Here is a 72,089-nt window from a genome sequence, read left to right on the forward strand (position 1 = left end):
AATGGGAGGTTTAGAAACTGTCCCTAGTGTGGCTGTTCTACCCCTGAGTTGGTCTGTTATTGTCATGGGTATAGGTGCCTCCCCGCAGTACAAATTGTAGTTTGGAGGCAGAAACCAGGTCAGCAGAGCTAAGCAAAAGCATCCCTGTAACACAAGCCAATTAATCCTTGATGTATTAACTGGGGTACTGCTGGTGAAGGTGCTGTGGCCTGAACTTTTGCATAGGCTGACATGAGTACAACCAATGAAGGACAATGCTCAGCCCTTGCTGTTGCCTGCCTTGAGGTAAGGTGTCATACAGCCTGGGTTAAAGTAGCAGGGAAATGGTAGCACATGTTCAGTGTGGGCAGGTCTGCTCTCCTGGCGGTGTCTGCTGCATGTCTGAGTGGAGCCACTGGTGTGGAGCAGGTTTCGTGTGCTGGGCCACGCTGCAGGGAGAGGGACAGTGGCTGCCCTGGGGGCTGTGCCTTGCTGAGAGGTGCCTGGGGCATGAAGCTGATGCAGACAGCTTGTTCACTGCCGCCGGTCTGGATGCCTGTCCTGCTCTGCCACCTGCCTGCAGCGGGGTTGGAGGACACAACTTAGTGCACAGCCCAGGGAGACAGTGGTCTTGTCCTTCATACCCCCACTCTTATTTTGTTCAGAGGTGTCCTGAGTCCTCTGGGAGAAGGTGGAAGCAGCAGACTCGGCTCTGAGGAAGGCAGGGAAAGACAAGCTGCAGCCTCTGCACTTTCCCAGTGCACAGGGAAAGACAAGCTGCAGCCTCTGCCAGCTATGCAGTCGCAGGTCTCAATCCCCTTCCTGCCCATGGGCTCTGCATCTATGGTAGTGGTAGAAGGGGTACAGCCTCCTACCAATCTTAATTGAAACCACAGATAACCTGCTCCTTCATAAGGAGCAAAACTGCTGTAGTGAAAAATTAAAGGATTATGACCTGTAACTCGTGTGTATATGCAAGCATCAGACCAAGACAACCATGCCTCATTTTGCAATCCTAGATTAACTTCTGTAACTAATTGGATTATTTTTTTCTGCCTGCTTCAGAATGACTGTCCAGTCATAATACAAAAAATACTCTCCTGAAATTGCAAAAATAAGTGTATTTTCTTATTACAAAATTTAAAAAATTACAGACTATGTATGAGTAAAAGTAAAATTCTAGCTGATAAATCTGATTTCAGGGGTCAAATTCTGCAATATAAAGCCCCTAAGGCTGGAGATGTTAGCCTGATTTTCTATTTATTGCAGAAATAAGCTTGCCGAGGCTTATCCCAGCACCCTAGCAGCTTGGCAGGCTGTTCCTCCCGTAGAGGACTGAGATATTATTTCTAGTGGAATCACAGAAGTGGAAGTCATTTGTGTGGAACTTTCCATTCCCCTGAAAAGGTCACTGTAGAAACCTTTGGAGAGAAACAAGATTTTATTGTAAAATCCACCGGAAGGTCACTCTACTTTTTTGCAGGTATTTGAGGCAAGCACGTGTGATTCTGTGTTTTGCTTCTTAGTGCTCCTTTAAATTGCTAGCCAGAAGCTGAGTCATTTCAAATGATGTACAAAGCAACAATTTATACAAAGGAATAGGAATTCTGTCCTCTCTCTTCCCAGAAGTTACATTTTGTGCCTTAACTGACAAAACACACATCTTATAAAGTGTAGTTGCAAGAAGACAGTGCTTAATGCCTCAGCTCACAGAAATGTCTCCCATTTGCAGTCATGTGATGTACGAAATGAGCATGGGGGGCATACATAGTGCTTTAGAAGATTTGAGTACCCCAATGACATGGGATTTTGCACCAGATAGAAATGAGTGTCAGAATTTGTCATGCAGCAAATTAATCCACGAAAACTTCAGTGAGCTGATCTATATGCTAATGTAGTTTAAGAATGCAGTGCAAGCAATTGGAAGAGAAGAGGATGAAGTATGGGCAGAGTGGGAGGAATGGAGTGGTGTAAGGGGGCGTTTCCAACATCACCTACTGCATCTGGGAACTGTAGTTTCTACTGTTAGAAGCCCCATGGGAAAGGAGTAGTGATAATGTTACTAAAGAGAGGTCTTAAAAAATTGTGACACATGGGAAGACACTGTGGTGTATCACACAGCATCTTTCTTTTGGAAGAATCTTGATGCACATTAGAAATCTGATTTGGGGTAAAACTGCAATAAAACAGTATCAGAGGCTGTGCAGAGCAGTGCCATGGAACAGAGCCTGCAAACCGATTTCCTAAAATCAAGAGCAGGATGAGGCTTAGGTGTATCAACATGGCATGAAGTAGCCTTGCTTCTTGTTACAGGTTACTAGATGCCATAGTGGTGCTGAGGAAGGCTGCAAAGGAAAGGAAGAAGAGAGAGAAAAGAAACAGAAGGGTAAAATAATTAATAGCCACAGACCAGGAAATAGTGAGATGAGGAGGAAATAAAAGTGATTCAAAGAAAGGCTGGACAGAGCCTTGGGCGACATGGTCTAGTGTGAGGTGTCCCTGCCCATGGCAGGGGGGGTTGGAACCAGATGATCTTAAGGTCCTTTCCAACCCAAACCACTCTATGATTCTATAATTTGATGATTAAGAAGGAAAAATGTTGAAACAAATCATTCTCCCTTAGGTCTTTGAGCAGAGGTTCATAAGATTTGCTAACATACGTTTTTTTTTTGTCCATAGCTTGGTCATCGTTACATCTTCTATCTACACTAGCAACACTAAAAGTTTACCTTTAAGAGCTGATGCAGTGCTCATGGAAATGGGAAGAATTCTTCCTGGACACACTCACTGATCAGTCATTGGCAGTGGAGTTATTGTGTACTTGGGGGAGGTGAGACATTAAACCATGAGAAATTTTCTAAATTGTTCTCCAGAGCTGATAGTCATGGCAGGAGATCATTTCCAACTTACATTAATGTGATTATAGTAAATGGCTAGTTTAGGCTGAGTGGGAAGGAGTAATTTAATCATATAAAATCATCTACATGCAATCACCTACATGGAATTGAGGAAAAAAGTAAAAGTCCCCTGGCAGTGGCAGGGAGGAGGGGAGCAATGTTGGCAATATTATGTACATATTATGAAGTAGAGAATGTTAAAGAGTAGTTTTAGAGCTGATGAACATTTATCCAAAGTCAGATAATTTAAAAAGAATTCATTCTTTTGGCTTCAAAACAGCAATGAGGGAGTATATACAAATATACAAAGGCAGTATGTGTTGTATGGGACTCTTATGAAATACAACTTGTAAGGTATTGACTAGACCAATAAAAGATATCACAATATTTACTGTGTGTCCTTAAACAATTTAAGACAATTCTTCATACAAATCATTTGGATGTGTCAAAGAAGAACATAAACCAGCCTGTCTGTTACTGATACTTGCAACGGTTAAAAAATACGCAGGCACAAGGACAACCTCTGCACTTGTGCTGGAAGCCTGTATTTCCCTTCAACACTGCAATGCTCTTTACCTTTTGATAAATGGGGTTGAAAACAGTAGTGGAAATAGAGTCCTTAGGAAAGATTCCCTTATTCTTTTAACACCTTCTCCAAAATAAAGACACTTTTCGTTTTGGGGTGTGTGTGTTTTTGTTGCACTGTTTTGTTTGATTGTTTTGGGGGGGTGGGGGTGTTATGTGTGTGTAGGGTGTTTTGTGTCCCCCCCGTTGCCTCCTGGTACATGCAAAAGACAGAGTCTGCTGGCCCCACAGAGAAATAAGAAGCGACAGCTATGGAAAACTGAACAGCTCAGGTACATGGCAGTGAAATCTGAATAGTGACAGCCTTTTATGTAAACTTGGTGAAACAGGGACTTTGTTAGAAACCCTTTTGGAAAGTTCAATCTCCTCATATACCTCCATTCAGGAAGATGAATAAAATTAATCTAATGTGCTGTAAACAGCTCAGTATATTATTGTGGTGGGGAACCCCCAGCTTTAAATCAAAGTGGCTCAGGACATATGCGGTTCTTGACATGTTGTTGCTGTGTCTAGGATGTGCTATGTGAGAGATAGCTCACCTCAGAGAGGATGTTGTCTATGTGGGAAATACACAGAAAAAGGACAGACAATACATGCACAATAATTCCTCCACTGCCCATGTTGACTTTCAGGAGTAATGTCAGAAGTGGGTTTGAGAAGGCCATACCCCCCTCAGCTGTAAGGAGCAGGAGAGATGTTTCACTGCATGGAGGTGGTGAAGACAAAGCTTGCAGTGAAGAGACCTGAGGTTGTCACAGGAGAAGAGGTTGGCACAGAAGAGCAGGAGTTGAGTGTCTTTTGGGGAGGCCAGCTGACTGATGGGTGCAGTCTTTAGGGTTAGGGATATATAAAGTCAGTCCAAAGCACTGGCTGCTTACAGAGTGAGAAACTTCTGGATATGGCCTGGACACGTGTGACAGAGTAACACCTGACAGACCTGAACACCCACAGTCATGGGAATCCTGATAAGAGCACTGAGACAGGGGGAGAGAGTGGAGGTCACTGCAGTAGGACCGCAGCAAATTTAGGGATTAGAGAGAGTCAGAAACCCAAAGGCAGGATGGTGAGTTTGGGATGTAAGAATAGAAGGAAATAGCACTCAGAGAAAATACATACAAGTGACGAGGGGCTGAATAGGCAGGTCTGTATGAATCCTGCTGTAGAAAGCAGAGGACTGTGGAGGAAAAACCTTTGGAGAAATATAGGAAGAAAGGTAGGAAGACAACTGTACAAGGGGAGCATTGGGGAAAATAAGACTTTGAGGATGAAAGATGTTTTAGAGAGGCCAAGGAAGATGGATGTGGGCTGAAGGTCTTGCATACATCATTAAGAGCCTGCTGGAAAGAGCATTGCAGAGTGTTGTGTGGCTGGGCCTGATCCAGGATAGGTATGAATGGCAAGTAACCATTGATAAGAAGTTAAAGTTCAGGAAATGCCTCCAAACCCTTTGTAAATTCAGCAAATACACAGAAAAAACCCGAAGTGACCAAGCAGTGGTGCCAGACTAGCAAAAGTTTTTATTTCCGTGAGATGACAGGTAATTTCTGATCAAGTTAAATTCTTTTAAGTAACAAATCCTTTAAATTGTTCCTGACTTGGAGCATGAAGAAAATGTAAAGGACATTTTTATCAGTCTAGTGGCATTTGTTGGAAAACATAGCTCTGTGTTTAGCTAATGACTTAATTAGAAAAGCAGTAGTCAGCTGGCAGTGAATGGTGAATCTTTATTTAACAGGGAAGCATGAAAATTAGCCATCCATCTGTTTTTTCCTGTTAATTACCTCTAAATATTAAAACTGAATACAGTCTTCAACCTGATTGGTAGTCTGAACGGTAATAGTGGAGATCAGATACTAAAAAAAGACATTAGTAGAAATTATGATGCAGCTCCTGTATTTTACAGCTTTCATACCTGACTGAAACATTTCTACCTACCTACAACATCTGCTGTGGAGGTCATGTTTACCATTTCTGGTCCTTCAGACATGCTTCTGGATTTAAATGAGCATCAGTATAGATGACAGAATTAACTGAACTGTTACTTTTCAATGAGAAACGTGACTGCACACTGCATAACAGCAGTGCGCATTTACTTTTTCCTTTCTGATCATTACTGTAGCTGGGCAGCCTTGTAGCAGGGACTTTGCCAAAGGGACAGCAAAACCTACTCTCTTCCAGCAACAACTGCCTGTGTGTCCTGTCTTCCCTTATGTAGTCACCTTGTTTGGGGAAATTGTGCACAATCTTTGTTCTTTACTTATCATTTCCATTGAGCTTGCTGAAAGGAAAAATAGAATTATTCTGCAGCAGTTCTCACAAATACTACTCTTTATTTTAATTCCCAGCTATTTTTTTCTCAATAGCATATGTACTCCAGGGAACTGCTTCGGAAGTTTTATAGATAAGCAGGGTCAGGCCACTCTTTCCCAGCTTCTATCAGCAGTTTGCAACTCCAACAAGTTGCAAAAAGGAAAAATCATAATGGATCTTTGTGCTTCCTCACTAGAAGACATTTTCAGTGACTGAGATTTTGCCCCCCTCTTTTTAGATGTTAATATAAGCTAGTATGGAAGCCAAAGGCAGCTGGAGGAGGCAGCTGAGACAATAGCTTCAGAAGGGCAGCTGGAGATCAACTTTCTAAACTCAGGCATGGAAAACTTGGAGTCCTTAAAGCAGAATCCCACTGCATGTGGGTAAGTAGTAGGTCCCATTTTTGTCACCTTCGGACTTGATTTACACTCAGCTTGCAGCTCTGCATCTTTCCAACTGAATGCTTTCTCTCACCAATAAGGATGTCATTTCTCAGCTCCATATGCAGTTTATTACTCACATGTTACTTACACTTCCTTGACTCTTGCTAAGAAAAATGACTGTCATCTTGTAAATTTTCAAAACATTTTCCAGAGATGGCTTCCAATGCTGTTACAACACTTTTTCTACCTCTAATATTTGTTTTGATGGATTTGGAGCTGCCATGCTATAGTTCACTGTTACTGGATGTCAGGTTGATGTATGTGGTATTTTCTATTTCTATATCAGTATATTCAAAAAGAGCTTGTCCAGAAAAATGGAGAAGGAAGAAAATTACAGTGAAGGTAAGTAATTGGTATTTAAATGGAGTTTAGAAGTTGCTAATGGACAATAACAGATTCTCAACTTTGATATTGCCTTTTCCCAGCCTGATTTTCACAATATCTGAACCAGGACATTTCAACTTCCATAAGCACAGAAGACAGGATACAAGGAACTCTCTGTCATGTCTGTCTCTCAAGACAAGGGGAGTAACTCTGTGAAGGACAACCAGAACAAGAGATCCTGCTACAGGACCTCATCAGGGGTCAATCTGACAAGAATATCATTGCAAATAATAAGAGGCAGATGTGCAGACTGCTATGTAAAAAATTACTTACTCTATTTTTTTTTCTACAGTTCAAACAGAAAGTAATTTGGGTTTAGATGCTATTTCTGAATTTCTATATATTGGTGGCCTGCTGAGAAGATATCCAGTGGTTTAAGTCAGTGGGGTAAGATGAATCAATCCATGGGGTTCTGCATTGCAAGGTCCAGGAGAATTGTGGCACAAGCGAATAATACCATCCAAGAACTAATGAAGGCACAAGGCCTGAGCCCTGAAGAAGTACTGTTAGTGGTACCAAAAATGTGACCAGTCAGATGTGCAGCTGGTCTCCTGTGTGACACTTGCTAGCTGCATCCTCTCAGTTGCCAAATAAACTGCACAGGGGTCTGCCCAATACTTTGACCATAAATCCAGAACCTTACACAAAAAGAGCCACTTGAGTAATTCCTCTGGAGTACAAAATGGGATCCATTTTTAGCTGGAACGAATTGAACTTTGCTTTGTGTTTTGGGAGTTTATTCCTGAAGAATTCCTGGAAATGGTTGTTATTTTCCTTCTAAATGGCTGTTACAGTTTTCTCAGAATGCCATGGTTGAGATCTGTTGTTTAGCTGTCATGCCCATGAAGTGTTTATTAATTTTTGAATATGCATGTATGGGGTTCAGTTTATATGCCTTTATATTTTTACAGTGCATGGTAATTTAGACATTTGATTCTTAAATGGAAAAAGTATAAAAGTGAATATTGTTGTTTGCTTCTCAAATCACCGAGTACACAAAATGTCTTAAACACGAGTATCTAATAGTTTCCTTTTTTTGTTGTTTCATTGCTAAAAAATCTTTTCCTTTGTAGAATAAATTTATTTCAAACTTTTTACCACGAATAACACTGGAGGTAAAAAACGGCAGAATGAATTACAGGCTAAAGACAAGTCAAGCAAATAGGCAAAAATCCCCTTTAACGAGGGAAATGATGACAGAATTAAATCATTTTGCTCATTCTTAAGGCCAGGAGTCCTGTCAGCATCATCATCTCCCAGTACTTTTAAGTATGTTCTCGACACCTGATGAGCTTTCTAAAGGCCAGCTTGAAGTCTTCGTTAAAGCTAGTGTACAGCAAAGGGTTGATAAGGGAGTTGACATATCCAAGCCAGGTCAAGAAGTCTGCTACTTCTGGAGAGACAGTGCAAATGTGGAGTCCCACAAGCAGCTCCTTGATGAAAAAGGGCAACCAGGACAAAATGAAAGCACCTAAAATCAGCCCCAGAATGCGAGCAGCCTTTCGTTCCCGTGTCGTGGAGATCTGCTGCCGGTCACCAGCCAGGTCCAAGTCATTCTCAAAAGGAGGGATCCTCACAGATGCATTGATTTTATCAAATTCCGTGGTTGGGTCAGATGTGGAGAAGTCCGAGACGCAGAATGTCTGTGTGAGCTTGCAGCTGGCAAAGGAGTTTTGGCTGTCGGTGCTCCTGTTGCTGAGGTGGCGGCTTGAACCCCGCTTTTGGTAAAGGCTCTTTGCAGCGTGATAAATTCTGTAGTACAGGATCAGAATCAAAGTCAAGGGGATGTAAAATGCCCCAAATGTGGAATAAATAGTGTAGATGACATGATCATGCTTAATGCGACACTCGCTGGGGATACTGACACTGTGGTGATTTCTCCAGAACAAAGGGGGCATTGATATGAAAATGGAGATAGCCCACACGGTGACTATCATCAGCCCAGCCCTTTTTGCTGTTCTTTTCCTGGCATATTCAATAGCATCTGTGATTGCCCAATACCTGTCCAGAGCAATGACGCACAGATGAAGGATTGAACACGTGCAACAGGTCATGTCGACACTAAGCCAGATCTCACAGATGAAATATCCCAAAGTCCATTTATCTATCATTATGTAAGTGATGCTCAAGGGCATGACAAGAACAGCAACGAGGAGATCAGTCACAGCTAGTGAACATATTAAATAATTTGCCGGCTGGTGAAGCTTCTTGGTTGTGGAGATTGCCGCAATTACAGCAGAATTCAGCAGCATAGTCAAGGTTGTGATTGTGGCCAAGGTCAGGGTAACAAGCATCTTTTCAGTTACTGTTTTTGGCTTCGCAGCCACATTGGCTTCAGTGGTGCAATTTGTGAAATTCATTTTCCCCTCCAGGATGCACAGTGAAAGAAGTTGCTGCTTCAGGTAAGGAAGAGTTTCAGGTTCAGAAGTGACCCATTTGGAAGAGGGACAGAGATGCTTCAGATGCAGTTTTTTTTAATCATTATTTTATAATCCCATATTCAACAGAGCAGCAAAAAGCTTCCAAGTTTTCTCCTGTTCATCGTTTTCCTAAGAAGACAAAACCACATCTGTTAATGAACCTAGAAAAACCCCGCCTTTTGTCAAAAAGTCATAAGCTTTTAATATTACCACTTCAAATAAAAATTTTGGCCTGTTTTCTTCTCTGCTGCCTTTTCTCCTCTTTTTTTTATCTGCAATTCATAGTTCATTTCTTTTTCTTCTCCAAAGGGCACTTCAGGCCAGATTTCCTACTGGTGTGGTTATTTCTCCTTTGGTTTTGGAGATCTCCCTTGAAGTGGGAGGTTGGACTAAGTGACCTTCAGAGATCACTTCTAACAATCATTTCTATGATATCTGTGAATTACTGATGCTAGGAGCTACTCCTTTTCCGTCTTGTTGAATAGGCTCCAGCAGATGAAGAGCTGAGGAAATCTGCCTTTTCATTTTAATTGCTACACGAGAGGGCTCAATTACTTCTATATATCATCTCTGGAAAAAAAGAAACAGCAGTAATCTCAGTGAAGGCATGCCAGCATTTCATAGTTTTCTATTCTGCTTTTTCATATCCCTGTCTAGATTAACATGTTGGAAACAATACTTAAAAATTACTCAGGTTACCTTTAACATGCAGCTTTCAAACAATGTTTAAAGCTTTATGGCAAACGTTTAGTTTTACACAGCACATCAGTGTTGCTAGGAGCTTATATAGCTTTGTCTAATTATTCCTGACATTTCACATTTCCCACTGCGTGTGTCTGTAGAGGAGGCAGACAAAAAGCTTTTGCCTTTGCTTTGAGATTTCTATCAAACTGTGCTCCCTGTCAGGCAGTCCAGTATAATGCAAGGTACAAAAAGGTTTAATTTTGTGTCAGGAATTCATCTGTATTTTCCATACATCCCAAATGCTGACTTAAGCCAGAGATAGCGGTCTGTAAGATGCCACTTGGGATACCGTCTGGGACCTCATTTACTCATTTGTAATTTATTTTGGCACAAAGGATGTAGAAAGCAGAAAGCCTGAATCCTTTTCCATTAAAATAAACAGAACAATTCCTTCCCCTGGCTTTACTTTTTTGAAGAGTAAGGAGTTGTACAGGCTTCTTGTACTCTTTTAAGGAGTTGTACTCTTGTACGGAGTTGTAACTCTAGTTGTACAGGCTCCCGCAACAGGCAGGGGCATGAGATAGCAGCTGCCAGAAACACACTTGTCCCCTCTCAAGACAAGTCTTTCAGGCAGATGGTGAAAATCACATCCTGGAAATGCTGATCTTTCTCTATTTTGACTACAAGTGGCTCCTCTACAGTAGAATTTAGAATACATGCCTGATTTTTAGATGGCTAAATTTGAGAGGTAAAACCCATTCTCACTGACACCAGTGGGATTGGATTAGGCTGTGGTGAGAGTTTGCACATTCAAGCTAATGAAGAATTTAAAATTTGAATGAGGAGTTACGATCTTAAAGCTAGTCAGCTGCTTAGCTCTCGGTACATATGTTCTTATTGAGCAATTGGAGTGCTGTCTCCTGAATGAGATGAACAGGGAACAACCAAAATAGAAACTTTAGAAAAAACCTGCGTTTTGTGAATAGACCCAAGGAAAGCAAATCTGTATCGTCGTAGACTCTGGGTTAGCAAAATGAGTTTTAAATTCTGCCTGAGGCACAGCAGAAGTCTCCCCTAAAGCTGATTCCAATCTTCAGATACTGCTTTAAAGTATGAATAGCCTTGGAGAAAATATCAGGCCTGTTTATTAAGAATAGGCTGGACAAGCCAGATGGAAATTCATCCATCAGTCTTCAGGTTGTTACTGCGTTGGAAATGCCAATTTGGTTGCTTAAGCCTAAAGCAAAAACTTCAGTTCAAATCTTCTTCACAAATTGTTTATGGGAGTCCTCTCTGCCAGGCCACATCTTGGCTTTATTAGTTTGCACACTTATTATGTCTGATTCTTTGACCAGAGGATAAAGCAAAGAGGCTTTCTCTACAATCTGGAACACAGTCCAGAAGCAATTGCAATCTATATGCTTTCCTTAGCAAGTGCCACCTGGTCCACAAGCACACTCAAAGGTATCAGAAGACACCATGGGATTCACATGTCCTCCACAACCACTGATTGATCTGGTCCATACACAGGAGAGCTCTTGATGATTCTTGATGTAAGCAGCATTTTTTTCTGCCTGTCCTTCACTTCTCTGGGAGTCCTGAAGTTTCACAGCCCAGGTATTTTTCCCCACCATATCCTCTGATGAGCACTGCATCTTTAATCCATAGAAACTGAATCATTGTGGCTCTCTCCCCAAGTAGCCTTTCACACCAATGCCACCTCAGGGAAATCCTTTCTGAGCTCTACTCACTCCCTGCACCACAAGATTATTCTTAAAAATAAACTCTCCCTTTTCTTAATGAACTTGTCTTTAAATAAACTCCATCACACTTTATCACACCCAAGCACCAGGTTTCCATTAGGACAAAGGATACTGCTGATCACACACAGGGGAGTCTGCTCACTGCTCAGCAGGGCAAACATTTATTTCATTGGAAAAATCACTGCAATAATTGAAGATGGGAAAAATAAAAACAAAGCATCACCCCTGCAGAACACCAGCCTGCGGGTACCTCAGACCAGGCAAACCCATTGCTTCATGTTGAAACCCATCATTGGGGAGCTAATTCAGTTTTAATTCCCATGTCCCCTATAGGAAATGAGCCCTTAGCAATTCAGACAATATAAATACCACATACAAGAACTGTATTAAACAAACATTATTAAGGAAGTATATTTAAATGATGACAAGTCTGGAGATACTGGGCTGAAGGCTTCCTCTGTGGGTTAAGTCTGTGCCTCTTGTCATCCTTACCGACATTATAAGGACACACACTGGCATTATAACATTAATTAGTAACATTGACTGTAGTCATTGTCTTTCTTTTCTCCTGCTGTTTCCCCTTGCTGCTCCGTTTTCCAAGCCACCCTTGTTTCTATATGATCTAATCCCAAGTCCTGCCTCCCAGAGCACATGCAGTCCCTTAGCCCTTGCTTTTTTTTGCCTCCCAGCCCACCTCCTGAGCTGGAGCAGCCTGAGGCTCCCCTGACCTGCTGCTGCCATCATCTCAGAAGTTATCTCCAGTGGCTTGGCCAGGACTCTTGCCTAGCCACCCTAGCCTGTGCCCTAGTCTCTCCCTCACTGTCCTTGATTGTCCAGCTTTTGTCTCTGCTTTTGAATTAGAAGGCTCCCGTATGGAATGTTTTAGCCTGGAAAATAGATGGGGTTTTAAAAGGGGAAGTGATTTATTAGAAGATGCCAGTGATGGACCTTGCTTATTAATTCAGGGCAAGGATTTAATCATTATTATTAATCTTCAAAAATGCAGTTGTGTTTGTGATCATGTATTTTGTAGACCTTATATCTTAATTGTTTGTTTACTGTCTTTGGTAGTACCTGGCAGCCCCAGAGCAGAGCCAAGGACCATGCAGTCCAAAACTTCACAAAAGAAGCCACACTGTGGTTCAGGAAGGCAAAGCCTGCTGGGAAAATCCCAGTGTAAGGGGTTTCCATCACTTAGTTAAACTTGGGGAACTGATGTTGCTTTGTACACTTTGCACTCATTTTCTGATCTGTCCAGGGCACCTCATTGATCTGCTTCTCATTTGTGGCTGCATGAAAGGTAGGGTTAGTGTGACTGGGACAGGTACCCATCCTGGGACACTGGGGAAGGGACACAGGGACTTAGAGATTTGGTCTCATGAAAACACGGTATTGGAAAATTTATAGTCTAAGTGTTAGGCCATTTATGCTAAACATATGTAGAGAGACTAGCTATAAAGGATCCAGGGAAAAAGCCATGTATGTTAACAAGGAGAATTTTACTATCTCTAGCCAATAATAGCTGGTTTCCAGTATCTCTGTCACTTGAGTATATTGCTATATATAGTACTACAATCACTATAGTAATTGATTGTGGTTTTATAAGTGACTTCTTGAAAGGGACATTAATAACATCGTTATCTCATTTAAAGTATTCTGACTAAAAGCTCTTCCATGTTTATGTTTTGCAGCTGTATCCCTTTTGGCTGTCAGTCATTTCATACAGACTGAATTTTACACGCACTTGGTGGGAAAAACTCATGTGGGTTCCTCCAAATGGGAATCAATCATATTTCGTATTAGCAGATGATCAGTAATGGCATTGAGTGCTGTCTGGGAAGAGGAAAGAGGGGAGGGGATGATTAATTATTCCTTAAAAGCAACTGGACAGCTTTAAGCGGTGAGATGGCAATGTTCATGCCTGCTCCTGCCAGAAAGTATCTCCACCTTCTTAGCAGAAGACCGCTATGTAGCAGAATATTCTGAATTCATAGACTGACTTCTACTCCTTGGCCACTGAACTTTTCACCATTTCATAAGAATGGAATTTCATCACTTGCAGGGAACAAGGGGAACTAGCATTGAACATGTGTTTGAGCAGAGCAGGTTAGTTCCCTTATATCCACGGTTTTACATTTCCTCTAAGCAATCATGGCACTGTGCAAATGATATACTTTTGTACCCTTGACAGCAATAAATCAATTTGACTTTGTTAAACCCTGAATTGATCTGAGTGCTTTTCACTTTCAGTGATCATAGCTGTGAAGGGCAAGAATCTGTGTGATGCTTTGTGAGACGGATGGTTAGCTTATGACTTAGCATATTTATGATAATGTTAATATTTCAAACTATGGAAAGATGTTAAACTTGCAACACTTTTCCTTGTTATCTCAAAGAGGTTGTTTCTTCCAAGTTCTTATATAAAGCACTGAAATTCAAGTCTTTCAATTCAAATTTAGTTTGCAAGATCTTGCAACTTTCTAGACCATCCTGCCCTTGTAAAGTCGGCCCATCTGCTTGGACTTAATGGCTTCTTGACAGCTGACTTGTAGAGCTGAGTTTAACTGAAGAGTACAGGTTTCCAGATACTTGGTACTGTATTCTGGATTGCTGGTGTTGCTTCAGGCTTTTGAGCATCTCAGTGCTGCCGGGGCCGTGTTATGGCAGCAGTTTTAATTTGCTGCAATTTATACAGGCAATGATGCTGTCTGGAACATGTCATACTGGGAAAAGTGGTACCCAGAAGCTGAGAAAGTGGAGATGGTCAGAATAACACTAATATGTGGCAGGATTGTCAGCAAAATAAAATCTTGCTGTCACCATGCAGCTCATATTCACATTCACAGAATGAGATTTTGATGCCAGCTATGTTGTAGGCAAAATGAAGGCAAACTATCAGAAGGTGGGTCGAGGTTGCCTTACAACAGCATAAACTGGAATAGAGTAATAAATGAAATGGCTATTTTTGTGTTAGCTCTGAAATTTCACAAGAACCTGAATTTGAGAAATCCCTAGCTGCATGATGGATCTCAGATTTAGAGGTGTGACTTTTTCTACACAGACTGAGGCCAAAAATGAATTTTACTATGAAGTTTGTATGAACTGAGCTATGAATTTGACCTTCAAGTTAGATTTTCCTTGTGCACACCACTGAACTGAGCAGCATGATGAAGAGACAGAGGAACTCAGCACTAAGCAAGGTGTGTGGAAGCATAGCTGTTTATGTATTTGTTTGTATATCTGTGGACATCCAACTAATACTAATACATGTACTCACGCTGACGTAAACAGCCAGAGCACAGTATGTTGTAATCAAGGATACAATGGCGTGTAGCCACTGTATTTGTCTAATGAAGACTACTAGGGCTGCAGGGAGACCCTTGCTTGGTCCTGGCTGGTGGATGGGCTGAGTGAATAGCACAAGGGACACTGCTGGGCATGATGTGAGAAATCACTGGATGTGACAGATACCAGCTCAGGCACCTGACAAGTCACAGATAGTGTCCCAGGGGACGGCTTGATTTTGCAGGTGATTGAGATGGAGTTATGTGAGAAATGGCCAAAGTTCACAGGTAAGTGGAAGCGGAGTGCTGGAGACTTTTTGGGAGCACAGCCTTGCAAGACCCACAGCACCTTGGTCACCACATCAATAATTGCATGTAGAGCTGAGCTTGCCAACATAATCATATCAGAAATAGCAGATTTGGATATGGATGTTGCAAAACTGTGACTGACTGGGAGGAGGTAATTTGGGTGGGGTTGTCCATCTGGGAGGAGACTGGGATGGAGAAAAGGTGGGTCAAGGCTGGTGAAAAGAAGGGATGAGAAGAAGGGATAACAAATATAAAATGGGTATGCATTGCTCACCCACAGCTGAAATCAGGGTAATAACCCAACCTCTTTCTCAGACCAAAGCACATGAATCAAACCTACCACCATGGTTGGGAGGTGTGGTGGGACAGGTGCTTCTCCTCATGGTAGACCTGGCATGGGGACCCATGGAACAGAGGGCTTTAGCACCCTGGTGCTGTTGTGTCAGTGTCTGCACCAGACCTGAAGGCTTTGGTAGCTACCCATCACCTCCTTGGGTCAGAGGTGTGATCATGTCCTCTTGCCTATACCAGAGCAAAAACAAGTGCTCATGTAGGCCAGCTTTGGGTGTGTGCACTTCAGTGGCTCTGCATACTATCCATTGAAAACTAAATGCTGTTTGTGGGGTTTCCAAAACAGCAAGCTGCGAAGAGGTGCTTTAGCACTGTTACTACTGCCTCTGGATCTGCTGTTTTGTGGCTTTTTTTGCTGAAGAGCTTAGGATGACTGCCAGCATGACCATAATGTTTTAACTCTCATCACTAGAAAGCTTATCTCCCTGCTTGTCAGCGTGGCTTAACGTCTTTTCCCAGTGGACACTGCCAGGCTGGGGGATTTCCTTCCCAATTGGAAGCCTAGGGTAAAACTGATGGGAAAGGGGAAGTGCTGCTTCCCAAAAAAGCCATGGTGCTTTCATCAATACCTTCTCTCTGGAGGGGCAAGAGAGGCTCTCAATCAAGGTGAGATCAGGGCCAAGACTCATCTCCCTCAGTATGCCCCAGCTCCCAGCCTTTACACCCTCAAAATGGGAGAAATTTGTTTATTCATTGCTGAAATTCCTGGCTGCGCTCTTCTCTAACAAAATTTATGGAGAAATGCAGCTTGCTTCAGGTATGCAGCTTCCTATGGATTCTTCCCATCCACTTCTGTCATGTTGGCAATACTAAATATAATTATATTTGAAAACAATTATACTCTAACCTGAAATTCAAGCTATAAGAAACTGTACACTGTTAGTTGAACACTTTAGGGTGGGCTTATTGATTTAGTTTCAACTGGTAAGGCACCTTTTTAAGCCAAATTGATGTCCACTCATTTTAAACCCATTTAAGAATCTCCAGGATGTCTTTTGCTGTGGTGTAAGTAACTCATTTGAAAGTGCACCCTTTTGCCTAACTACTGCAAACTGGGGCCTGAATCAATCTGACATGGAGTCAACAGAAGACCACAAGCTGGCAGTTTTGCAAAGCTATTTTTAAAGGAATCCATCCAGGACCACACTTCAGAGGTAAGCTTTTCTGGTGTAGATCTTGGCACATCCAAATGAGAAACAACAATTAGTGACGCTCTTCAGACCATGCCTCCTCCCACAAGCAGCGGTACAATTATCATTCACAGATGATTACTCATTTTTATCTACTCTCAATACAAAAATTAGTAAATCTTAGGCAGTGAAAGCTCATAAGATGCTGCTGAGCCATGATCTGATGCAAACTAGGACTCTATGCAGGTTTTATTCCATCTTTAGTCAGACATAAATAAAATTCTCTGGGATGGTAAAATACCCAGATTTCTCATAAACAAGTAGAGTAACTGCCTACTCTAGTTGTAATAATTTGTAATAAATAAGCCTTTAAATTTATAATAATTTAAAGAGACTATCAAATGAAAAAACAACTTTAAAACACATCATCACTTCTTGTAACACTTTAGACTCTTAGCACTGTACATTTAAAAAGTCCTTTTTGTTTTATACTACACAAAATACCCAGGAAATGTTCTGATCATTCCTTGTAGTTCACTTCAGTTTCCCCTTTTCATGCCTACATTAAAACTTGAGATGTCTAACCTATGAACACCAGAGGCTGTATTTGCCCCTACCATGGAGCTAAGAGACATGGGTAGCTGGATCTTGCAACATTTTGAGGGGCAGAATTTATAGTACCCAGATGTACAACCTTACACTGTCAAAACATGTATATGCTGCCTTTCCAAGTTGTGGCAGGAAGACCTTCTCTCTGTGCCTTCTCTTTCTCCAGAGATAGTTATGGAGATAGAAACCTTCTTCCACTATAAATCTGTGCCTGACAGTGTAGAAAAGAAGATGCTCATTTGTTTTGCAGACTGCATTTGTTTAAGTGCCAAAATGAGCTAGCTTGGGTACCAGAAACATGCTGTGTTAGCATGTAGTGCTGAGTGGGTTAATTTGCCCAGCCAGGAAACAGTGAATTCTCAGCCACAGAGCTCCAGTCCCTGCAGCTGGACAGCCTTGTTATGTGAGTTGACCTGACTCAATTTAGCTGACATGCTCTTCCCTCATCTGTGTGACATCTATGTTAACAGAGGCAGCCAAGCTTGCTGGATTGCCCCACAGCAGCTATGACTGCTCCAGAGCTGTGTTTATCAGTGGACCTTGTCTTAGTGCAAAGAAGGGGCTCTTGATCCCTGGTGGTTTCCTAATTTTGTAGACAGGCAGGCCCAGGAGACACGTAACCTACACACTTAACCTCTCATCTGGGAAGAAAAATATGGTCTGTACACGTTGCTGACCCTTGCAAGCTTCATGCTTAACAGTTACCTTCACATAGAGAGGTTCTCTGGTTAATTTTCTTTTAGAAAACTTGTGATTAAGACTGCCTTACTTCAACCTCATATTTCTAAATATTTTTCACCACTAAGGAAAACCTTTCCCCTGTATTTATCTGTTTTATCAGTCTTTGTACATGCATCTTTGGAAGAGGCACATTCCCTCTCCTATGTTTTTAACTACTTTTTTAAAGCTTTTTTTTTTTTCAACCTGTGTCATTTCATAAGGCTGACCATGCCACTCATCCCTGCTATGGATTTTTAAAGATGACAAACACAAAACCTGCTTCAGGGAAAACATCTGAGCTTCAAAGGTCTGGTGGCAGACCCAAATCTCTTGTTGTGGAACAGGTGGCTGTCCCAAGGGAAGACATTTTCCTGCAGGTTTTGTGCTGCTGGTTTTGCTCTGTGCTTCCCTTTTGTTTCACTGAATGGTTTAGCAAGGTGCACTCACAGGCACAAGACAAAAGAGCGCAGATGCCGAGTATTGGTGGATCTGTGGGGCCCTCCGTAATCCTTCTTCCCACTGCGCAAACTTCCATTCAGACTATTTATTCATTGACTGTATGACTAAGACCTGCAATAAGACAAAATACAGGTGGGAGGACAGCTTGGATAATGAGATATGGTATCAGACATAGGCAGCTAAGCTCTGCGATCCCAGTCCCTCCATGTAATTCATAAGGGGGAGGGCAGCAGAGTGTGCCATTTTCAGCACTTACAGCCCTCCTTAAGAGAAACAATGCTTGGGATGATGCTTGACTGATGGGTGGCTCAGGGGCAAATATTAATGAAGCTGGTTAGTAAGGTTTAACTGTAAAGTGAAGCCCCTCAATGTTTGCTCTTGCAGTGGCATGTGAATGGTCCTGAGCAGGCAAGCCCATACCTGGTGCAGCCACATCACTCAGTTAGCCAGGCAGCAGCTAAGATGCAGATCTATCTGTAACAAGTCCCAGCAGCATTTTCCCAAACCAAATTAAACTACAGGCACATATGCCTTCCAAAAGAGTAGCAGGCAATTCTAACTGTAGAAGCCATCCTATCATGAGACTGGAAGACCAGCACTGAAGAGATGCACATTTCTTAGCTGAAAATGGCATAGACAGCATCTTGGTGTTTGAAGGAAATAGAGAATGACACAACAAGGTGCTGGAGGACTTGGAAAGAGAGGAGTTTGCTCTATTACCTTGCGAAAAAAATTCTCTCGCTTCAAACAAATAGATCCAAGGACAAATGTTTCAGTGCCCCCTTGGTCACTGAAAAGTTTAATCTCTCTAAGTAAAAACTCTTTGTTTCCATTTTTGAATGGAATTATGAAAAGAAAATCCATTCTTCAAAACTCATTTTGATTAGGGTGCACTCTTTTTTTAATTTATTTATTTTTCATTCTCGACTTCCCCAGAGGTTGCAGTTATGTGGAGAATGGAAGAACTGTCCATAGAGCTTCAGGAATGGGAAATTTAAAATAATATGAGCTATTTTGAAGGCTAGTATGCTTTAAACTAATACAAAGTTTTGAGTGTTTTGTTACTAGAAACAGAACTGCCTCATTGTAACTCCTCCCATAGTCCTTTGGAACAGAAATCACGCAGAACTTGTAAATTTGTTGTAAATAATAAAAACTGTTTTGCTGGAGAAAGAATCCTATGTGGGAGAAGTTTCTTTTTTTTTAATCCTTCATTATAAAGAAATCTGTTTCATTTGCCAACTACTAAGAACCTCACTGGAACAGCTTAAAAATTCCCCTGGAGAGCAAAAGGACTACTGATACAGGGTTAACCAATGTACAGGGGGGTGGTACGGGGGGGGGTTAGAGGAATTTGCTTGCTTAAACAAAAGTATTGTCTGTACCTATCATGCCTACTAAGCAGAACAAAGGCACTAACCATTGATAAAGAAAAGCAGACACCTGGTTGTACTGACAAGGAAAAGCAGACTGATTCTACTGATAAGCAGCTATGGATAAGGAAAAGCAGAAGCCTGAAGGGGGAGAAGCAGATGGTTTATGGCTGGGACACCGACCAAACCCTAAGGCCATACGTGAAGACTAAAAGGTGAAAAGTTCAAGAAGAGGAAGACTCATTTACTTCATCTTGAAGACCCCTACCCACAGGAGGAAGACTCATTTACTTCATCTTGAGACCCCTGCCCATGATCAGAGGGGGCACTGCGCAGGCGCAAAGGACCTTCTAACTCATTATAATACGAAGCGGGGATAGGACATGAATATGTATAGGCGTATTGTGCAACCTTATGAATATGTATAACTTCAGAGAATAAATATAGAGGGAAACAACACTGAGGTATGCATGACTTTGAGGAATTATCCCCGTGCGTCTCAGTGCTGAATAAAAAGCATACCTACTTTACAACTTTGACGAGTTGTGGAGTCTATCTGCGTTTCACTACATCTAATATAACTAGAAAAAGTTGCTGAAGAAACAGTTGGGTTTTCTCCCCAGTTGGCAACCCTTATTTTTACACTCTTTGAGTTGAAGCCTAACTCTCCACATACTGCACACAGGCCCTGCAGGAGGCACGGTCCAATTCCTCACTTATTAATGCCTCGGCGGGGGGGGGGGAAATGCAGCTTTGTGAGTGGGAGACTGTGTAAAGACAACGGGATTGATTTGCCCTGCAGCCCCTGATGCCTTACTGCTGAGTCTGCACTAGAAATTCAGCAGTACTGTAACCTGGTGATGAACTTGGCCTATCTCTAGGCACACGACTGAAATCCTACTTTACTGTTTTATGGCCTAAAGGGAACCTAAATATGTTTTAAAGAGTGGAACTTGTAGAGAATACTCATTCCCTATGGTGAATGGTTATTGCTCAGACACCCTTCCTGTGTCACCTGTGGTTTTAAAGACCTTTGTTGTCATCAGTCAGACCCTCAATCTTCTCTTGCCTACCCGAAGAGTCTAAGCCTGTGCACTCATACTGATGACCAGTGCTGTTGTTCCTCATACAGAGCAAAAAGCTCATTACACAGGTGCTACGCTATTAAAGATGCTTAAGTCACTTAGCTCCCACCAAAAAAGAAACCCTGGTTCATAAAATCCCTAATTCTCACAGAAAGACAGTGGAACATTAGCTCCCGGGTGAATAAATCCTTTCGGAATAAGAGTATGAAACTCCTAAATTAGCTACTTCAGGTCTTTCTGAGGAGTGTTTTCAGGCTTGAAGCCCTGCAGTGTAACACAGCATGAGTGCCAGGGTCAGGAAACTACTGGCAAGAACCTATCACACTGTGGTCTGTTATGGTTTTGCTGTTTTGCATTTAAATCACTAACTACAAAAGGAAGGATCTGCTTTTCAAGGTCTCCCAAATGTGTTGACAAAAACTGTGAGAAAAATCTCCACTGCATTCTCACCTGTAAATGCATCTGCCATCTCGATTTCTCATCTCCCTGCTTAGAGGCATGTCAAAGACACACAAATATTTACTGATGAATATCACTGATTTAGCTCTGGGGAAATGGTGCTATTTGTATTTATATGGAGACTATCACTTTATACAAGCTAAATATCACTGTACATGCTTTGTTTTTCAAGTCAATATTTGTTTCTTGCTGCTATTCTGTGTCAGGAGATCGATGTCAATGGGGTTTATTTAATCTCCACCTGACTTGGTTCTTATGTGACTGCTCTGCGATTCATAAAGGCCCCAGACGAACGAATTTGACAGACTAAGACTTCAGTAGTCCTTGAAGCTTGATCTGAGATCCTTTGAAATCAATGGAAATATTTCCACTCTGAGCAAAAGATTTCAGATTAAGCATTAGTGAATATATGCCCGATTTTTTGCTGATAAAACAGATGACTCATACAATGGCTCCAGACTTGCTTTGAAAGGAAGATTTCATATGACTGAACAAATGGTTTCATTGTAGCGGAAGGTGCTGCAGGTCCTTACTCACGTTGAAAAATGTCTCATTTTGGTGAAAAGCACTGGGCTGGTGACATAAGACTGCTGCTGGGGACTGCAAGCGTGGGATTTCCATCTGGCCACTGTGCCTGCTGCAAGTGCAGGAGAAATGAATTACTGACAGCCCACATGGTGTACAACACGCTAAAGGTCAAGGGCAGACTCCTGTTTAGAATGAGAAAACACTTCTTGCACAAGTCTTGGGTGAAAATTACACTTACGAAGAGACATTCAGGTATTAGACTGGCTAAACTCTGACCTCCATGGTATCCTAATGCACCCTGAGTTTGCCACATGGGAAGAAGGTCCAAGGATGCTGCAGTACATTTATAGTAGTGTGAGTTTGTGCAAATGCTTGTGGGGCCTTGGGTATTGGGCCCTGACGTGAACAAAAATCTCAAGTTAAACTTGGTCAATAGCTCCTGAAAAATCACATGAAAAAGAGAAATCTTGCTTTTATTTCTGGAACTTTGCTGTTGGTATTGGAAGTAATGGGAACTGACAGATCAATGCCAAATACTCACTGAGCTGACAGCACACGCAGACAAGTTTTGGCTACCTGTGTAACCCAGCCACTGTTGTGATACTGTAGTTACATTCTTCAGGGCCTTAGCAATAACTAGTTCTAGCTGAAGCTTTCATATGAAGACATACTTTTTCTTGAAACCCTTACTATACACACAACCTAAGCTAAAATGTTTAATTTTGTCCATTGGCTGGGATAACTAAACCGTATCTCTGCTTTTGGAGACTTTTAGTTGCATTTAAGCTCCCATAACTGACACTGTAACTACGTGTCTAGAGCTATCACAGTGTAAATACAAGATAAGCAAAATATATCATTATAAAAATAACTGAATATCAAGCATTTCAGACATGTCATTATATGAATTAGTGGCAATTAGCTGTCAAAACCCATAAGCACAATATAATTAACCTACAAATACAACATAAATACAGAGTAATTACAGAAGTTCTTCCATCAGAAAGACTGAGCTTCTAACTGGTGTAATAAAACATCATGAATCAAACTCTGATGGAAGTAATGTATATTAATACAACAGGAGTTGGCGTGGATGTAGGAGAAAGGACAGTATTTGGCTCTAATTCTCAGCAGAATGCTACTTGAAGTCATGTTTTTCAGCTATATACTGTATATACCATATTTCTATTTTCCCTTTTTGTAGTAGATTGGTTATACTCGATACAGAAGACTATGGTCCACACTAATAACATGCTATGATGACTAGAACATCATATCCTTTTTTTAACCAGAAAAATGCTTATGTGAACATTTGTCCTGCCCTTGGTTGTGTTTTGCTGCGGCAGCTAATACAACAAATAAAAGGTATTAATATTGTGCTAACAAAGAAAGGGTCACTAAACACCACCATCAAATCAACCAGTGCCCACCCTACTCCCCGCTCCCTCCAAGTGCCTGTCTCTGTGGCAGAAGACTGATTTTAAAGTCATGTTGTATTTCACACCTACGGTGCGCATTTGAAATATATTTTTCTCATTAAGAACAATATTAATTTCTGGAATAAATCAGAGTACTTTAATCATCAGCACAAACAAAACCTTAATTTACCCTGCCTCAGAAATTAAAGAAGATGATGAGAGGGTAGAAGATGGAGAGTGTCTGCCTCTTGCTTTTTCAGACATCTACTTCAAGAAGCTTGGGTAGATACAGGCTTGGATAGAAATTATCATGAGATCAGAGATGAATACAGCAAAGCAAAATGTTTGAAAATTCATCATTTCTATAAAATTCAAACAGCATATATTCTCTAACTCATACAAGGACTAAGAATGCGCGTAGATATGTTTTGCACATACACAATTACCCTGAATTTCTATAACTAGTATGCTATCCTTAAAACTTACTGAAAGCCTGAGGACCTGAAGATCCTCAACAATTTGAGGATTTGATTTCTAATCATGAACACCACAAGTGTGCTGACTCACCTGCCCCTGAGATGACAAAATAAAAGGAGCTGGCATTTCACAACCCCTGTTCACACCAGCAAGGGCTGTTCGCAAGCCATCAGTGCTTACATGGCGTTTGAGGCTTCCTTGTCCAATGTGGGAAAACTTAGAATCCTAGAATAGTTAGGGTTGCAAAGGACCTTAAGATCATGTAGTTCCAACCCCCGGCCATGGGCAGGGACACCTCACACTATACCATGCCACCCAAGGCTTCGTCCAACCTGGTCTTGAACACTGCCAGGCATGGAGCATTCACAACCTCCCCTGGCAACCCATTCCAGTGCCTCACCATGCTAACAGGAAAGAATTTCCTCCTTATATCCAATCTAAACTTCCCCTGTTTAAGTTTTAACCCGTTACCCCTTGTCCTGTCACTACAGTCCCTAATGAAGAGTCCCTCTCCAGCATCCCTATAGGGTCCCTTCAGATACTGGAAGGCTGCTATGAGGTCTCCACGCAGCCTTCTCTTCTCCGGGCTGAACAGCCCCAACTTCCTCAGCCTGTCTTCATACAGGAGGTGCTCCAGTCCCCTGATCATCCTCATGGCCCTGCTCTGGACTTGTTCCAACAGCTCCATGTCCTTTTTATGTTGAGGACACCAGAACTGCACACAATACTCCAGGTGAGATCTCACAAGAGCAGAGTAGAGGGGCAGGATCACCTCCTTCGACCTGCTGGTCACGCTCCTTTTGATGCAGCCCAGGATACAGTTGGCTTTCTGGGCTGCGAGCAAACACTGAAGCCGGCTCATGTTCATTTTCTCATTGACCAACACCCCCAAGTCCTTCTCCACAGGGCTGCTCTGAATCTCTTCTCTGCCTAACCTGTAGCTGTGCCTGGGATTGCTCTGACCCAAGTGTAGGACCTTGCACTTGGCATGGTTAAACTTCATGAGGTTGGCATGTGCCCACCTCACAAGCATGTCAAGGTCCCTCTGGATGGCATTCCTTCCCTCCAGGGTATCAACCGAACCAACTACCTCCCTTTCTGGTTCCCATCAGATTTGCAGCTGATACCCATCCCAGCATTGCTTGCAGTGAGAGATTATGGGCAGCATCCACCCAGGTAACAATATGAATCCTTTTTGGATGGGCTGCCAGGTCGGACACCCCTCCTGCTCCATTAAATGTGGATTTTGGCCACTAGGCAGCACTTCTTCTCTATCTTCAAAGCAAGCACATACCGATCTGAGTGACATTAATTAGACAAGAGCTCATTTCTGAATGGGATGGTCCTGAAGAGCTACCTACTGAGTGAAGTTTGATCAAAACTTCTGCAAAGTAAATACTTTTCTCCAGGTAGTGGAGCCTCTAGGACATTGTAGCAACATAACATCCAGAACTTGGGGTAAGAAAAGGAGCTGCTGCGATTCTGTGTCACCACTACATGAGTTTATTTCTAGGCTGACATGGTGCCACTCATGATGAGGAATACAGAAATCACCAAAACAGAATAGATACAAAGGAATGGCTTAGGAAATAAATAGAAGTATTTGTCCCCAAGAAGAAATCCTTTTTGACAGTTTTAACTGCAGGGACAGAAGAACTGGATTCCCAGGATGTACGTGTGAGTTTATTTCCCAGATTAATAATCAGACAGTAGTGCAAAGTAAGAGAAACTTTCACAGGAAACACAGAGCCTGGTAGCCAAAAGGTGATTTTCCCTTTTACCTGTTTATCTGCCTCTGCCACCTTTACAACTGGGTGGTCTCTATTTGGTGTCTTCAAAGAGAAGGCTTAACATGGCTTGGGCTAGGCATTCTTCCTGGTAGCTGATAAAGAGCATGTCTGCCTGTGAGTCTGGGCATAAACATCTTCAGGCCAGGGTAACAGATGGGTCTTGCAGGGTCCAGCACTCTAATGTAATTTCTTAGGATGTCCAAACCATCACTAAGTTGTATATGCAGGCTTGGGAGGTGGTAGAGAAAAATGTCTATTGGTGCCTATTAATGAGCAGAAACACTTCTCAACACACCACCACTGAAGTGAATGACTGCTCTGAGGTTCCAGACTGAGTGTAAACCAGCATCAATATTTCTTTTTATATACGGACAAGCTAAGGGGCAGAGAGGTGAAGTATCTTCTCCAGTCACCCAAAAAGCTCCTGGAACAGATGGGGTTGAAGGCCACATTTTGTTCTTCCATTGCTCTACTTGCTCTTCATGATCTTGTACATCCAGGAATTCTGGCCAGTGAGAGCCACAGCATCATGTAGGCAATGTGCAACTTTGATCTGAATATTAAAACCACTCAAAAGACTCAGGATGGAGCAAGTTTTATTGAATAGTCCCTACCATCACTATTTGGTGCGAATCCTCCTACCAACTGTTAGCAAGCTCTTTTTTAAGCTTCTAGTCTGAAACTGCTGCCTAGACTCCTTCTGTAGTCAAAGACAAGACAGAAATATCTCTGGAGGGCAATTTATTCTTCCTGCATTTCAGGATTAGCTGATCCACCTGCCTGAGCTGCCTATTCCCCTCTATTACTTGCAGGTACATAGATGAGCATTTCAAACAAGACTCTTAATTTTAAGATGGCAGATGTGTGAAGAGATGAATTCCAGTTTCCTGGTGTGCCCAGAGAAGGTTTGGTCTGCCTGACAAATGGTTGGTAAATACCACGCTATGGCAAAGCCCGAGCATCCCACTTCAGTTGTGTGGGGTTGACACATCACTGAAATCATAGCAAGCCAGCACTCGCAGATATTCATACTCCCTTTTTTGCTAGCTCATTACCTTTACAGTCAGACTTATTTCTTCTTAACCTCTTGGAACTTGCTACTGCACCTCCTGAAATAAATTGCCATCCTTTCTTTCCACATTTCTGTATTCACTCTGTCCCTTTTCATGGTTAGGTCACAGAGGGAACAACAAATAGTTTTGAATTATGCCTGTCATCTAAGGCTAGCTACAGGACACGCTCTCATGGTAATGACTGTAAATCACAGATTATGCAAAATAAGTGTTTTAAAGTGTTTCATATGTCAATTATGGTAATAAATATAAGTGAAAAAACAGCTTCCAGAGGTCCAGCAGCATGTTTTGTAGTGATTGAAAGGCATAAGAAGGCTCCCCGCTTTCCAGATGAGTAGCTATGGGGCATGTCTTGGGAAGCAGAGCTTTCATTTATCTGGTGCTGGGATGTGATTCTTTTAATCTAGCCCAGGTGAGAGCAGCCACCATGCAAATAAATGTGCTACAGGATTTTTTCCACACCACTGCACTGATCACTGGGCTAGGACACCGCAAAAGTTCTTTGGAAATACTTTATGTGAGATTTTTTGTTCCTTTGATAGGCACCATTGCTGGACTTGCAATACATTACTATAATATCCCTAGCTCTATGTACTCCTATTTCCCTCATCTGCACCCTTAGACTAAAGCGTGCGCATGTTTAGCAGTATTGTGACCCATCACCTTCTTATTGTGGAGTCAAGCTGGGACATCAGAGATGGTGGTGGGTGCTGCGTGGTGTCATGCAAATGCAGGGAAGCTGTGCTGGACTGAGACCACAAAGGCTACATGCAGGGCAGGAGAGATAGGGGCAGCTGAGGTAGCATTTTGGGCAGCAGTGCCCAGATATTTCTGGTGGCAACCCCACTTCTCCCTGTTCACACTCCAGACCCATGGGAATGCTGGCTGTCCACAAGAGTTCTCTAGCCCTGCTGGGGATCAATGGGACTGGGCAGGGAATCACTGTTTTTTATCAAAGGGATTGTATTAACAACCTGAGCAGAAACTGGGAGAAACCAACACATTCTCTCAATGGTCTTGCTCAAATGTACCATCTCATCAGCACATCTGCTCGAGATCTCAGGGAACACGGTCTGCCCTGTCATGCTGAGGACTGCCCCAGAAAGTTCAAGGTACAGTCACCTTCTGCCTGGAGTTTGTTCCAGCCCTGCATCATCCAAACACACTGAGGAAGAAGATGGGGAGATTCAGAGGTGGACTCTGATTGCCAGTCCCCTGCTCTCCCTTGTCTCCAGCTGCAGCATCCTTGGTGGCAATGGTAAAGTCTCAGCTGCTCTCTTTCCCAACAGCCGCTGCAATTTCCTGAATAATAATTTCTCATGATCCCTCACATGGCACAACATGCTTGCAGGTGGCTAAACTTCATCCCAACATCCATGTTTTATCACAGCCATGTGCCACATGCTGTGGCGCGTGACCCCATCTGACCAAAGGCTTTGAGGCATAGGCTGGATTCTGTAATGTCCCAGCCCCTGTGAGAAGCAAAGTTCTACCATCCCATGGTTGGGGGGAGACCAGCAGGTCACTGCTCTGTCGCTAAGCACTATCACAGGGTACAGGCAGCACAGGAGGCTGCTGGGGCAGTAAACCACATCACTCATAAACCGCAAAGCATGACAGGATGATGTGTCTTGGGGCCATGCTGGAGGGTAAGAAGCAGCTGAATGCTCTGAAGGCATTGCAGTGCTCTGTTGATGCAGAGGTGCTGGTGACACAGGGACTCCTCTGCTGGGAGAGCATCTCTCAGAGCATCGGAGGGTTATAAAAGGGAGAATGAAACAACTTGGATGGCTGCAGGTTGCTGCAGCAAATTAAATATGATGAAACACAGTAGACAGCTTTATATGCTCTATTAACTGTATTAGACCTTCATAGTGGAATAATTTATTGCTGGATTCTGCACATCACAGACGAAGTGCCAAACCTCCTCCAGTTCAGGTCCTTTCCTTGGTGTACAAGCAGGAGTTAGTAGGAGCTGGAAATTTATTCTAGAAACTGTACCAGCAATGTCAGAGGAGCAGCTGTAGCCCTTACTCTTGCTTGTCTTTTGCCATGGTAGCACTGCTGGCATGCTCAGTATGAAATTCCAATCCAAAACAGTGTTGATTTCATGGAGGCTGTCCAGCAAGTCTTCTTCTCAATGAGCATGTGAGAAGTACTCCATGTTTCACATCAGTTTGAGTTTCCTCTCACCTGAAGCAGCGCTGGCTGTGGAGAAGATGACCTCCTGCATACTCACGCTGGTGGAGTCAGCCCACTTCATCCACCGCTGAGAGGTAGCAAACACAGCCCTGGGCTGAGTGCCTGCAGGAGGAAAATGAGGCAATTTAGGGGCGTCCCACTGCAGCCACTGCAAGCAGGAATGTTTGTCCTGCTCCTCAAGCTCCTCTGCATCATGGATGTGCAGGCACTCACCTTTGATGGGTGATTACTCTTGGATGAGCTTGCTAACGGCTCCCGCTATGTCACTGAGGAAACTGATCTTCATGATTCCTGAAAGACCTCATTAACACTGCATTAGAATCCTGATGGCTTTCATTCACTGAATTATTTAATTACTTAAATTTTTTAAACATATGAGAATACCTTCTAAGTCAAACGTGACTTCTTGGTCTTCTATGAGAGGGGCTGACCTTGAGCACGCTTCAGTGGGCTGTTGCAACCTCGCTTTTCTCTTCACAAGCGCTCTCCCTACAGCTCTCAGCCTGTACCTTCAGAAAAAGGTGTTATTGAGGAAAGCAGCATGCTAAGCGGTTTTCTTTTTTGTGATTTATCCAAGTGCCTGTTTGCTCCCACATGCTGTGAGTGGATAATAGCAGTTCTCAATCAAAGTTAAAATTACCAACGCTCTTGTCTGTGGAAAATTTAGTGCAGAAAAGGAAAAAAAAAAGAAGGTTAATGATGCTGCTATACTACTGTTCTTACTATGGCTTCTCTTATCTTCACCCCTGCACCCCTGTGCAGCATTGTCATGTTGACTCGTTATTCCAGACCATCTCTCTGCTGAAACTGTTGCAAGACAACTGTACCTGATACTCTGCTTAAAACTGTGAAACCAGTGTGAAAAAAGCCACGTAAAGAACAGAACCGCGATGTTTTTTCAGACACCATGTACATCCCTCAGTGATACTGACAATTCACAGTAGGCTGTCAGTGATTAGTGCAGAGAATTACACTGTCCTCCTCTTGAATGTGTTTATAGCGGCAAATTTTGCCTACTTATTTCCTCAAAGCTGGAAGCTGTTGAAACTATTTTGCACAAGAAGTTGGAGTAGTCTGGAAATAAATCAAAAAAGAGCAACAACGGCAGCCATTCTTGCTTCAAGTTATTGACGCTTCAGTGTGTGCCTGCAGCTCCAACATACATAGACAATATACTGTTAAATATCTTTTTCTAATTGTGTTCACCACAGGATCTTTTATAACTTGCAAGTTATGACCACTTTTTAGTTGCAGTCTGTTACAGTCTTCTGTCAGTCTAAAAGGGCAGAGAGTTGATTCATTTCATTTATATATTCTCCCAGTCTTCTACTGACCACATTTAATTTATGGGAACAGTGGAACTAGAAAATGGGACAGAATTAGAATTTCATCTATTCATGTACAAGGTCATTTTCAGTTGAGACAGATGAACTCTGATGGATTACACAGTGTGAAATTATATGCTTCAAATTATATGTATCAAATTATATGATGTAGTGATGGAGTGGTTTGGCCAAGTTCCCATAGACTCCTTATCTGAAAAGGTCTTATACCAGGCATCTGAAACCACTCTTGGGTACTGAATCAAAAGCAGTCTGGTTTGTAGGGATCATCGGCACACGTGGGTCACTGCCTAAATTACTCCATCTGTATGGTGAGAGTAACTCAAATGATTGCTTGTTCGGTAGTCTGGGATCAAGTCACCCTTTGTCAGAGTGTCTGGGCCTCTAACCACACTGAAGCCTTCAGCAGATGGATGAAGTTATCCTTTGGGTGCCTCATGCCCAGGTAGAGCCCCATCAAATACTGCTAGTTCCCTGTGGCCTTTAAAGAATGACCGGCAGAATTTCAAAATTGTTTTTAAGATATAATTCTGCCCAAAGATCGTCCTCCCCTGTATCCCAGATGTCTTCAGTGTGCCCCTTGTATACTCTTCCTGGGCTACATGGAAGCTTTGCTGTCACACTGCCTCCACTTCACAGACATTCAGACACATCCTCTTGATATAGCTCCATACGGAGGCCTACGTTTCAGAGGTCTAATACAAAAGTCTTGGCAGCTGGTGGAAAGATTTCCATTTCCCTCCAAATTCTGGAAGAATAACTCCCAAAGCCCCCAGTTCCAGTTTTCCAAAGACTCCATGTTTGTTGGAGTTTTGCTGCAATATAAACCTAAATTCAGAAGTCGGAAGCACAAGCCTAATGTGAAATATGACAGTAATTCCAGAGGCAGCTGCTGGGGCTGTTCCCATGCTGAAGATGAAACGCGTATCTATTTCCCACTTAATCACCCTTAACAATTGCCTGCATACAGCCAGCATGGGTGAGGACTCAGAGACTAAGCATGCAAGATGCTGTCCTAACAGACACAAGACATGGGTCTTTCCCAGAGACCTTGCAGTGCTGGGTCTGCTTGCCTTAGGAAGGAAAAGGGTAGCTAATTTAATGCACGCATGTGATCAGGCACCCCTAAGACACTTCTTGCCTTAATTATATTTGCACAGGAATAAAAATGAGTAGAAGGAAAGCTCTGCTATTGTCAGCACAGTTTGACATTCCCAGTGCATTAGCACATGAAATGATACAGTGACAGGATAAATAAGACACAGATTACTCTTAACAAGCTTTTACAACAAATGCTAAGATGCTTACATCTCAAAGGTGACCTGTAATTGTTAACCATTTCCAAAAATCACATCAGTAGAAATTAGGGTTACAATACAACTATCACAAATGCTTCAAATAATGAAGTTAAAGTATTCAGTACCACTGACTTCAAACATGCCTTTTCATTTTCAGCTAAGGCCATATGACAAGTAGGCTGGCTGCATGCTAAAGCAGACAGTAGCAAATGTCTCCACAAGGAGCCCTTTGCTTTTGCAGAGGCAGCACAGCTTCCCTGCTGAACCCAACAGTTTTTGGGAGTCCTTCAAAAAACCCAAACTTCGTAACCCTTCTGGAGGCCTTGGAAGCTGAAGCTGTTGTCCAGCTGTGGCAGTCATGCCCTCACTAAGCTTTGTCTCACTGTAAGAACAGAGATTTAATTTTACCCCACTGCACCGCAGTATGTCCCTTGAGCAGGGAGCTGGCAATCTGCCCTGGATGTCTGAATAGCAAGTGCAGGTAGGCATGAAACAGGCCACATCAGGGTACGGTGGTCTGCAAGACAGCTGCCATATCCAGGTGTGCTGCTGGAGGCAATGCACAAAAGTCCCCCTGCATTCAGGACAAGGACTTTAACATCTCGATAGGATTTTAAATAGCTCTTATTGCCCGCCTTGTATTATACCCACCAAAGCCAGTGATTTATTTAATTTAGAACAGCTTTATTCAAAGTTGTTTACCCACACGATATCCCAATCTGGAAGCACAGGAAAGGAGGTCACTTACAGTTTATTTATTTATTTATTTTCTGGTTATTTTCAGCACTCCTCCATTCAAAATAACTTGGAGCTGTGCATAAAGACTGATTATCAAACCTATCTAGGGGATTTAGTCACACAGTTGTACATCTCAATCTCCTTAACCATGTTTCAACAATCTCAAACACATGGTGTTACATTTGAGATGGGATTTTTGGATTATAGATGGTGAAATGGAAGATGGAGAACCAGGGTTAGAAACTAAGCAAAGGTGTGACCTCTGCACAGGGGAACTGGCTGTGATGTTACGCCATGAATGATGGCGTGGAGGAAGGATGTCCTCGGCTTGGGAAAACCACATGGCATCGACTGCACCAAGCTCTATTATACTCCCCAATAATACCGTGCATTAGGACACCTGCCCTAGTATTTTGCACAGAGTATTTTGCACCTGAAGAGTTTGCAGTTTGATAGCTTTGCACCTTTGGAAACAGCCTCAGAAGGGGTGCTCCGCTCAGAAATTGTACAACCTGCAGGAGCTGAGACCCAGAGCTGACATGGTTTCCTGTTAAGCTGAAAGCAGCACAGTGGAGCTGCCCTTTCTCCCCGAGACCCTAGTTTCACAGCTTTGCCAGATTATTTTGACATGTTTCTCCACCCTGAGGATTTTAACTTCACTTGTAATAATACCTCATAGCTTGGAAATAGTGCTCATTTTCTCTGCAGATTCTTGCCCCCCAAAAAGTTGGGGGGGGGGGGGGAGGGAGGGAGAGAGTTAAAACTAAGTTTAAAAAAAAAAGTTGATTTCCAGACACTTGAGTACTGGAAACTGAAACTGTTCAGGTGCTGAAGTCAATGCAAAGTATCCCCTGACAAGTGTGAGGCCTAAATGCTAAAAATCTCAAGACAGCAAGCCAATGATTTGGAGAGGCCTTCTCTCTCCTGATCGCTGCTGAGAAAGGATGATATTATAGTGAACCTTGTTAAGATGTAATATTCCCAACAGAGAAGAACTGATACTAATGCTAGTGTCAATTGAAGATGTGAAAGGGACCAACTACTTTTTCTGCTAGGAATAACTTTCCATTTTGTCATTACCCGAGCAATCCCATTAACATCAAACATCTGAATCCCAGCTCATCTGCTTAATTTCTGCTGGGAATTGATTGAAATAGCAAAATTAGGCATGCCAGAATTTACAGTAACTGAATTTGATGTCCTTAAATCAGAAGAATTCTGGATGGTCTTTTATAACTCATTTTCAAGGAGCATCCAGGGAGCAGGGTGTCTCACGGTGGGTGCTGGTTTGACCATGCGCTGTTGGGACAGGGAGAGAGGGATCCGACCCCCACACTCTTTCATGGTGGCAGTGAGGAGATGCATGGGGCTAAAACTGGGAGCTCAGAGGAAGGATGGCTCTGCTTGTTAGCAGTAAATTTCTCTCCCCTTCTGCCTCACTGTCATTAGCTCACGACAGGGAGAATGTGCTCTCTCTCCAGCTTCCATACTGCTTCTGCAGAGGTTTCTATTTGGTCCTGGCTCCTAGACTGAAGGAAAGCAGTTAACTACCTCCCCTGAGAGTCTTCGCCTGTTAGCTCTGAAGCTCCAAGAAAAGCGTGTGCTCAGTTTTTTGAGAACATCAAGAGAAAGCATCAGCTAGAAACAGAGTGGATTAGCACATCTACACAACTATTGCAGCTCTGCAGTGTTCCAGTGGTCTTCCCTTACTCTGTGTTAACTCTGCTCAAGTGCTTCTTTACGGTATTGTGCATCTTCCTCAATTTTGTTGCAAAGAATGAGAGAAAAACTGGATGAACAGATTTCAGACAACATGCTACTCTGCCAAAACTCTGCCAAACTATTTAACATTGGCAAAGAGGAAAGAAGTTTAATTGCTGAGAGCTGGGAGGAGGGATATCAAACAACATTTTATTGCTCTCCACAATAACATAGGAGTTTCGGCAGCCTCCTTGAAGAGCATGAATGTGCCACTTACATGATGCTGTAAAAATGCAGAATGCAAATCACAATGGAAATGCCATTCTGGACTTCAGGAGATGTTGTGACCTGGCTCCTCCATGGAGCACAGTTAGCCAGAGCAGTCTGGAAGTGCAGCCTGTGTCTCCTCTTACCCAGAGCTTCCAGGAGCAGTTTCCTCTGGGGATGAGTGGCCCACTGCTATGAACAGTGATCAGGCACCACAGGACTAGGGGAAAATGAGAAAAATCCCATTCAAGGGATACTGGGACAGTTGAAAGCCCCAGCAAAGTCACAGTTCTGGAGAGTGATAAGAAAACAGGAACTGACTGAGATCTTTGCTCTATATGTGGGCAACCTGGAAGGACTCACTGCTCTGAGAAATCTCAAGAGCAGAAGAACAAAAGGGCTGGTCCAACTGAAGTTCACCAGCAGGACTTCTCTCCCAGCCAAACTTAGATCCTTTACTTGGTGTAGTCCCAGAAGCAGTACATATAAGAGCAATGTTCTCTAGTAACTGAAGTAGGAGCCAGTAAAAAAAAACAAACCACAACAAAAAAAAACCCCAAAAAATAGCTGATGCTAAATATTTCCTACATATGAGGATATTAACAGAGTTTGCGGGTGGCAATAGGAGAACAAAGCTCACATTTGATCCCCATCAGCACCAGAAGACAAGGCTTTCTCCTCACCTGGGTTCTATCTGGCACCTGAAATGTCAGGAAAATGCAAGTTTTTTGTAGTCATGGGAAGCATTTATCTTTGCTTGTATGACACTGATTTGGGGAAAGAGTCTACAGGTGAAGGTGTAGGGATCTCTATATGAACAGAAGCATTCCAGTTCTTTCCAAAGGTGCTGGCTACATCCACACACAATTGTGAATTTGGTACAAAGGATAACGAATCTGAGGACAAACGCTGACACAAGTTTAACACTGGAGGGTGACTGGAAGTAGACAACTGTGTCAACATATCTGCCCAAATTTATAAGGGAGAATCAAAAACGTCCTTGAAATGTCTTCAAGGGAAACTTACGCCAAAATGAGCTGTCAAAATCAAAAGTTTGGGGTATCATTTTCTAGCACACCTGAGAGGCATGTAATAGAAATTGAATAGAAATTTTGAGGGACCAAAGGAATTGGGTAGAGACACCATCTTAGAGATCTACTAGCAGTCAATTGTCCAGGGACACCTCTGAAGACAATGTTGGTTCTTCAAGAAGCAATGACTACCTAGATCTCTGTGTGTTGATGCTTCAGAGCAAAAACGCATGGAGCCATCAAGGAAATTTTGGCAATTTAACTCCATCATGTTAGGCATGGGTGGATTGCCAGGCTGCGGCACTTATCAATGGGCATGGCTTGCTGATGATTGTCTTACCATCATCTGGCTTCGCTGTCCAAGGTCTACTTTTACACACATTGTACATTTCAAGCTCCTTTTGGTCCTATGACATCCAATATTTAGTTTTGCTGGTTTGTTGTTTTTTTTTTTTTACCTCTATCTGCCAAGAAACATTATAGTATAAGTGAAAATTCAGACTTACCAATTTTCAGAGTGATTTTCAAGATCATGCAGTACTGTTCAGTCTTGTACTGCACACAGATTGAACCATACAAGCAGGATTTCTTGCCTCATGGAACAGCTTAGAGTAGTCTATCTAATATGGCCCAAAATTATATCAGCATTGGTACTGCTGTACTAGATAGTGGAATTATTTAAAAGTTAAAGGATCCACTAAGGTATTTGTTGAATCATCAATGTAAAAACATTACTCTTAAAATAGTAAAAATAAAATTACTTCCATGCTTTGCCTGCTGAAGATAACATTTTAAAAAATATAATTTTATAAGCTACTTCCAGAGAAAATGCATTTTTCTAAAAATAGATTATGGTATCAATAGTATCATGTATTAAACTCACAGAAAAGATACTACACGCACCCAGGGTACCGTTTCTTAAATAACTTTATCTTTTTTCCCTCTTGAATAATGCCCCTTGTGTGCATGGTTAGAAAACAATAGCTTGTTTATGAAATAATGGGCATTTTGATGATAAAAATGGCACCCTCACATTAAAATCGTCACACAGCTCACTGTGTGCTGCTTGCAAGATTCTCGGGTATAAATCTAACCATAAATAAGGACTATTTTACTGTGGCTCTTAACCTCAGGGGAATGTCTTATTAAATATTTTATTAGAATGTGCTATACACTATCAAACAAAGAAGAGATCAAATTAAGCTGTGCTGTAAAAATTGAACCAAAAGATGAGAAAATGCTGGCCTCTGCATTTTTAATCTACTTTTACATTTTACAGTCAAAGTTCAAGCTCCAAAGATTGTACAGTAACAGCTCTATTATTTGCTTCTTGCTGGTGTTCCCATTACATTATTACATGCTCTCTTGCAGCTGGAAGTCCTAGAGCACAACTGCATGGGAAGGAGACCCCTGAGCTCCCCATTCCTATACTGAGCTGCTCATACCTGGGGGCACTTGTAAAGCATAGGAGGAGGATACAACTCGTTACTCACTTTCAGGAAGCTGCTTTAGCCAAGGATGCAAACTCTGTTTTCTCTCCATCACCTGGCTTTGGCTGCTCAGAAACCACTCTGAATCCCTGGGTTTTCCAACCCCCCTCTGATGCCCAGGCAGAAGCACTGGCAAGGGACAGCCAAGGTGGATACAGCCATGGGGAGCAATGAGATGCTTGTCCCCAGGTCACAAGCCTTGCAAAGTGGTATTGAGTGTGAACAAAAGAATATGATGAATGCCATAGTATACTGTCCATGAGGGAAAGCTACAGAATATGATGAATGCCATAGTACACTGTCCATGAGGGAAAGCTACAGGATCACCTTCAGTGTGACACAGCCTGGATTTCAGATGCAGGGTATGAAAAAGCTCTGTCACATCTGAATAGGTTGGGAAAGAGCCTGCACTTAGCTCTAGGCTCATTTGCTGAATTTCCCAAACTATGAAGGGAACAGAATAATAGCATTTTCCCCTAGAAAATTCCTTCAGCAACCAGAAAATAAAAAAAAAAAAAAAGGGATTAAGAAAAGCTACACTCCTTAATAAGGTGTGGAAGACACTTCAGTAATGTTTTCTCTCCTATCTGATAATATATTAATAATTAATTTTATGCTCTCAATAGTTCCCAGGTATCTATTGGCTGTGGTGGGCATCTACAGTGCCTAAGGGATGCAGACAAAACCCCAAAGCACATGAAGCAAATTTGTCTAGAAACCAGGGACCCTCATGAGTTTTTTCTTCAAATATACTACTGTGATCGGTCCAAGTCCTTACTTCTCCCATGAACCTCGTATCCAGGCTTATCTGTACTCTAGATTTAAGTTTTCCTGGTAATGCAAAACATTACCTCAGTATGAGCCTCGAGCTCAGCTCCCTGCTTGAGCTTGGCGGCCCCTATGGCTTGGCCAGGGCGTTCTCACCTATTCTCACTTTTCTTTTGGCTGCTTTTCAGCAGCAATGGCAGGGTTCTCTGCTAGCACTTACTAACAGGAGCAGTTAACAGAAATGGTGCGATTATAGGTTTCCAAACACCCATGAACTGCTTTTTGACAGAAAGCTAAGAAAGTTAGTAATAACACCAGCAGTAAATCCCAGCCACAGATCCAACTTGCCTCAAAGCAACCTGTGCCTAAACTCCTTGTATGTGGCTGATCTGGTTTTCTTTATGATCTGGTTTTCCCACCTGTGTGACATATGGTAAGTATTCCCCCCCCCCTTTTTTTTCCCCCTTAATCCAAGCGTTTGGAAATAGTTTTTCTATTATCAAATACTCAGGAAAATAAAAAACGTTTTACTCTTTTTAGCATGCATTTCCTTTTAAGCTTAGTATGTTAAATCATAAGCTAGAGCCAATAAACAACAGTTACAGAAAAACGGTATTTTGACACTAAATATTGTATTCTTTTCAAAGAGACAATTGGATAACACTAAGTGGCAAATGCCATTTAATATGAGAAGATTTCAAAGCAGATTTGGCACTTCTGTTGTTAACGGAAGACTTCTCCCTCTTTCACAGACACTTCCGTATCTACTACGGAGAAAAGAAAGTCTTGTGTTTGCCTCAAACTCTTCAGGACAGACTGTGAAAATCCAAGAGGTTAAATGCAGGGCTTGTTTTACCTCTTTAATAATGGTAAGAAAAATTGCATGGAGAAGATTCCCCAGTTTCTGGTTCCAAACTTCTCCACAAGTGGGAGCAATTAGGATTGTAGTACCCGCCCATAGACAGAACACAGCATTTTGGACTCCCCCAGATCCCATTGAAGCTCAGCCAAGCTGTGCAGTCCAACCGTGGGAGACCTAACACTGGGCTCCAAGCAAATTGCAATGACTTTCAATAACTACTTCTTGTACTAGAATAATAGAGTCATAGAATAATTTCCTATTTATTCTTTTTCTTTGGTTTGTTTTGTTCTTCATTGTAAGAGGGGCGCTTGTTTTGTGTTCATGCATTACCTGACACAGCTGGAAAACATTCACAGAAGGAGATCACAAGTTTCCTAATTGCAAAAGGCTCAAACAGCTACTAGCAAATAGACCTCCCCCTCCCTGTGTCTCATGCTTTTTCAAGGACCCATGGGAGAATGCAAATATGAACAAGATGATCGCTGTTCTTCAGAGGAACACTGTGTGTTTTAATACCCCTGAAAGCTCTCCCAAGACTCAGCAAGCACACACTGCGTGAAATGCAGCCCAGAGAAATGCTTACACGTGTACAGCAGGAAAGTGCAATTGTAACGCAGGTGAGTGCTCTACCTGTACCAACCCCATATACATAATTTGTCAAATTATACAGGATTTTCAGATCTGTGTTTCAGTCCAGAGACAAAACCCAGTGATGACCTGGGCTTTTAATTCAAGAAGATAATGACCGATTTGACTTTTAGCTGTCTCTAACAGCATGGAATTCACACTCACACTGTGCAACGCAGCTTGATCAAATATTTACACCTGTGTAAGACTGCTTGGCTGGTCTGTGCTAGCCTATGAAACGTAACAGCTACAAAGTCATTACCCTCAGCAAAAAGAGAGGTGGATACTTGACTTTCACAACTCCAGGAAACTTGAATCGCACAGAAAATCATCTGAGCAGCCACACAGCAACAGCTATCACAGTGAGCAGCATCAGAAAGCTGGGTGCATGGACATATCCAGCTGGACAACTTCACTCCAGCAGGAGCAAGCAAGTGCTGCTCTGGCCCTCAGAAGTTTGGCAGAATCAGTTGGAAAATATCTAGTAAAAGTATGTGTGACCCATTTCAGACCTCACTCAATTTCCAAATCGTGTGCTAACTACTGAACCTAACCTACTTCAGCAGTGAGAAGCACTTTGTTAGTTCAGTGCTATTAATGAGGTGACTGGGTAAATGGATCAAAATTAAGTTATTTTTTATTATTTTATTACGACCGTATGAATGTGTGAATCGTGCCTGTGTGTTACCATCGCTCATTCCCATGACCAGATCTCAGTGGGCAGCCAACTTTGGTTTAGCACCCTTGGATATTTTGGGACATGAAGTTAAACCACAGCACGGATGCAAGTTTGCTAAGCCCCAAGTATTTCCTCTCATGTGAAACTTCACACATACGAGAAATGCTGCTACTCAAAAGTATTACTGCAAGAACATGGTGATGTTAATGGGAAGCTGTCCATTTCAAAACTAAGATATTACCTATTTGACTGGCAGTCACTGCATGTTTGCAATTCAGGAAGACATAGTTACAGCTCAATTGTCTACAAAACTCTAGAAGAAAATATAAAGATTTTCATCAACAAAATACTTGAAGCAAGGTACAGAACATTCAATCCTGTGAAACACAAAATAGTGGAATTATCCTGGCAATTTCCATGCAATCTCTAAGTCAGTGCTTTCAGGCATGGAACAATTCCACATAAAGGATCCCTGATGAAACAAGATCATAAATCCTTCCCAAATAGTATTTTTCAATTTATGTGCTTGGTTTCAAATTCTTCTCCTACAGGAAAGACACACAGAGACAGAAGCAGCACAGGACCCAACCCACGAAGCACAGTCCAAAAGAGTGTTTTGCTGTGTAGGCCCCCATTTAAAAGCTCCTACTAGTTTGAAATGGGTATTCAAATGGGTATTTCAAAATAAAAACTAAAAGGAAAAAGAGAAACAGCAGGGCAGGTAGCAATTGTTCCCCAGGGTAGCAAATAGCCTGGTCTGCTTGACTGAAAAAAAAAAAAAGGTAAATCAGAGCCAATAATACCTTAATCGAAAAAACCTATCTAATTTAGCCTGTGGAGAGAAGTATGTTAATCTGCAAGTAAATAAATGTGTAGGTTGTTTGCTATATAAATATCTTTGTTTCTATTGCTGCCTGTGCTATAAATGTAAAACAAAATCTACTTTCCAAACAGATTAAAAAGGGTGGATGTGGAGCTGGTGAGTGCATCTGGGCCCTGGACAAAGTGGAAAACAGATGCTGTCACAGCACAGGTAGCTGCAAAAACACCCAGAGGCATAAAGAGGATATCTGGAAGGATGAGAAAGAACCAAGGGCTCATGGGGCCTGCAATGGGACTAGTGCTGTTTGACCGGGGGAACTGGATAGGTGCTGCTCCTCTCCTCTGAAAGGCTCTGCCAAAGAGATGACACTTCACCTGCAAAGCTTGTTCAGAGGGGGATCCTTCCTGGCCTTCCGTGACTTCTGGCTCTTAAATGAGCACAAACTTGTAAATCAGCTATCAGCATAATTAGGAGCTGTCAGCACGATACCCCTCCAGGACATTCAAACCTGGGAAGTCTTGCAGCCAGAAAAAAGATAGCTCTGCAAGGGCGATGCTGGAGGTCTCAGTACAGCCTGTTGTTACCCTCCAAGCTGAAGCCACAGTGTTTGCCTAGAAGCGTGAAGGAGAAGGGCTTCCAGTGGTAACAACCTATTGGCAATAATGGGGACTATTATTTAAAAGCTAGCCATTTCCTAGCTTTTAAATCATAGCTGGCAAGCTTCTGTTATTGTATCACTGTGTCTTTCTGAGAATACTGCAGAAATTGAACAATGGCTCTACCATGGATGGAGGTGCTACCAAAACCTCCTTTTTTAGGTTCCCAGATGGACCCCTGTAAGGATATGGGTGATCCTCAGAGGCCATTTTGCTATGAGCTGGTGAAACAAACCTAAATCTTCATCATTTGCCTGCTCCTGGTGGAGATGTCCCTTTGTGCCTTCCTGCAAGAGTGGGACTGGGGAGAGAAAGGCTGCACTCCATGGTCCCTTTGGGAAGTGCCAAGCAATGGGCTTATGGGTGACAGAGAAGGAAACTTTGGCAGTGGGGAGTTGTGCCCAGAGCAGAGACAGAAGTGGACATGTGCCCTGGCCCCAGCAGTGGGGTGAGGAAGAGCTTTCCCTGCAGGTCCAGTGACAGCAGGCAGGCTCTGCGCAGCCCAAGAAGCCGACAGCTGGCTGAAAGGATCCAGCCAGCAAAGGCAACAGAGGAGTAACTAGCATTCAGAAGCTCCAGGCAGCAGCCACAGCCTTGGTGACTGCCTTGTGTAAACCTAAGCCTCATCCTTCAGTGGGTAGCCATAATTTCAGCATTTTGGCTCCCATTCTGATTTGATGGAACAGAGATGAAAACGGTAGTTCTGTGTGAGCAGGGCAGCCACATGTTGGGGCTGATCAGCGTGTTTCTTGGATTTCTAAATAATTCACAGCCACAAACAGTTCTGCCCAACCCGACTTTACTGCCTATGGGACTAAGGAAAAAATATCCCCTTCTAGAAGGAGCCCCTTGTTAGAAAAGCACTTGTGCAAAGTCCTGCCAGAGGCCAGGATGCCTTTCAACACCATGTGATTCTTTTGTAGGTATCTCCTTGCAGTAGTACAGCCACTACTGTGAATGTGACCAAGCCTTAGAAACTTTCCTAGTGGGAAGTTTCTCAGGAGTCCAGCACTGTGGTTGCACGGCAGCTCGAGCCCATGCTGGCTCACAGGGATAACTCCCTTCCTCTTGGAGCACACTCTTACAGATCTTCAGGCTATTAGCATGTTCTGCTTCACTTCACTTTTCAGGTTAAAGAACCCAATTAATCTCCTTCAGACAATACTTTCAAACCCTTTCCTGCACTCTCACCAGGCAGCTGACACAGAATGGACACATCATGGACACATTCTGTGTGGCAAAGTCCTCCAGTCAGGACCTCACCAATGCTGAGCTGCAGAACCAAGTCCCTCCATGTGTTTTGTAGGGTGCAGTCCTCCTTGTGCAGCCCTGTGAGCACAGAACTGCCTTTTTTTTTCTGTGGAAGTGCTACCAGGGAAGCTGCTTCCCATGCTATATTTGTGGAGCAGATTATTCTCAGCTCAGCATGATGCTTCCTGCTTGGCCTTCCTGAACCCACGTGTGCAGATCACATCTCCATTTCACCTCAGTTGTATTGAAATTCTGACCTCACGTGCACCTGCTGAAATTCCCATCACAATGCCCTCCACAGACCCCATATTTATTACTGCCAGGACAGTCAAGAGCACCAAATTAGCACCAAATAAAAAGGTTCAGAAGGGGTAATCTGCCAGATGTTTGCAGAAGTAAGTCCTTGGGTAGCTGGTGAACTTTACGCAGATCAAACATGTTGAATTTATAAGGGCTGCTCATGAACAGCCATATTTACATGCTTGAGTGTGTGGAGAATAGATGCTGGCCTTTTTAATATACTGGTCACCTTATTAGGGAGAATCAGAATGATATTTTCAGTCAAGCTCTGCTAGGGATTAGTTTGGCAGACTTAATATAATTAGATGGAGATGACTTTGGCCCAAGTGACCGTTTTCTTTACCATGGTGTTTTCCCAGTGTTTGTCTAATGACTCTTTAAATAGATTTGAACTGATTTAAGGCTTTTCTCACTCTTTGCTTTGAGATATTTTTCTCTTTTTAATATCAAAGGCTACTCTGTGTCCCAGAAGAGATCTTCACATCTTAAACATATCACTCTTCTAGGGAGGTTATGTTAAATCCAAACCCCTCAGTCAGGAGAGGTGCTACTGCCAGGTTCCCCTTCTACATAATCCTGTGATTGCCAGCAAGGGGCAACTGGATTTCAGTAGAAATACCAGAATCAGAGAAACATGAGATTTAAAGCTGGTATCCACTACCTTTAGGTGGCCACTTGGTGAAGCTGGTGGGTTTTAAAGGAAAAGAAAAAGAACAGCAAAGCTTCAAAGCACATCAACAACAGGCTAAAGCTCAGGGGTCCTAAACCAACACCATCTCTGCCTGAATGCTCCTGAAGCTGCTATTTAACACAAGCAAAAGTGCATCTTGACGTTTCTTGGAAGTCTTAAAACAGGCATGTTCATCTGCTTCCTGAAAAGAAAGGGAAGACACCCGAGGATACAGATGATTTCAGTATGCAAAGGACTTTGCCAGCAGAGGAAAACCAGGGAGCAGTTAAGTACAATTTTCTCTAATTTTGTGGGAATCAAAGAGTACCTTACAGAAAAATCAAGCCATTTAGAAATAAATGCCACTCTTTGGACATCTTAATGTTACCATATTCTCTTTGTTTTTAATGCTGAAAAGTGCTCTGGTTCCATCTATGGTTTTGGTGCTTGTGAATGAACTGCAGATCATAGCTTTACCAAATAAGAGGTTCTGCATTTGGTTGTCTTTTAAAATAGGACAGATCATGCAAGAGCTGCACTCCTGAGTCCCAAAGTTTGAAATGACTGGAATGCAAAGATAGTCTGAAACCAGCCCATGGGCACGGAGGGCTCCTAGCTCTTACGAGGGTGTGACCTGCATTTCAAGACAGAGACAAGAACACTCGCTCCATACCTACAGATCTCATAAAAATCACAGGAAATACTGACAGCACTTGTGATTTTCCTAACTTTCCGTGCAGGGGGCTGGCAATGCTGCTCAGGCCACAATTTTCCTTGTTCAGTCCATCCTGAACTTTTGAATGAGCATGATTCAGATGGCTGGATGCTTCTCAGAGCAGTACTTAAGCCCTGGTTTGGGGAAGCACAGGAGAACATTTGCCTTCAGTTTTGTCTTCAGCTGCTGAGCAATTCCACTGAAGCTCATAGCACCTAAGCCCTCACTTGAGTCCAACAAGCACTTTGCTGGGTTGAAGCTGTACTTCCATATTTCCCTATAGGAAAGTAGAGCACTTCTTGGACCATTGGAGTTGCAGATTTGGTGAGGATGGTTTAACTTAGAAGCCCAGTTTTTTGACTGCATGATAGCACACCAATTCCAGCTTTGTTCTTTTGAAACTGAAAATTTCAGGAGCTTTTCAACAAGGTTGCCAGCCACTAGGGTATACATAAATACAGATGGAACACCCTATGCTTTGCTCATTATTTAAAGGCAGTGTGGACCCGAATCATGTACTTTGAGTGTAAGGTTGGTTATAAACAATAAAAGGTAGCCCTGCTCTCTGCCCACCATCTCTGCCTACACACACATATATTGAAGGAATCCCCAAACTGTGGCCAGTGAAGGGTCTCCATTCCACCAGATGCACATTTTGGAACATAGGGACTAACAGGTAGATGGACAGCCCAACAGCTTTATTCCATGCCCCCAGAGGTCCAGTCCTGAAGTGAGAAGCAAATCTACCTTGTACAGCGCCTAGAGTAACTATTTTCACACTCCGTGCATCATTTCACCATTAAGCCCCATCCAGGTGCAGGAAAGCAGAAGGCAGAACCTCACTGGAAAAAGGGTGAGGCACTTTACAGGCGACCCGCCACAGCGGGGATGTCCCAGCAGCCGGGGAGAGCCCCTCGCTTACCGGGACCCCCATAAGCCGCGCTCGGAGGGATGCCCGCCGGCAGCCGAGCTTCCCATCATCACCGCAACCGGCGCCGGGAGCCCCGCAGCCCACAAGGGCCCCTCTGGGAGCCAACGGGAACCGCCTCAAGCTCACGGAGGAAACTCATGAGTAACTACAACGGCTGCAACCTGCTGCTTGCCCGCCTATCCGGGAGCGGGTTTCCCCCTTACAGCTCATCCCTTCGGGGCAGCAGCTGGGGATGCCAGCCAAGGTAGCCGCCGCCGTCCCCCAGGGACACCCGCACGGCTCTGCTCTCCTTTCACCGCCCCGAGCACACTCACCTGCGCTCCGGCCACAGGGTCTTCTGCTGCCTCCTGGGCGGGGATCGCTGTCTCGGTGGCAGCGGGAGGCCGGACAGAGCCCCGCTACCTTCCTACAGAGCGGCATCGCCAAGTGCCGCGCTGCCCCCCGGCAGTGGGATTTATCGGCGGCAGCGGGGCGGGGAGGGAAGAACACGACACACACCGCGCTGAGCCTCTTCGGGGCGCGCCGCGCCGCGCCTGTGGGCAGCGCTGCTGCCTTCCCGCCCCCTGGGCGGGGGGAGCCGGGCGAGATTGCACCAGCCCTGCCCAGCCACGAGGCACCGGGTGCGGAGCGCCGTCCCGCTGCTGCAGGTGCTCAGAAGCGCTGGGGATGTGCGGGGGCTGTACCCGTGCGGCAGGGGCTGTCCTCCTGGCGGGGCGGCGGGTGGCAGCAACCCTGCGTGGGGATGGGTCAACCCGGGCTCTGGTGTAGCTCAGATCGGAGAGGACTGGAACCTGCTGGTCTCGGCTTCCGGGACTCTGGGAGCCGGGTGGGCTCGCTCGGGGCTTGCTCTCTCCTCGCAGCCTGTCCCCAAGCACCGGTGCTGGAGGGGGGCTCCCGATCAGGCGGGTGTGTAGGGAGAGCCATGAGGGGCTGCGAGCTTGTGATGTAGTTGTAAGGCTGCATCCATGCTGGATGAAAACACAGGGGTGAAAGTCGCTCTGTTTTGCATTGTATATCCTGTACAGAGTGGTATACACCCTATGAAAGTATCATACAGAGAGCCTAGGTGCCATCAATGCCTCAAAATCAAGTAGATTTTCCCTCCGAGAATGACGTGATTTGTACTAGTAGTGCCCATTTTGTCAAATTGAATTTTGATGCTGTATTTTCTGCCAACATAGATAGGATGGAAGCTTCCCCACGTACCATATAATGTGGATAGAAATGCAACAGGAGAGTCTTAAAAGGTTTCTGCTTTTCTAAGGAAGGATGGGTGCATGAGATGCAAGAAAAATGTGAAGAACAGAAATAAAAGAACCTCTGCTTTGTCTAAGGAAGTTGTTTCTAATCAGAAATCATGTTATTTTGCACAGATTTAAAAGCTTTGGGAGATTTTGTGGCGTGTTGCTGGTTGAAAAATCCCTTCACTGAGTCTCCTGCTTTACCAAAGAAACAGAGAAAAGAAAGAGATCTTCTGTCCTGATGCCTTCTGGTGATATATATCCAGTCCTTCCTTACCATACTGCAGCTACAGGTAAAACAAACTTCCAGGAGCAAGAGGTGACTGTGTCAATCACATATACACGGAGAGCCCTTCATCCCAGGCACCTGGCAACAGAAATACAGATATGAAAAAGGAAAGCAGTATTATGCAAATATTAAGCATGGAAGGGAGGATTTAAACTGAGACAATAGGCTCCTAATGAAAGGCACAAACATCAGTCACTCACAGCTGAATGAGTACACATTGATTGGAAGCTGGGTGGAGTGACAGCCCAGAAAGCTTCACGTTAAGTCAATTAAATCCAATTATTCTTAAGATTTTTTTTAATAATTAAATTAATTTCACACGACTATGAAAGGAGCTGAAATGACGCCAAAATCTGTTCTTGTGACAGGCTACAGAGGCAGGATTAGTCAGTAATTCTGGCACCAGGCTGGTGCTCAAGAGAGCTGGGTTTAGGGTTTTGTGTCTTATCTGCCCAGCTCTGGGTAGTGATAAAAGGACTCTTCATTCCCAAAGTGGTGCTGGGGACAAGTACTCAGCTTGTATGGTAGGGAGGTATCCCCATAGCTGGACCATCTCTTACAGTATGCCAGCAATGCTCCCCAGACCTGGGTATGCTTGTAGATGGATGATGCATGTTGATTTGCTTCCTTTGAGACAGTCACATATGTCTTGCCATGAAAAGGAACATGCCTTTCAGACAAGATTTCATGTGCCTCTGGGCATGCGTGCACACATTCTCTCAGTCTGCCACCCTTCCATTGCAGCAGAACTGCGGATGCAGGAGGGAAGACAGTGTGAGGCGATCTGGTTGTGGGCTTATCACAGCCTCCCTTACTTTGGTTCTGGATCATTCAGATATAGCTGGCCATACTGAGCCATGCTGCTTGGCAGGAAAAATCCAGCAGAGGATTGTTGTCTGATTGTTACCTGCACACATTTCTTCTTCTCTCTCTTTAATGAATTGCCCTTCTCCTTTCCCAATCCCCTCTTTGCATTCAGCTTGCTGCTTCCTTCCTAGAAAGTCGTTGGATATATCACCAGGTACATCTCTGCAGAGATAGAAGAAGCCAGAGTGCCTGTCAACAGCATACTCTGTAACACTCTCCCTCTGTCTGAGGGCTGCCTGCTCAAATGCTAATGCACTGCATGTGGGATTCATCTGCCTTTAGCTTTTGACATTATAAGTTAATAATCTGAGTGCAAGCTCATCACCTAAGGCTCTCTGTGTAGTTGATGGAGAGAAATAGACACCTCCAGAAGGCAACTCATCTCATCCATCTTAGGCATCTATGTGAGGATGAAATAAATTGTCCTTTGGAGGTGCCCATTTCTCTCTACTGAGTCTGAAAGAAGCCCAGGGTGACCTGTTTTGATGAAGTTGATTAATGCTTAGATATGTACAGTGGGGTGAAAAGAATCTCGCTTCAGTAATTCTGATAGTCATGACCTAGTGGAGATTAAAAACCTCTCGAGACTTTTCTGCATATCCTATAAAACCTAACTAGGGGCAAATCTGAGCTGCTTTTCTGTTTTCTGGCAGATAATAGCAGTGCTGATAAGTCAGGTTAATCCCAGTGAGGCAGGATGATGCTAGTCTAGGAAGGGAAACGTTCAAGCAAGTTCCAGAGGTGCTATTTTGCTACAGCCTGCTCCCACCCACCTACCTGTCTCTTCACCATGGCTGGGTGATGAGAAACAGGTGACTCCAGATCTGTTCTTACTTGCACCAAAACGGGTTGTTCTTCAGCATCAATGTCCAGCTGGAGACCAGTAACGAGAGGTGTCCCTCAGGGATCAGTGTTGGGACCAGTCTTATTCAACATCTTTGTCACTGACATGGACAGTGGGATTGAGTGCGCCCTCAGCAAGTTTGCCGATGACACCAAGCTGTGTGGTTTGGTTGATACCCTGGAGGGAAGAAATGCCATCCAGAGGGACCTTGACACACTTGTGAGGTGGGCTGATGCCAACCTCATGAAGTTTAACTATGCAAGGTCCTACACGTGGGTCAGAGCAATCCCAGGCACAGCCACAGGTTGGGCAAAGAAGAGATTCAGAGCAGCCCTGCGGAGAAGGACTTGGGGGTGTTGGTCGATGAGAAGATGAACATAAGCAGGCAGTGTGCGCTTGCAGCCCAGAAAGCCAACTGTACCCTGAGCTGCATCAAAAGGAGAGTGACCAGCAGATCAAAGGAGGTGATCCTGCCCCTCTACTCTGCTCTTGTGAGATCTCACCTGGAGTATTGTGTGCAGTTCTGGTGTCCTCAACATAAGAAGGACATGGAGCTGTTGGAACAAGTCCAGAGAAGGGCCATGAGGATGATCAGGGGACTGGAGCACCTCCTGTATGAAGACGGGCTGAAAAAGTTGGGGCTGTTCAGCCCGGAGAAGAGAAGGCTGCATGGAGACCTCCTAGCAGCCTTCCAGTATCTGAAGGGGGCCTATAAGGATGCTGGGGAGGGACTCTCCACTAGGGACTGTAGTGATAGGACAAGCAGTAATGGATTAAAACTTAAACGGGGGAAGTTTAGATTGGATATAAGGAAAAAGTTCTTTCCTGTGAGGGTGGTGAGGCACTGGAATGGGTTGCCCAAGGAAGCTGTGAATGCTCCATCCCTGGTGGTATTCAAGGCCAAGCTGGACAGAGCCTTGGGTGACATGGTTTAGTGTGAGGTGTCCCTGCCCATGGCAGGGGGGTTGGAATTTGATGATCTTAAGGTCCTTTCCAACCCTCACTATTCTATGATTCAAAACCTATTTTAAGGGCTCTTGCAACTTTCTCTGAAGCACCTTGTGCTGGCTGTGATGAGATGCTGTAGAAGGTACTCACCAGACTCCTTTCTCTTGAAGCTGCCCTTTTCCTGAGCTCTGGATGCCACCCTGTTAGGTTCCTAAGGAGATAATAATTTTGCCGTTTATGAAAAAGTGATCTATTGTGCTGTCAGTGTCCAGTAGTCTGCTGTATGGCAATTGCTCCTCATAAGCAACTAAACAAAACAGCATCCTCATTTTACTTGGATTAACTTCTGCAGTTAAGAGTTGACAGATGATACCAAATATACCAATGTAAATACTGTGTACTTTTATGTTTGAGCTTCTCAGGCTTATGTTTTCCATGGGTGGTCCCTGGCCATAAGTATTTCTGGGACTGTGAAGTATAAACAGATGCTACTTCTGCAGGGAAAAATAGAGCTGCCCTTTAAAAAAATGCTGTTCTAATGAAAGCTGCTGAAATTCAAACCTTGGCAGGATCTTATTCCTCAGCAACGAGGAGGCAATTGGTCATTACTTTGCTTTTGGTCTGTGGTTCTTTATTCACCTGTCACTACCTGCAGCCTCAGATGCCTCGAAGCTGTGGTGTGCTGCCCAGTGCTGTCAGTGCTGTCTTGCTTCAAATGGAGCAACCACAGCGTCAGCTCAGCAGTAAAGGGCTGTCAGGGAGCGTTGCCCGGAAGGCACAGCCCTAACATGCTCACATCTGGCAGGCAAAGTGTTAATGCTTGTGGCACGGTACAGGCAGAGCGCCTTCTGGCTGTGCTAAGCTGGGGCAAAGCCTGTTTGTGACATGTATTTTTGTACAGTGATGAAAATCAGTATGTATTAGCTTATGTGTGTACCCGTCTCTGGGTGTTTTCTGTCCATGGCTACCAGTGACACTGGTAAATGCTCGGCAAATGTCACCCTTACTCCATCATTTACTCTTGGTTATTTTGCAGGTTTGTTTATCTTGTAGCATCTCCCCAACCTCAGCAGCTCATTCTTTTGACAGCAGTTTATTTACTTCTCAAGGCTTATATGGGGTCTGCTTTGGTTAATGCTTTTGCAAAGTCTTAATATTATATATCCCTATCAATGCTCCACCAAAGCTCATATTTGTAAGTCTTTGGACTTGATTACAGCCAACCTGGTTGTACTGTGCTCTACAGCATACAAGCTTCAACTCCCCTGAATTTCACCTGCCGAGATGTGGTTTCTACAAGGCGTCTGTCACATCCTACCTCACCCCAGCTTCAATGGGGCAATTGTACTGTAGTGCGTCTCTGCCAGGCACTGTGCAGTGCTGGGCGACAGCTGTGGTCATTTCTCAGGGCAGTGGGCTCACACTACATGAAGGTACTATTTGAAGACACTGCATGTTGAATGCAGAAGTCGTGTTCACAAAGTTTAATCAGGGTTCAAGGTACAGCAGAGCTTTAGGGTCGAGCAGATCTGCAATATTCATTAACCCTCTAGGAAACTGAGTTTGTGGGACGCTGGGACAGTGATTACGTGTACGCATTGGCTTGTGTGGAAATTCACACAAGCTTCATGCTACCTGCCCATGTGCTGGAGAGTGCAGGCTCCTTTTGCACACTTTAATATGGACATCCACTGGGGGTTTTGATGGCCTTCTAGAAGAGATTGTAAGTTGATGAACATTATACATGTTTTCCTGGCATATATATTTGATGTAAAAAATGTGTAAATACAGTTAAGAGGGTTCAAAACTCCACAAAAATGCCCTTGTAGTTCAAAAGCATACTCACTATTTCTGCAGGGCTTTTTGTGGAACCCTTTCTGGACTTGATAGAAGTCCCTAGTAATCAAACACACAACACAGAGTACTCTTGACAGAGGACTATATACATCTTATTTAGATGGCACCTAAAACTAATTCTTGAGTTGCTTTAATTCTAGTATTATAACATTATGTTTTCAAATTTTGCCACAAATAACCAGTGTAAGAAAATACAGCCTGAAACTTAGCCCACATTTTTGTTGAAATAAAGTGAATTAAACAGCACACTTCTTAAAACTCTCTGCCTTAGGGTGACTCTCTGTTGTGGGGATATTTAGTTCTCTTAAACTAAAAACAGTCAATGTTTAAACTCCAAGTTTTTAGAAATGCATTCAAATTTCATACCAAAATTATTCCATGACTTTGTATGTATGGGGAGGTTCTAGTACAGTAATCAGTACATCCGAGCAAACTCAGATATAGAGTCTCTCTGCTAAAACGGGAGTGTGCTGAAGTATGCAATTTAGTCCATATTGTACAGTGATTGGATAATTTTTTCCTGCTTTTATTTTTCTGTAATTTAGTGCTATTCTGACGAACCACAAAGGATTGCTTCTAAATGACTTTCATATTGCTAGATAAGGAATAGACAAAACAGGATTGTAAAACCTAGAAAGTCGCTGTCTTCTCAGCTTAATAAAAAACATTTTTGGAGACATAGAGCAAATAATTGTGTTCTGTTAAGATTTGAAATATAGAATCATAGAATAGGGAGGGTTGGAAAGGACCTTAAGATCATCAAATTCCAACCCCCCTGCCATGGGCAGGGACACCTCATGCTAAACCATGTCACCCAAGGCTCTGTCCAGCCTGGCCTTGAACACCACCAGGGATGGAGCATTCACAGCTTCCTTGGGCAACCCATTCCAGTGCCTCACCACCCTCACAGGAAAGAATTTCCTCCTTATATCCAATCTAAACTTCCCCTGTTTAAGTTTTAATCCATTACCGCTTGTCCTATCACTACAGTCCCTAGTGGAGAGTCCCTCCCCAGCATCCCTACAGGCCCCCTTCAGATACTGGAAAGCTGCTATGAGGTCTCCACGCAGCCTTCTCTTCTCCGGGCTGAACAGCCCCAACTTCCTCAGCCTGTCTTCATACGGGAGGTGCTCCAGTCCCCTGATCATCCTCGTGGCCCTCGTCTGGACTTGTTCCAACTGCTCCATGTCCTTTTTATGTTGAGGACACCAGAACTGCACACAATACTCCAGGTGAGGTCTCACAAGAGCAGATTAGAGGGGCAGGATCACCTCCTTCAACCTGCTGGTCACGCTCCTTTTGATGCAGCCCAGGATACAGTTGGCTTTCTGGGCTGCGAGCGCACACTGCCTGCCCATGTTTATTTTCTCATCAACCAACACCCCCAAGTCCTTCTCCGCAGGGCTGCTCTGAATCTCTTTTCTGCCCAACCTGTGGCTGTGCCTGGGATTGCTCTGACCCAGGTGTAGGACCTTGCCCTTGGCATGGTTAAACTTCATGAGGTTGGCATGTGCCCACCTCACAAGTGTGTCAAGGTCCCTCTGGATGGCATTTCTTCCCTCCAGGGTATCAACCAAACCACACAGCTTGGTGTCATCAGCAAACTTGCTGAAGGCGCACTCAATCCCACTGTCCATGTCAGCAACAAAGATGTTGAACAAGACCGGTCCCAACACCGATCCGAGGCACTCCACTCGTTACTGGTCTCCAGCCGGACATTGAGCCATTGACCACAACTCTTTGTGTGCAGCCATCCAGCCAGTTCTTTATCCACTGAGTGGTCCATCCATCAAATTGATGTCTCCCCAATTTAGAGACAAGGATGTCATGTGGGACAGTGTCAAACACTTTACACAAGTCCAGGTAGATGACATCAACTGCTCTACCCTTGTTCTGTAGCCCCATCACAGAAGGCCACCAAATTGGTCATGCAGGATTTCCCCTTAGTGAAGCCATGCTGGCTGTCACCAAGCACCTTGTTGATTTTCATGTGCCTTAGCATGCCTTCCAGGAGAATCTGCTCCAAGATTTTGCCAGGCACAGAGGTGAGACTGACTGGTCTGTAATTCCCCAGGTCATTCATTTTCCCCTTCTTGAAAATGGGGGTTATATTTCCCTTTGTCCAGTCACCAGGAACTTCACTTGACTGCCATGATTTTTCAAATATGACGGCCAGCGGCTTCGCAACTTCATTCACCAGCTCCTTCAGGACCTGCGGATGGATTTCATCAGGTCCCATGGACTTGTGCACATTCAGATTTTTAAGATGGTCTCGAACCAGATCCTCTCCTACAGTGGGCCCAAGGTCTTCATTCTCACAGTCCTTGCGTCTACCTTCCAAGACTTGGGTGGACACATAGAAATTACAGAAAGGAAATAATGTGGTTGAAGTGATGAAAAATAAAATCAGTTTCACACTGAGAACAACACATCTGAAGTTCTTTGTAGACAATAGATGCAGTTGATAAAATCCTCCAGAATAAAGGCAGTTGGTAATTCTGTTTTTTGAAGAACACCCCCAGACTTTGACTCATCTTGGCTACATCCCAGAACAGTTCTTTGATTATATCTATCCCACCTACTGGGGTGTGCCTGTGATGACTGTAAATTTTATGACACAGCATGCTCTGGTATTGCTGGTGTAACTTCAGCTGTTAGTTGGGGATGTTGTTTAGTTCTTAGTCTGACTGCAGTGGGGATGGATCACTGATTTGGGATGTTGTTTGAAAACACTGCCATTGCCAATGTCAAATATTTAAGTGGTGATGTTGAACTGGGTGATAAATAGAGGTAAGGACGACATGATCCCTCAGTAGGGATATATCTGTGTTTAAAAGGTGAAATGAAGATGACGCTCAATAGCTAGAATTTTGTTTCAGTCTGACATTCAATATAGTCGCATTTACTGGATCAATTTTAAGTCTCTTCAGACACTTTTGTAGCATGACTTTTAGTTGCCTCCCAAACCAGCTCAAATTGATAAGAAAACTTTCCCAGTCTAATGGGTGGTGGTGGATGATGCTCTTGGAGCAAGCTGTGGAGAGAGCATCTCTGCTCAGACATCCTCTGTTCTATTCCTATCCTTTCTTTCACAAATGCTTAAGTAACATTCTGCATTACCTGCAGCATAGTAAAAATGACAATGCCCGGTTAAGGGGCTCAGTAAACAGCAGGGTTTTATAACCAACAATCAAAGGTGTGTTAGGATTTAACAATACAGGAAAAATTATGGGCCAGGAAGGTATCCAGAGTTTTTGAAAACATGTTTTAGAACAATGGCTGCAAGCAAGTAAACAATTAAATCCTTCATGTGCTTACAGCTATGGTTGGTCAGATAAGTGATCTCACCATCACCGGATAAGGCAAGAAGCCACTTAAGTGCTGCAAGTCTGCTGTTCTTCCTGATGACACTGCCTCATCCAGCGGAGCTGACACTCCTTGTCTGTAAACTTTCTGACATGACAGAGCTCAGCTTAGGTATGGCACTGTTAGGAGTGGTGCTTTTTATGGGTCATGTGTTTCTCAAGTGGCACATTTGCTTTGCACAGTACTTGCAGTTGAGGGTTGCCCGATTATCTGCATGGGCTACCAGGTGCATCCAGCTGCTGAGGTTGGTTGTGCAGTCACATCACTGACAAGTTGACAGCTTTGCTTCCTTCTCATGGCCCTCATTTAGTCACTCCATTTTACTCGTCGCTATGGCTTGGTAAACTGAGTGTGTATATGCAGGGCAATTCTAACTCTAACATTTATATGTCAAAAGCTTTTATATCCCTCCCTGGCGGTGTTCAAGGCTAGGTTGGACAAAGCCTTGGGTGACATGGTTTAATGCAAGGTGTCCCTGCCCATGGCAGGACGATCTTAAGGTCCAGTTTAACCCTAACTATTCTAAGAATGATGATTCTACGATTCTATATGCCGTTGCTGGGTCACACTGTCCACTTCTGTGTGCACTTGTAAGTATTCAATATGACACACAGATGAGCGATACAATCCAGTCATTCTTGTGGCAAGAGATGCTATGGGATCACAGAGGGAGAAGCAGGTTTATTTTTTTTTTTGTAACACTAACACAGACTCAAATGAGAAGGCTTGGACATTTCTGCATCTAATTCTAGGGATGTTGCACACCCTGTCACTACCAAGCTGTGTTTCTTCATGTAGTCTGTATTCTTTCAGGCACATCTCTTTTGGCCTGTTGTTATTTAGAGGAGGTAGGTGGAGAATTCCCAGTGAGGGGAATAATACAGATGGAAATGAACTTGTCTGTGTGATCAGGCTAACCTGTTTTGAGAGAATTCAAGCACATTTCTTACATGAGAAATTCCAGTCACCAGTATCTTCCACCTGATTTTCCATGTTTCTTCCATCTTCTGCATAATTTAGTTGTCCCCCCCCAGCACTTCCCTCTATCCCCAGTAGAAATCAGTAATGAAAGCATTATTAGGCCCTCTGACAGTGTAGCTAACAGTATTTGAAACTTACTGTACAGTGTCTGCTACTTTTTCATTTCTTACATTATTAGATCTGTTTATCCAGATCTTCTGAAATCCTGTGCTGGTCCACTCCTTCTGCAGCCTCCAACGTCCTTTCATTTCATTTTAATTCACACACTTCTAGTGGATAAAAATAACAGAGGTTCTGACTACTGGCAGAAGGGCTCTCAGTAAAGCAAGATTTGTTCAGTGCCTTTTCCACAAAATGATGCTCCGTACATCCTTCAGGAAAAGCACTGATCAGGCAAAGGTGAGCCATGGACAGGAACCAAGGTGCTATTTAAAACCATACATATCCTCATTTGCATCTTATCCCTCCTCAGGCTAAATGGAGGACTGACTCAGGCTGCTGTGGTCCTGCAGCACATTTCCATAATGGATCTAGATGCACAACCTGACATTTCATTATTTTTAATAGTGCTTTTGCTGGAAGGAGCTGCTGATGTGAGTGCACGTTCCAGCAGCAGGCAGAGGTATTAATATGGAATCACAGCAGCAAGTGCTGAAAGATATGTGGCTAAGAGAAAAGGCAGTGCTACTGGCAGGATAACAGTGCACAGAGTTAGATTCAATTACACTGTATTTATAGGCACATTCTTTCGGTTTCAGTAGTGGGCAGCTGCAAAAAGGAAGGAATAAACCTCTGCGGGACAGCCAGCAACTCGTGGACAGTAGCACCTTCTTGACCAAGAAGAAGAAGACTGCCCCATGTGTTTGGTTTTGTGCCACAGCGCAGAGTTGCTCCTGATGTGCATTCCACTGTTGGCAATTTTTGAAAGTGAAGCTGTCATTAATTTTTTGGAGCAAGAGTGTTTTTCTGGAACTAGGCAACCTCTTTTCTCCTTCCCACCCTCCCCTTTGCTGCCCTGCCCTGGCAGGAAGGCTGGGTTCTCCTCCGTGGCAGAACTGCTTTGCCCCTCTCCTAGGACTGAAGGGTGCCACAGGGCTCCAGCTCAGTCCTGGCTGGAGGACTGACTGAATAGCACAGGGGACGCTGCTGGGCACAACGTGAGAAATCACTGGACATGACAAATACCACCTCAGGCACCTGGCAAAAGTCACTCATAGTGCCCAAGGGACGGCTTGATTTTGCAGGTGATTGAGATGGAGTTATGTGAGAAATGGCCAAAATTCACAGATATGTGGAAGGGGAGTGCTGGGGACTTTTTGGGAGCACAGCCTTGCAAGACCCGCAGCAACTCAGTCATCATATCAGTAATTGCATGTGAAGCTGAGCTTGCCTTCAGTAACTACATCAGAAATATGAGATTTGGTTATGGATATTGCAAAACTGGGACTGATGGGGAGGATGTAATTCAGGCTGGGTTGTCCGTCTGGGAAGAGATGGAAATCCTCCCCAGTTCTGGAAAACAGAGCTCATGCAGACATGACCCAGAGAGGGAGAGAGGTTCCTGGTGGAGAGCCAGGAAGCGCCTAACAATAGCAGCTTGCAATGGATTTATGACCCGCGTGTGTGTGTCCCACTGCTGGACATCATAGGAAAGGGAGAAAATACTGAGCCATGGGAAGTATTTTATTCTAGCCATGCACAAAGGAGGGAATTTGCAGATCTCAGAAGCAGCACTTTAGAGCTACCCCTTGAGGCAACCCTTCCTTCCCTCCTTCCCTCCGATGCTCTCAAGGCACGTTTCCCCTGGCTGCATGCATTGTTTAGCTGTGCATAATGCGGGAGATGGCATGAAGGAAACGTGTTCCAATGACCACCACAGCTGAGCTCTCAGGGACCTGCAGGAGAGTGGGGAGCCGCAGGAACCACAGGAGATAGAGCAGGAATCCCTTCAGAAAAGTGTGTAATTGTATCTCAAAGCTTCCTCACTCTTTGGGGAACTACAAAATGTCTTCACCTATGAAGGGGACTAAGCAGGTCAAATTCTGATATAGGTATCAAGTTTGTGGTGGTGACTAACTATAATAGGGAAAATTTAGCAAGAGAAATCTATGAAATATAGTTTAAGTACTTTCAATATTTTACATTTTCCTTTACCCTTTTGTTTGCATGCAGAGCGAGGCAATGCCTCAGCAATCTCATAACTTGACTGTGCTGACACCATACACTGATTCCAATATTGAGCTTTTATAGAAACATGAAGAGTAGTTGATTAAATTTGGATAAATATTTAAGAGATTAAACATCTCCTGCTAGTGCCTTTCTCACATTCAGGTGATGGCTGAGGTAGCTGAGCAGAAATTCCAAAACCTCTGGAATGGGTTACATTATAGAAAGTTCAATGTCCTGCTGGGAAATGAGGAATAGTTAATCACACGAAACTCCCCTGAGGCAGGATGGAATGGGTCATATGAACAACCCAATGTATCTGTTGCAGGTAACCAAGGCATGAATAACAAATGGACTCTAATTTAGGAACGTAAAGAGAGAGATGCCTGATCTGATGCACCCAAATCTAAACATTTTAGGCATCATTGTACTAATAAAGCAGGCAATTTTGTACAGTTGTCTGGGCTCATAATGAGCCCTGGCTAAATCCAGTTTCCAGTAGGGAGGTTTCAGGGAAGGCTTAATGATGCCACAAATAGTGCTACACAAAGTACAGTAACCAGCTACCTCCTTTTAAGTTGCAGCAGCATTTTTGAAGTAAAAAATTACCATTTCTGCGCATTACTCAGATTTTTAGTATAGAAACACCACTTAGAGTTATCTTATCTTTGCATGATAGCTAAACCAGATTCACAGTCCTTATCTCTAATATCACCAGCTATTTTGGAGGGATTTGTTAGCTGGGATCCAAGCAGGTACAGTACCTCTGCTCCCAGTATTATCTACGTATTTTGGTTTGACAGTACTTGATCAAGAAGCATAAAAGCCTTGAGCGTGTTTTTTTACTGGTGGGGCTGGCTGCCTTGCTGAAATGGAGGTACAGAGCATTGCTTATTTGCTTCCACCCCGTCCCTGCAGTGCCTGCATTCATGCATGTGGGCACTGCTTTGCCCAGAATGGTGCCAGAGAAGGTGTCAGCTCAGCATTGGCCACTACTACACACTAGAGTATTTCCCATTAAAACCAACTTTGGGGTTCAAATTTCCTGAGGATACAGACCAGACTGCCTATGTCCTGGGTGCTGGTGTAGAGCTAAATAACCCCCACCATCCCAGCAGTCCCTTTCCCAAAGGGTGTCATCTGGATGCCATCTCCTGCACAGAGGGCAGCAAGGCTGCCTCACTGGATGCTGCCTCATGGTGTCAAAGTCCAGAGAGGGAACGGACAACAGTGGCTGGGCTACAAAAGCACAGATTGTTTCTGAAATAACATACACCTCTCCTCATCTTCTCTGTTGCTGACAGAGGTATTAAAATCCCATGTTTACCTTCTCTTCCTCCTCCAACAGGGAGGAGCAGCCTTGGGAGTCCAGCTTAACCCTCCTCTAGAAAAGCAGTGAGCAAATTGCTCCTTATGTCATGGGCAAAGGTGTTTGCCACTGTGGCTGTGGTGCATCTAAAAGGGAGAGCTTAAAATGGAGCAAATCCGTGGATGAGAGCAAAGCAGAACATTTCAAGGAGCACTGTTGCAGAACAGAGGAAGAAATGACCATGATTTTGCAGTTGACTTTGGCCACTCTGACATTAAATTCGTGCACTTGGTCTTCAGATCCACCCACAAATGTTTTATTTTGCATGCCACAAAAGGGCATGCGAAAAAAAAAAGATATCAGAAAAAGGAGACTCTCAAGAAGAAATATCAGAGGGAGAAGAATGTTCTTAGGATGACATTTTCAGGCCAAGGAATGGTCTGTGAAGGAAGTCTGTGGGTTCCTTCTCATCACAGTTAGCAAAAAAGGTAGAAATAATCCCCCCACACAATGACTTCTTATTAGAGACTTGCAGTTCAGGCTTAGTTTTCTTACCTGAATGTGCTTTTTATTATTCCCAAAGTTCACTGCCTTCATACACTGTGTAAACATGTGCAGCTGATGAACAAGCAGGAGTTGCAGAGTCAATGCAGATAGTTTTCTCTAGCATCATCAACCAAGTTCTGAATCTCTTGAGCTTGTATGTGAGAACATGTTTAAAATTTAATAATTTTCACCACATCCATTTCAGCTCTGTTGTTGTGGCACAAATCATTCCTCAAAGAAACACGAAACAAGCAAAAAACCCACTAAGCCAACAGCTTTTCCTTCTCTTTGTCTTTCCAGCTATGATTGGTTGGAAAGACTGGCAAAAGGTGAATTGGGAGTGACTGTATTGTAGGGCAGTTTGGTGATCACAAGTTATAGGTGGAGCAGTAATTTGTTTAGAAATTAATATAGAGGTCATAGCAGAGATCATCTGCTGTGAGGGGAAAAAAGGAATTTAGAAACAGGTCATCATATCCATGGCAACATAAGAGGGATCTTTTCAACAGAGACTAGTTTCATATCTAGCTGTAACTGCCCATGAACAATAGGTACAACATTTCTGGGGGACTGGTGAGCAGTGGGTCAACATGCTATTTTGGGAGGACATTGGTCTCTTTGCAGTGTCAAGTCAGTCCTCCGGAAGCAGAAAGGATGGGGAATGTCACAAATTGTGAGCAGCACTCAAGCCCACCGAGCCTGGCTCCTGCCTCATCTGCACACTGGGGCAGGTAGGGGTCTTCCATCTCATCCTCATGCACACCCAAGGATGAAGTTGAGCACTGCAATGGGAAAGGGGCAGATGGTGGGGAGAGTCTCTTGGAGGAGGGCAGGTGTATTGTGTGATGAGGTGTCTGGGAGAATGGCAGAAAGCAGTCACCCACTGAGGAAGAGGAGCTACCGAAGCTAGTGGGCAGGGGGTGTCCTCACTCGGGGGGAGCCCCAGCCATGGATCCTCACGCTGCACAGGACTTCACACTGCTCATGTAGAAACACCCCTGGGATCGTGTTTTCATGCTGACAGGCCATGTAAGGGTCTTCGACACGTGTTTAGGGAGTCTCTACTTGAGTTCAGAGTGAGCAAAATTGCAGTGTACTCTTTATATCCCCTGAAGAATTTCCTTTCTTCTTTAAATTGACCACCCACAACCAACTCTCTTACATAGCACAGATAATGACACAAACCTTTTTGTATTAACTGATGCACCTACCTAACTACTAACATGTAATTAGAGGTATAAACAACCTTAGTAGCATTCATAGTTGGGTGCCTAGCAGGAGAGTTTGCTTTAAGAGCTGTACCAATTAGTATTTTACAGATGCCTACATGATAGTCAGAAGAAAGAAAAAAAGGTTCTTAGTGTTTGTGAGGTGATTAATATTTATTTACCAGTCTATCTATCTATCTATTTATTTATTTATTCATTCATATATAAGCAGGTTCCTCACTTGCCTTTTCCTTAATGTGGTGCTACAAAGGTACTGTTGATCATTTAGCAGTCACCGCAAAGCAGACATTTTTCCTATTAACATGCTGCTAGATCTCACCCCTCAAGTAAAATAGATGAGGCACAAGGCTGGAGGGATAGGAAGGAATTGTCTCTTACGCAAACTGGTTTTGCTTCCTTCTTCATACCATTCTGCCATCCACTCTGAATTTCCCATGTGCATTTTCAGCAGACCCTGTGTAGCTTCCAGGTGCTTGTTGCTGCTGCTTGTTTGCTCAACTACAATTTGCTGTTTTCTGGTGCTATCTCTTTTACAAGCAACATTCCCATTTTCTGTGTCTTCATAACCAACTCCTTCTGTTCAGAGAGCAGATACACTTCATAATGGAATTTCTTGCATTCACCCTTCATTTTACTTACAAATCACTGTCAATTGCCAGTGCAGCACTTTCATCTCCATACTGCCAACTAAGCTTTCCTCTGCCAAGCTCAAGATGAGCTTCCTGAGATCAGGAACTTGGCCAGAACATGACCTTGATCGTTGATACATGACATGAATATGGCAAGCAACAGGATTGTGCATATTGAGCAGGAATACCCAAATTCCAGCACTCTTTTGCTCCTGTTCACTCAGCTGATTGCCCCACAAGGCAATGAGTGTTGGTGTCATATCAAACGCTATATCCGAATATAGGAAGGGAGATAAAGGTTCCGAAAAGGCCCTACTTGAGGATATCATAGAATCACAGAATCATAGAATAGTGAGGGTTGGAAAGGACCTTAAGATCATCAAATTCCAACCCCCCTGCCGTGGGCAGAGACACCTCACACTAAACCATGTCACCCAAGGCTCTGTCCAGCCTGGCTTTGAACACCACCAGGGATGGAGCATTCACAGCTTCCTTGGGCAACCCATTCCAGTGCCTCACCACCCTCACAGTAAAGAATTTCCTCTTTCTATCCAATCTAAACTTCCCCTGTTTAAGTTTTAACCCGTAACTCCTTGTCCTATCACTACAGTCCCTAATGAAGAGTCCCTCCCCAGCATCCCTATAGCCCCCTTCAGATACTGGAAGGCTGCTATGAGGTCTCCATGCAGCCTTCTCTTCTCCAGGCTGAACAGCCCCAACTTCCTCAGCCTGTCTTCATACGGGAGGTGCTTCAGTCCCCTGATCATCCTCATGGCCCTTCTCTGGACTTGTTCCAAAAGTTCCATGTCCTTTTTATGTTGAGGACACAATACCTGCATGTCCTTTTTATGTTGAGGACCTGCACACAATACTCCAGGTGAGGTCTCACAAGAGCAGAGTAGAGGGGCAGGATCACCTCCTTCGATCTGCTGGTCACGCTCCTTTTGATGCAGCCCAGGATACAGTTGGCTTTCTGGGCTGCAAGCGCACACTGAAGCCCGCTCATGTTCATTTTCTCGTCTGTACGGCTGATTGGTTGATATCCTCGTAACCTACGGCAGCTTCCTAAAGTTGTGCTGACTCATCTGCCACCACAAAAGCACACCAGCTGAGCACACCAGTGTCCAGGGCTGGCAAGCCTGGGAGCAGTTAGGCAAAAATAACTTACATACTTGAAGTCAATCATGTAATAGAAGCTGTCCCACAATGATCTGTTGAGAACTTCCTAGAGTCACCTGTGCAGTATAGCTTAGGAAATCCAAGTTATATACCAGTTGTCTGCCAGCACCTAGTGCTGGAATGGGCAAGCATAGTATGGATGTGGACAGTGAAGGCTCAGTTAATCAATGTTAATCGATATGTATAAGCAAATGCTGCTTTGCTTCAGCAGTATGTTACACCTGTATCTGCAGTGAGAAAAATAACTCACAGCTTCTAAGGCTGGTAGAAGAAACCCCAAATTTTAATATATGTGTTTAGCACTTAGTAAATACAGGTGTTTGCTATTTCTGGTTCTAAAAGACACTGATATTGCTGGGAGACATGCAATTCCATGTGAGCTCCCACTGCTTTCTGCTGAAATGCTGCCCAGGAGCTACTCAGGTTTCCTCTTGCAATGGCAAGGCTTAATCTTTGCAGCCATGGGGAAAAAATAGAAATGAAAAAAATCACAGTCTGAGTGGAAAAGTGTGTATTAATCTAGTAAATTTGAGAGTTCAGAAATGCAGAATCAGCTCTGGACTATATTCCTTATGCCTAGGAGGGATGCACACAGCTCAGTAGTCAAGTTTTTTTGTCTTTGGGTTTCTATGCACATAGAACTTGTATCCCCTTTTGGCTCATCTGCAAGAAAAAGGAAAGATCTGGATAAAACCCCAGGTGAAATCTCAGGAACTATTCAGATCCTGGGTTGGGCATAGGTGTTCTGTGTGAGTCTGGGGAAGTCACTTCATTGCTACCTGCAAAGGAAGAAAGCAGGGAGAGCAGGACAAAATGTTTCCATTTGCCCTGTGCTGACTGATGAAATGAGAGCTGTTGTCAAAATTCCTAAGTGTTTTTTTTCCTAATATATTAATAGAAAGTCTCACACAAGGTGTCCTTTAGATGAAAGCTCAAAAGACCCTGCTTGCCAAGATGTGTGAAAGGAAGAAAAGGTATTTTTTCTGACCAGCTTGTCTTTCTTCAACCTCTCTCTGCTGCATCTCCCTGGACTCCAGTGTTCAGTTACTCTGTCAGCTCTCTTCCTATCTTTCTCCATGTAGCTAGGCAGAGACACAGCACATGTCATTTTGCTGCAAGGAAAAGGACTCTGCACCTCCAGCTGATTACACCTAGGCAGACAGTACTTTCGTGCAGTGGAGATGTGGGTGCCCATCATCATGCTTACGGAAAACCTAGATGTTTAATTCATAAGTGAAGCTGTACATCCTCTGTTTACGAGCACACTGCAGAATGGGTTGCTTTCCGAAAGGACCTGGCTTAACAGGGTTCAAAAATAGCTATGGCTTCTCTTTACTTCTTGTACAAATTAAAACAGATACCTAGATAGTGTGTATGAGTGGACAAAAAGAGGCAGGAATGACAGCACCATAGGATTTTTTAATCCCTTTGGAAGGTTCTTTGGTGAGAGGTGTTTCCCCAAAAAGCATACCTGAGTACCTTAAGGGATGTACAGAGGAGCGTGATGAAGCAGATTGGAGATGGGACTAAGCTGGTGACAAACGCCAATGGACAGGAAAAATTTCTCAGCTCACAGGCAAAATTTCCATGCAAATCTAGAGATGACAACCTAGGAGGATCATTAGGGTAATGCAGGGACGTACCAGCATAAGAAGCTGTGAGAAGTGATCCCCAGATACCTTAGTGAACCCTGTGTTGCAGATGCAGAAAAGCAGAAATAAGGTTTTTCCTGAATCTGTTAAAAGATGGCTATCAAATGCTGGCATTCCCAAGCTAGTATAAAGCAAGGCTTATTTTTCTGCTGGTATTTGTTGTTGCTAATAACTTTGGAAGAGTCTTGGCCTCATCCTAATACAGATGAGTAGGAAAAGTATAAAGTAGGAAAAAACCTGAAAACTCAGAAGATGTTTTCCTGGACAGGAAACTTATTTGGTTAATGCTAAAAGGATTTTCTGATACAACACAGCTCTACAGTAGGGACATTTAATTCCTCTCCGAGCTGGTTTTAAGTTTGTACTTACATGGAAAATGTATTAAATTAACAGTTTAAAAAACATTTAAAAAACAGGCTAATACACCCTGTCATGTTCTATCTCAGCGCAAATGCATATTGAGATGTTATGATAAACGATGGCCCGTTTATACCAGAAGTACCAATAGGCTTTTAACTATAGCAATGCAAATGATGCCACTCTAATTAAAATTGGTAAATGGCTATATTCAGTTTTTAATGAAAATATTCTCCCATGCATTTCCAATCTCTAGCACCATTTCATTTTGTTTGTAGTGGACAAGGAGTTCGTTACTTCAATTGAGTCTAAATCTCCATGAATACACTGGTAATCAAAGACTTCTTCTATTAACGCTTAGATGAGCTATTCTGCTATAAATGAACTGGTAGAGATCTGCACTAACTGCAAAGTTGCTTTCACTTTGGGAATTAGATGGAATAAATGTTAGGTCGTTATGAGCATCGACCAGCTGGCCTGAGCTGTTTGTGCTGTGCAGGGGATTAGCTGCAATAGCGGGACATCCTGACTGTATGCAATTCAGCAAAGTGACAAGGTGCTTTTTGAAGCATGATTAAGTAAAGTACATTTTTGTGTCATTAACAGCCTGGAAATGACAGGCCACCCAAGGTCTAACTGATGAACAAATAGGGGGTCAGCAGAAGGGAAATGGGGGAGAAAAAAATCAAATCACCTGAGAGAACTACAGCAAACCTGGAGTCAAGGCTTTGTCATCACTTCCCTACCTGCTGCCACTACTGTGTTTGTGCTAGCCACCCTGGTCCCCCTTCCTGTCACTTGGGGAGAAGGTATGGACTTGCCATGGATTTGCCATGGGATACAAGTTTGCCGTCTTCACTTGGTGGTTTCCATGATATTTCTGGTTAAACCCCATAGAATAGTAAAAAAAAAAAAAACAACAAACCAGTCTTTATAGACCTTCCTTTTACTATGTTTGATATTCTGGCAATTTTTTGTAGAATTCCCGTGCTAGCATATGCCATCCTTCCTTGCATTGTCAATGCAATCCTCCATCATCCCAGTGCTGCAAACAGGCATGATGGTACCTGCCATTGCCTGCATGGAGCCACCTTGCATGGTGCTGGACAGCCCAGCTCCTAGAGATCCTTCCTGGACATTCTACTCCAACCAGCCATGTCCCCATTGGCCTTCTGAAGCATGACTTCTCGTGATCATCCTCTTAAATCTGCCCACAGCCATGACAAAGGGGACTGGCAGTGTTTTGTGGATGGTGGTCTAGCTGGTCAGAAGCTGCAGTACCTCCAGGGTAAAATAAAACTGCAGGAAAAGTGGACTCAGACTTTAAAAGGCAGAATACAAAGTGGCTAAAGTTTGGCCTCCCCTGCGGCCAGCAGGTTGTTGTTCTCAACAGCAGTTTTGTTAGCCTGCGTTGAAAAGTCTTGATTGCTACTGAAGGAAAGATGCTTTGTCATTCCTGCTATCAAACAAGGCCTCCTAGCAAATCACCACCCAGAAAATTGGACAGTTTCCCTTCACAACTGATCCTGGTACTTGCTTTATTTCCTGCTATATGGTCTATTGTTTCAGTGAAAAATCTATTGTGTTGATTCATAGGTAGAAATCTTCTGATTGTGTTTGTGCAAAGACCAGGACCCTGATTCCTTATGAGGTCACAGGACATTACTAGAATAACAGCCTCACAGTATAGGCAGTGCAGAGGGTTTCAATGGGAAAGGAGTCACTCACTAGTGCAGAACAATATTGATGCCTTATTTTTGGTACTGTATATGAGATTTAATTGTTAAATTGGGATGAATTATTGGGGAGTTACTCGTTAAAATAACTTTAATTCTTTGCATACATAACTTCACCGTATTCCATGCACAAGCACATTACTATAACATCAGAAAATCTCTGAGTTGCAGACTTGGGCTCAGGTTTCACTGTACACATCCCCTGCTTTGTTTGCATTTGTTCTTGACAGCACTCAGGAAGGCTAATGGGCTCCATAGACCACCCACTCTTGTTCTTCATGGCCTTGCTCAAGAGTTTTGCCCAGTCTCTATCTTCGTCTCCATAAGTGGTGCTTAGAGGGTATTCCAATCTCTCTGCAATAAACCTCTTTCTCATAACACTCAGAACAACAGAAAAACAGAGAAAACAATGTGGCAGCCCAAAGCACTTCAAGTAGTAGATTTCTTTTATTTTCCTTCTCAAAATGTAATTTATTTCCAAAGAATCATCATTTTCTCTTTCTCTACCCCTGCATTTAATAAACTAAAACCAAAGCTACCTGTTTTGGTCAGGCCCTGTGACTTCTGATATACTCTTTGCTACCACAGGAAAAATACTGTGCTGTCTCTGAATGTTTTCCCGAGTCTGATGTGTTTCTTCTACTGTCTATTCTGTTAAACAGTATATTAAACAAACAACCCAATTTTTGCAATGATACTAATATGCTTTTTGTTTCCAAAAGTAAACACACCCTGGTGAGTAGCACTGATTCCAAAGCCTTAAAACATTAGTGGTATTTCATGCAGGTTTTAATTTGGCTTTCAGGAAGTTCTACAGTTTTTCAGAAGTCTCCATCTGGCTGTTTATAGCTACTGAAAATTTCTGACTAGAAATACAGCTGGGAGAGCTGGTTGTTTTTTTTTTTCCTGACACGATATTGGTTTTGTAGCTAGAGTTCTGGCCTTGTTAGAAAGTTCAGGGATAACTAACACCTCCTGCTTCCAGCCTTATTAGGGACATGCTGATGTATTTTCACAACATGCCTATTGCAGTTAGTGGTAGATGAGGGCTCACAGTCACTCACAGAAACAGAGAAGAACAAGAACTGCAGAAGAAATAAGTGCTTGGTATGAAATTAAGAATAAATGAAATTATTTATGTTCATTAGAGGATCTTTGTAATGTGTGAATTTTGTAGCAGACCAGAGAGAGATACTGGGGTCACAATAATGCTCTCATGGCATGAAGGATCTTGTTTCAGAGGAATTACTCTAGGGGGTTTTATTAATGTTCTTTTTTGGAGTAATATAATGAACAACATCAATTCAGTATAACTATGAAGGGAAAGAAAGCCTGGTGACCTGCTGAGAAATGCAATCTCCTGAAGTCCAGCAACTTCACTGGAGGTCTGGAGGTAAATTGTCTCAGCAATGATCCAGGAGCAGACATGATATAATAAAAAGCTCTAAATGTTTGCTTAAAGGAAATCCTTTTAAGAAATTTGTCAGACTGAAGTTGAAGTTGATATAAAGAGACCTCTTCAGAAGTAGCACTGAGCAGTCATAGAAAAGAGTTGACTGACTAAAGACTAGGAGCTGTTGTAAATCAAGCTGTGGAGGGCCATACCTTCAAAATGCAGAGATGCCACCCAAGTAGGATGAAAGGATGCAGGATGACTAGAGAGGACCAGCGTGCAGTTTACTACTGAGGCTACCAGAACTGAGCTGAAAAAGGGCAAGGAGAAGAAAGGAGATGATCCTACATGAATGAAGAAATGACTCAGGAAAAGGCGAGGAAAAAAAGAAGATTCACAGCTTGAGAGTGGAAAATTGAGAGGATTGGGTATTTTAGGAGAGTAATAAAAAGAAAACCCAAGATGCTTAGAGATCTGAGTAGAGACAGGACAATCCTGGGACAGGGAAAGGAAGGGCAGTGGGATATGAAGTTAGTATAGGCAGGAAAGGGGAGAAATACAGCTCTAGCTACAGCACTGTGGTCAGCCAGAGGGAACAGGCACAGCAGCCTGGGTTAGAGGGACTAGCAGAAACTGCAATAGGATTTACCATTCCCAGTAAGATGCCTGTTGTTTAAACTCACCAATATCTTTTTTTTATGAGGATGCCATCCGTAGTATCTGCTTGAAACAACCCCGGCAGAGTGCAGGAAGAGACATCAGCTGGTGAAGATTTATGGATCTGCAAGAAATATCTGTCCAAGGAGGGTGTAAAACAACAGGCAAATCTCACAATGTCACAGTGACCTCCCTGCCTGTAAAAAGGAATGTTTCCATCTTTCACCTTCTGCTCACGCTATTCAGTTCCCAACTCCTTCCTGGAAAAAAAGTGAGAAAACAAATATTCCCCTAAGGGACAACCACAGAGCATTCATTCATGGGGCAGCTAAGCAAGAATAAATGGAAAAAAGAAAAAAGCAGTGGGATTTCCTTGGTGTCTGGAAATGTGGTGGAAGAAGGGTTAAAGTTTGCCAGGAATAGTGCCTGAGAGATAGAGAACACTATGATTTTGTCCATGAAAATAAATAAAAGGAAGCAGACAAGGTATGTTCTGCTGCATGGTGTAACAAAGATGCTATTAAAGCTTGCACTGATGGAGAAACTGAACATATGCCAAAACACCGCAGCCTTGAAGAACAAAGAAATGTAAAAATTGTGTTTGAGAATCTCCTGGAAGATCAAAACCCTTGAAGTTCGCAATTAATCTTCCTGTTCAGGGGCTACCATGTGAAGATTCTTGCCACCGCCAAGAGAGGCAGGCAGCAGGTTACTGTTTGGCATAATAGAATCAGAATCATAGAATCATAGAATAGTTAGGGTTGGAAAGGACCCTAAGATCAAGTTCCAACCCCCCTGCCATAGGCAGGGACACCTCACACTAAACCATATCATCCAAGGCCTCGTCCAACCTGGTCTTGAACACTGCCAGGGATGGAGCATTCACAACCTCCCTGGGCAACCTATTCCAGTGCCTCACCACCCTAAGGAGGTTGGCATGCTTCAGCTGTGACATGCCCCACCTGCATGAGCACAGAGAAGTTTATTGGCACAGGAGCAGCCAGGCTGGTGGGGCAGGACCCCAGCAGGATGCTAATAAATCCTCCAGCACACCAAAAGAGGTGTCTGTGCATAATCCACTTGCTACAACCTGCCCAAAGGGGCAGGTATTGCTGTGTCGGTGAGATGTCTTGCAGTGCATTAGGTTACAGACACTGACAACTACTGAAACCTGCCAGAGATGCTATGAATCAGGAGTGGGACCACTGCTTATGGTGCTGGGGCCTCCAGGCAGTGAAGCACAGCACTGTTGTCAGTTGGCTGCAGGGTTGAAGCCACAATGTTTGCGAGAACTAAGTTAAAGGAAGCCCAGGTGTGTGTTTGCTATAGGGCAAAATCTCTTACTCCTTCCTCCTTGAAACTAAAGCCTGATGCTGCAGTTTTGGAAGCATGCAAGTGGCTAGACATGGTATGACCAGCTGGCATCACAGGCTTCCTGAAGGTGAAGGATGAAGGACTACACTGAGGGGATGACACCATGTGCTGTGCATGTATTTATGATTAAGCATCCATTTTTTTGTAGGTGACACAGAAGCAGAGAATTTTTGGTAACATTGAAATTCTGTGCATGTCTCCAACCAACACAAAGTAAAACACTCACTGTATGTGTCTCAGGAAGGAAGATTAAAGCAAGATGTAAAGGAAGCGTAAATACTGTCTTAGCTCCACGAAGCTGAGAGGCTGCATATTTCTATTCCTTTTTGCTTTTTCATCAAGATGCCTTCAGGTTACTGGCTGTGGTAAATATTAATTAAGCAAAGAGAGTGCTTGACCTATTGAACAGTGTTCTAGAGTTATAATCATATATAGGGCAATAAAACCATAAATCAATAACATTGGGTATTTAGTGCTCATTGCAAGATTTACTTAGAATCAGCTGAATAGTTTCAAGAGCATCTGAGTGAAAGGGGTAGGTCAAATACATTATGCAGCATAAAATTATCCTACTCTGACATTTTCACCATGGGTGTATTTCCAGGTTTAGAGTGGATGATGACAATTGCTTGTGTCCCTCATAATTAGTACATTTTCTATAAAGATAGACGGACGCATCTCTGGTTCCTAATATCCCTGTTTAATATGTAGTGTATGAAATGTTTAACAAATCAGGGGAAAGAGAGCAAAGAGTGCAAACGCTCTGGTGAAGAATAAAGCCTGATTTACTTCTCAGCCTTTACTGATTGCTTTTTGACATCTGTTCAGCTGGGCTCACATGATGTTTGTGCAAAGCGGTGGTGATGACCTATGGCGTGGCTTCAATCTGCAAGGATCCAAGATGCTGGGAAAGCTACAGTGCTAAGCACAGTGCTCAGAGCAGCCCTCACTGCTCCACTTGAGGAAGCATCTGAGCAGTGTGTTTTGGTCCATGGCCCTTGTGCCTCCTGGTTTTTCCCATGTTTTCCATGCTCACGCCTGCGTGGGCTTTCAGACTGCTCTTCAGCCCTGTGAAGTTTGAGGCAGATTGTTTCTGATTCAGATCCCACCCACTGAAAAGCACACACATCTTGTGTACATTGTAAGGGCATATCCACCATACGTGGATCCATGCTAGGCAGCCTTAGTAAGCACTTCTATTAAGCACGTGTGGTAGGGTACAAGGCCTAAAAGAATCACTGTGATCATCAGGCCTGTCATGCTGCTCAGCATAAGCTGCAGGACAATCCTAGGGAATCATTTGAGGTATTCTGCAGCACTAAGAAAGGCATTTAGTTTCTTCTTTAAAGATTCTGACCCTGGCGCAGCTGCCATCACTACTGGTAACATGTTACAGTGCTTAGATCCTCTTTGCAGTAAACTTGTACATCTTTGTCTGTTATCTGACTGTAATTAGGCTAAAAATGGCCGTTTATTTTGAGTGTCCCTTCTCTGGGTAGATAAGATAAGCTCGTGATGAAGTTAGTGCTTATTATCTATTTAATAACCTGAGAACTCAGAGTATCTCAATGTTTTCTGAACTGCTAATGCTCATACTTCTTTGTGGGCCTGGTCCATTTTTTCATCCTTCTCTTCCATTTGTGGATCCAAAGGTTGAACATTTCTTTTTGCTTAGTCCTGAGAGCTCATGCTCAGCTGGTTGGTCACCACCATCCACACATCTTTCTCAGTCATGCTCATAGCAAATTTTCTGTGCAGACAGTTTCCCCTCTCCACAACAGAGGTACTTCTGGAGGGTATGGGTTTGGTTGGAGAAGGAGCTAAAACCCCACCAGAAGTCACATCTCTGCAATAGATTCACCAATCTGTGTCCTTTCTTACTGAAAGACTTCTTACCAAAGCAAACTGATTTCTGTCCTCACTCATCCCTCTTATTTGCATGTCTTAATTTTGAGGGGACCATAAAAATACCAGTGTGTGAAGCTGACTTTGAGAATGCTCCTCATGCTAGCCTAAGAGTAATGAAGGTTTTGGGGGATCCTTGGGATCACTGCATTACCTGGCTTCTGTCCAGTGCAGTTTTCAACTAAAATAGACATGCAGCAGAAGAGCTGTTTTTGCCTTTTTTTACTGCTGAAAATGCCAGAAGATCAGCTGTTCACAATCCATCCTTAATTATGTATTAAAGGAACATCCCGTTCCCACAATATTTTGCATAATGGCCAGCCAACAGGATAAATGAATGCACAAACAGACATGGAACAAAGCTGGGGAGAAAAATGAAGAGAGCTGCTGAAACAAAGGAAAGCCACACCATGTAGGACAGAGAAAATGGCAGATAAGAAAAGTGCTAGAAATAATACTGAGTAGAAACACATACTTCAAATTACTGGGAGAAACAGAGTGAAGTGGTGGAAAAGAAGGACTCCAGATGGAAAACACAGGGAAGCATTCAGCTATCTCCATCATCAAATATGTTCTTGTATCATCTCTCTACAGGGGTCAGTGAAAGGTTCTTGATCTTCCTGACAGTTTCTCATTCTCTGTGCGTCCATGTTCTGGTACGTCTCGTGGTCCCACTGTCTTC

The 72,089-nt window shown here is 43.4% G+C and overlaps 1 protein-coding gene and 2 long non-coding RNA genes across 3 annotated transcripts; 1 reads left to right on the plus strand and 2 right to left on the minus strand.

The window, feature by feature from the left end:
- The first annotated feature begins 200 nt into the window (after positions 1-200).
- Positions 201-9,091, plus strand: LOC130600835 (uncharacterized). Its single transcript, XR_008972537.1, has 3 exons — positions 201-285; positions 6,010-6,154; positions 8,971-9,091. It is a non-coding gene; the product is annotated as an uncharacterized LOC130600835 (long non-coding RNA).
- HTR1E (5-hydroxytryptamine receptor 1E) lies at positions 5,772-9,829 on the minus strand. The gene has a single exon (XM_057412456.1). The coding sequence runs from the start codon at positions 8,956-8,958 to the stop codon at positions 7,864-7,866; it is 1,095 nt and encodes a 364-aa protein (XP_057268439.1). The 5' UTR covers positions 8,959-9,829; the 3' UTR covers positions 5,772-7,863.
- An 18,540-nt stretch (positions 9,830-28,369) lies between these two features.
- LOC130600834 (uncharacterized) lies at positions 28,370-30,416 on the minus strand. The gene is made up of 3 exons (XR_008972536.1): positions 29,117-30,416; positions 28,946-29,023; positions 28,370-28,834 (listed from the first exon to the last, which is right to left on the minus strand). It is a non-coding gene; the product is annotated as an uncharacterized LOC130600834 (long non-coding RNA).
- Between the last annotated feature and the right edge of the window lie 41,673 nt (positions 30,417-72,089).

This window comes from Pezoporus wallicus, unplaced genomic scaffold (genome assembly GCF_028554395.1).
Source record: "Pezoporus wallicus isolate ANWC-B61680 ecotype Strahan unplaced genomic scaffold, APGP_CSIRO_Pwel_v1 contig_4788, whole genome shotgun sequence".
NCBI classification, from domain to species: domain Eukaryota; kingdom Metazoa; phylum Chordata; class Aves; order Psittaciformes; family Psittacidae; genus Pezoporus; species Pezoporus wallicus.

Excerpts from the sequence above, each read along its gene's own strand:
- HTR1E (XM_057412456.1), bottom strand. The coding sequence starts at position 8,958 with ATGAATTTCACAAATTGCACCACTGAAGCCAATGTGGCTGCGAAGCCA.